General features: G+C 40.9%; 1 protein-coding gene across 1 annotated transcript; it reads left to right on the forward strand.

Annotated features, from left to right (window-relative positions):
* The first annotated feature begins 5,654 nt into the window (after positions 1 to 5,654).
* kctd3 (potassium channel tetramerization domain containing 3) lies at positions 5,655 to 53,757 on the forward strand. Its single transcript, XM_078404906.1, has 18 exons — positions 5,655 to 5,966; positions 13,545 to 13,598; positions 17,921 to 17,966; positions 19,880 to 19,953; positions 21,880 to 21,938; positions 22,483 to 22,563; positions 26,924 to 27,073; positions 29,026 to 29,116; positions 31,084 to 31,274; positions 37,007 to 37,122; positions 39,376 to 39,463; positions 41,076 to 41,192; positions 41,398 to 41,568; positions 44,224 to 44,379; positions 45,934 to 46,030; positions 46,116 to 46,300; positions 49,561 to 49,699; positions 51,946 to 53,757. The coding sequence occupies exons 1-18, from the start codon at positions 5,890 to 5,892 to the stop codon at positions 52,526 to 52,528; spliced, it is 2,475 nt and encodes an 824-aa protein (XP_078261032.1). The 5' UTR covers positions 5,655 to 5,889; the 3' UTR covers positions 52,529 to 53,757.
* The last annotated feature ends 18,332 nt before the right edge of the window (positions 53,758 to 72,089 follow it).

Genomic DNA, 72,089 nt, shown 5'->3' on the forward strand with positions numbered 1-72,089 from the left:
TCCCCATTCCAAGTTCCCTGACCCCACCCCCTGAGCCGAGGGTTCACACCACACGTTGCTCTCCCACAGGGACCGCCACAAGGCCATTTAAAACTGAGTTGAGAAAAAACTTTTTCATCCAGAGTTGTGAATTTTCAGAATTCTCTGCCACAGAAGGCAGCGGAGGCCAATTCATTGGATGAATTTAAAAGAGAATTAGATAGAGCTTTTGTGGCTAGCGGAATCAAGGGGTATGGGGGAGAAGGCAGGAACGAGGTACTGATTGTGGATGATCACCCATGATCACAATAAATGGCAGTGTTGGCTCGAAGGGCCGAATGGCCTCCTGCACCTAGTTTCTATGTATCTAATTTGAACTACCTTTCCAGGTACACAAGGTCAAAGGCCTTCATGAAATTTATCAACCACCATTGAAGTTTCATATTTGTGTGATGCATTATTGGATGGCATGAATTCAATTAACAATTTCTTCTTTGGTGGCATCTTCAATGATTCAATTCAATGATACTTTATTTCACATACACAGTAAAGCTACAGAAATGCTTTTTTTGCATTCAACCCAATAAAATCATGTAGCAGAGCTCACCTGGGCTGTTCACAGGTGTTGCCACGTTTTGGCACCGACAAAGTTACAAAAGTTCACCCAACATTTGTATTTATTTCTTATGGCTCTCCCTAATTGTGCCTCTGCTTTCACATATTCTTGAATCCCAATTTGAAGTTCTTTAAGAGACTGGTTATGGTGCACATCAACTCCAAGCTCCTAGACAGCTTTGACCCACTCCAATCCACTGAACGATTTACATTTAGATTTTAGAGTTAGAGACACAGCGCAGAAACAGGCCCAGCGATCCCCGCACATTAACACTATCTTACACCCACTAGGGACAATTTTTTAAACATTTGCCCAGCCAATGAACCTACAAACCTGTATGTCTTTGGAGTGTGGGAGGAAACCGAAGATCTCGGAGAAAACCCACGCAGGTCACGGGGAGAACGTACAAACTCTGTACAGTACAGCACCCATAGTCAGGATCGAACCTGAGTCTCCGCCGCTGCATTCGCTGTAAGGCAGCAACTCTACCGCTGCGCCACCTTGCCGCCCCAGGTGAAACAGGTCCACAGCAAAAGCCATCTCGCTCGCCCTTCACTTGGCCCTGGAACATTTGGATAACAATATTATCTCTGTCCGACTTCTATTTATTGACTATAGCTCCGCCTTCAGCACCATAATGCCAGCAAAACTCATTCTTCGATCTCCTGGACCTGGGACTCAGTAATCCCCTCAGCAACTGGGTCCAAGACTTCCCAATGCACAGGTCGTGATCAGTAAGGACAGGTCCACCATGTCATGCATGAAATTCTCAACACCGGTGTCCCAGGGCTGCACTCACCACCTTACCATACCCCCATGTGCTCACGACTGCGTGGCAAAATTCTGATCTTCATTTAACAGTTAGTGGATGACATGTCATAAGTGATAGTAGTTGAATTTGGCCATTCGGCTCATCAAGTCTACTGATGGCTCATCAAGCCATTCAATCAAGGCTAATCTATCCCTCCCTCTTAACCCCATTCTCTTGCCTTCTCCCCATAACCTCAGACACCTGTACTAATCAAAAATTTATCTTTGCCTTAAAAATATCCACTGACGGCCTCTGCAGCCTTCTGTGGCAAAAAAAATCCGCAGATTCATATCATCTGACTAAATAAATTTCTCCTTATCTCCTTCCTAAAAGAACATCCTTTAATTCTGAGGATATGACCTCTAATCCTAGACTCTCCCACTAGTGGAAGCATAATCTTGACAGCTGCTCTATACTATTCACTATTCTATTCACCTTTCTATTCACCATTCACCTTTCACTATTCTGTATGTTTCAATGAGGTCCCCCTCATTCTTCTAAACTCCAGCGAGTACAGGCCTAGTGCTGACAAACGCTCATCATAGGTTAACCAACTCATAGTAAACCTCTGGACCCTCTCCAGAGCCAGCACATCCTTCCTCAGATATGGTGCCCAAAATATTCCAATTGCGGCCTTACCAGTGCCTTATAGAGCCTCAGCATTACAATCCCTGATTTTGTATACAAGCCCTCTTGAAATAAATGCTAGCATTGAGTTTGTTTTCTTTACTACCGATTCGACTTAGACATAGAAAATAGTTGCAGAAGTAGGCCATTCGGCCCTTCGAGGCTTGCAGATTAACATTTTGGGAATCCTGCACCAGCACTCCCAAGACCTTTGCATCTCCGATTTCTGGATTCTCCCCGCATTCAGACAATAATCAAAGTGGACTCAAACAATGTTGAGTAGAGGAAGGAGCTAAAGAGCTCAGTAGCATCGTGTCAAGATAACATTAGCACAAATGAAAGAGCTGGTTTTCGACTTCAGGAAGCAGGATGGAGTACATATCATTGTCTGTTTCAATGGTGCAGAGGTTGAGATGGCCAAGAATTTCAAGTTCCTTGGTGTAAATATCACCAACAATTTGTCCTGGTCCAACCACATTAATGAAGTAGCTAAGAAAGCACACCAACATCTCAACTTCTTCAGTGGTAGTTGACTACAAATGACTTACAAATTTTTACAGATGCACCACAGAAACCGAACTATTTGGATACATTGCAGCTTGGTACGGCAACTGTTCTGTCCAAGACTGCAAAAAAAATTGTAAGAGTTGTGGTCACAACCAGTTGATTGTGAAAAACAGCCATCAACTATGTTTACACTGCCTTTGGAAAGCAGCTAACATAACGAAGGATCACTCACACCCTGATCTTTAGACATAGAAACATAGAAAATAGGTGCAGGAGTAGGCCATTCGGCCCTTCGAGTCTGCACCGCCATTCAATATGATCATGGCTGATCATCCAGCTCAGTAACCTGTACCTGCCTTCTCTCTATACCCCTCTATACCCCCTGATCCCTTTAGCCACAAGGGCCACATCTAACTCCCTCTTAAATACAGCCAATGAACTGGCCTCAACTACCTTCTGTGGCAGAGAATTCCACAGTCTCACCACTCTCTGTGTGAAGAAATGTTTTCTCATCTCGGTCCTAAAAGACTTCTCCCTTATCCTTAAGCTGTGACCCCTGGTTCTGGACTCCCCCAACATCGGGAACAATCTTCCCGCATCTAGCCTCTCCAACCCCTTAAGAATTTTATATGTTTCAATAAGATCCCCCCTCAGTCTTCTAAATTCCAGCGAGTATAAGCCTATTTTTCTTCCCTCCCCTCTCCAATCAGATAGAAGACACAAACCCTTGTAGACATGTAGATCATATTCAAGAATGGCTTCTTTCCTGCTTATAACAGATTTTGAACAGAGTTCTCATTATCCTAAGAACGAATCCTGATCTTCTAATCTACCTCGTTTGCAAACATTCTCCTTTTTAATCTGCACTTTTTCTGCTGCTGTAACATTATATTTTGAATTCTATCTTTCTTGCACTAGCTTGATTTGCCATAATAGCACTTAGACAAAGTTTTTCACTGTATTTCGGTACACATGGCAATAATAATCTAAGGCCAACACTTCACAACAGCTCTTGCAGGTGATGTGAATGTAAAACATAAAGCATGCTCAAACAGCTTGCACCTACTCCTAATTCATTTGCTTAAATACTCAGAGGTCTCTAGCCCAAGCACCTGAAAAAATATCCCCTTTTTTGTTTTGCACATGTCCAAGGTGCTTTGTTCTGTGCCCTTCAGTGACTCTGTTGATAATGGTACTCTCAGGAATATCTCCATCCATTCCAGATACAGGGCAGATGGTTGATATAGCTCATATTTATCAATCCACCAACACATCTGCCTTCATCATTGCTTTGTCTGAAGAAACCTGGTTGTTTTTGACTTTGCACTCTCACTGTCCTCCCTAATTCACCACTTCCTGATGTGCTTTTTAGTATTCTACTCGCTAAAGCTAATATTTCTTTTCTTTCATAGGAGTATCTGAAGGTTTAAGATGAATTGATTCCACTTGGTTTTTGTGGGTTGAGGTTGTTCTGAGATGGGTGGGGTAAGTGACAAAGGCTGGAGATGAAAAAAACAAAAAGGTGTCAGATGAGAGAAGGGTGAAATATACTTTATTGAAAGTCAACATTCAACAGATGGCAATATCTCGAACAACAATGCATTAACATTTATACATAATATATTTACAATTGCATAAACACAATAGAATCAGGAAAATATCAGACTATTACATAAACAATTTTTCTCTCTGTTACTTTACAAACTTAAATCTTAGTGGATTTTCACTCAAAAGAAAGAGTCCCATATTAAAGTGCAAAATAATATCGTCTCGGACTGAAAGATGGATGTGGAGATATAGAGGCTGTTGAAGTTTCCAAATGAAAATAAAGAGAACGTGTGAAGAAGCAGAGAGTGGGTGGAGGTGAGAGAAATGGGTTGGAGTGAAAGGTGGAGAGGAATGGGTGGGTGGGGTTAGAGAATGGAAATGGGAGGGGGGTGAGTAGAGGTTGGAGAGGAGTGGGTGAGAGGTTGGAGGGGGTGGGTGGTGTTGAGAGGTTGGAGAGGAGTGGATGAGAGGAGTGGTGGGTGGGGATGAGAGGAGAGGTTAGAGAGAATGTGAATGAGGAGAGGAGGGTTGAGGGAGGAGTGGAGTGAATGAGAGGGTGATGAAGAGAGTGAGGAGGGAGTGAGGAGGAAGGGAGTGAGGAGGAGAGTGAGGAGGAGGAGGAAGAGAGTGAGGAGAAGGGCGGAGGGAGGAGGAGGAGAGTGAGGAGGAGAGTGAGGAGTAGGAGGAGGAAGAGAGTGAGGAGTAGGAGGAAGAGAGGAGGAGGAAGAGAGTGAGGAGGAGGAGGGAGTGAGGAGGAGGAGGAAGAGAGGAGGAGGAAGAGAGGAGGTGGAGGAGGAGGAGGAGGAGAGGAGGAGGAGGAGAGGAGGAGGGAGAGGAGGAGGAGAGGAGGAGGGAGAGGAGGAGGAGGGAAGAGAGGAGGGTGAGGAAGAAGAGAGGAGGAGGGAGGAGGAGGAAGAGAGGAGGAGGGAGGAGGAGGGAGGAGGAGGAAGAGAGGAGGAGGGAGGAGGAGGAAGAGAGGGGCGGAGGGAGGAGGAAGAGAGGAGGGGAGGAAGAAGAGAGGAGGGAGGAGGAAGAGAGGAGGAGGGAGGAGGAGGAAGAGAGGGGGCGGAGGGAGGAGGAAGAAGAGTGGAGGAAGAGAGGAGGAGGGATAGAGGAGGTGGAAGAGAGTAGTAGGAGGAAGAGAGGAGGAGGAAGAGAGGAGGCGGAGGAAGAAGAAAGGAGGAAGAAGAGAGGAGGAGGGAGAGAGGAGGGGGAGGAGGAAGAGAGGAGGAGGGAGAGGAGGAACAGAAGAGGGGAGGAAGAGAGGAGGAGGAAGCGAGGAGGAGGAAGAGAGGAGGTGGAAGAAGAGAGGAGGAGGAGGAAGAGAGGAGGAGGAGGAAGAGAGGAGGAGGAGGAAGAGAGGAGGAGGGAGAGGAGGAGGAGGAAGAGAGGAGGAGGGAGAGGAGGAGGAGGAAGAGAGGAGGAGGGAGAGGAGGAGGAGGAAGAGAGGAGGAGGGAGAGGAGGAGGAGGAAGAGAGGAGGAGGGAGAGGTGGAGGAGGAACAGAAGCGGAGGAGGAGGAAGAGAGGAGGAGGTTGGGCTGACGCACGGTGCGCTGTGACGAGCGGCCGCTGGGGGCGGGGCGGAGCGGAGCGGGGCGACGCCTGGAGCTGGAGCTGGAGCCGGGGCCCAGGCCCGGGCCTCTACTGCCGCATCTACCGCTGCTGCCGCCGCTGCCGCCGCCGCCGCCGCGGGGACCATGATGTGGAGCAGAAACTGGGCATCGACGGCGTGAACCTGGGCAGGACAGGACAGGACAGGACAGGGCTGGGCTCGGCTCGGCCGGGCAGTCTGTGACCACAATGGCAGCGAACTGCAGCAACTTCGCGGCGGCGGCGGCGGCCGGAGAGATCATCCAGCTCAATGTGGGCGGCACCAGGTGAGGAGGATGGACGCCAAACGCTGGAGGAACTCGTCTCAGCGCGGCTGCGGGCGGGCGGGCGGCTGCGGGCGGGCGGGCGGCTGCGGGCGGGCGGGCGGCTGCGGGCGGGCGGGCGGCTGCGGGCGGGCGGGCGGGCGGCATCTCCGGGGAGAAGGAATGGGTGACGTTTCTCTTCGAGACCCTTCTTCAGCTCTGGCTCGGTCTGGTCTGGTCTGGTTCAGTATGATCTGGTCTGTGTCTGGTCTGGTCTGGTCCGGTCCAGTCTGGTCTGGTCCGGTTCAGTATGGTCTGGCCCGGTCTGGTCTGGTTCAGTATGGTCTGGTCTGGCCCAGCCTGGCCTGACCTAGTCTGGTTCAGTATGGTCTGGTCTGGCCTGGTTCGGTCTGGTCTGGCCTGGTTCAGTCTGGTCTGGTCTGGTTCAGTCTGGTCTGGTTCAGTCTGGTCTGGTCTGGTCTGGTTCAGTCTGGTCTGGTCTTGTTCAGTCTGGTCTAGTCTGGTTCAGTCTGGTCTGGTCTGGTTCTGTCTGGTTTAGTCTGGTCTGGTCTAGTTCAGTATGGTCTGGTCTGGTTCAGTATGGTCTGGTCTGGTTCAGTATGATCTGGTTCAGTATGGTCTGGTCCGGTTCAGTATGGTCTGGTCCGGTTCAGTATGCTCTGGTCTGGCCCGGTCTGGTCTGGTTCATTATGGTCTGGTCTAGTTCAGTATGGTCTGGTCTGGTCTGGCCCAGCCTGGTCTGGGCCGGCCCTACCCGGCCTGGCCTAGTCTGGTTCAGTCTGGTCTGGCTTGGTTCAGTCTGGTTTGGCCTAGTTCAGTCTGGTCTGGTCTGGTTCAGTATGGTCTGGTCTGGCACCAGGCGAATGCAGCAGAGCGGCCCGGGTCTGTGGCGTTGCTGGGCTGAGGTTTAGCTGGAGTTCGGCCTGGGGATCTGCAACCACATGGATGGGACTCCCTGACTGATCCTCTCTGACCTCCAATCTTATTACCTTTCCTTTATTTCTGTGTCTCCCTTGCCCCTGACTCTCAGAAGGGTCTTGACCCGAAATGTCACCCATTCCTTCTCTCCAAAGATGCTGCCTGTCCCACTGAGTTGCTCCAGCACTGTGTGTCTATCTCTTGTTTATCTTGTTTAATGCTTGGATCTCCCGAGGGAGCTCAACAAATCATATATCAGCTGTGGCATAGTTCTTGGCATCCCCCTCCCTGCCTCTGACACATCACACCTACAGGGACAATTTTCCCCCAAGATTAGGCTGGTTTAAGGAGGGGCTGCTGTATCAGGGTTGGTCTCTATCCAGAGACTCTGCTCTCTCGGGAGGGTATGCAAAGTACAATTTAACTGAGCAGTAAAGAAACTGCTGGAGTAACTCAACAGGTTGAGCAGCATCTTTGGAGCAGGAGCAGGAATTGCCACTTTTCCACTCAGCATTGACAATTCTGCCTTTCCACTCAGCATTTTCTTTTGCTCCAGATTCCATCACATGCAGTCTCTTCTGTGTACAATTTCATGAAATTGTTTTGAAAACAATGAAGATATTTCCTGGTCACTATCCCTCAGCTAACATTACAGAAACAGATCATTGGGGCATCAACATCTGGCTTGTTGTACACAAATTTCTTAAAGTTACAGCATTAAAGTGGCTGTGAAGTGCTTTGACATATTCTGAAAGGTGTGGCGCGTCGAAAAAGCCCGAAATAAAGGCGAGGAGCCGGGTATTTCGGGAGTGATGTGTTTATTACGTTCTCTAGACCAGTCGAGTCTGCCAGAGCCCGATCGCGCCTAAAACCCCGTCCTTTATACCCGTAGCTAAGGGCCGCCCCCGGACCGGTCCATTCCCGTGCCGAGGGGTCAGTAGTGGTATGGCCCGACCCTTGGGAACTGCCACAAGACCCCCCCACACCCCAGAACCTGGGAAAAACCCACTGGCGGTCGCACATCCCGACCGGACCGCGTACGAAAATCGGCCGACAGAGGGGCCGGCGGAGGCACAGTTGGAGGGACAGGTGGTGGGACAAGTGGAGGGACCCGCAAATGGGGCGACATCGCGGCTGAGGCTGTGCAACCCGCACCGGTTGGTCGATGTCCAAGTGCGCCGGCTTTAAGCGCTCAATTGACATGGCCTCCGGCCGGCCCCCCATGTCCAAGACAAAGGTTGTCTGTCCGTGCTGCAGCACCCGTGCTCTAGCACCCGGTGCCCTCATATGGCCTCTGGAGTGGCGTCCGGTGGGCGTCACGGCGCAGGAACACATAGGCACAGTCCCGGAGGGCCGATGGCACGTGCGGGCGGAATGTCCCATGGTGGGACGTCAGCACGGGTGCGAGCTTGCCAACTCGCTCGCAAAAGCACTGTAGGGCAGACGAGGGTGGTTCCTCCCGCCCCGGCGACGAGGGCACGAACTCCCCGGACACCGTGAGCGGCGACCCGTACACGAGCTCCGCTGAAGGTGAGGCCGGGTCCTCCTTAGGCGCAGTCCGGATGCCCAGCAAGACCCATGGTCGTGCGTCCATCCAGTCCGGGTCGGAGAGTCGCGCCTTCAGCGCTGCCTTCAGCTGCCGGTGGAACCTCTCCACCAGGCCGTTTGCCTGCGGGTGATAGGCCGTGGTGTGGTGCAGCCGCACACCCAATACGTGAGCCATGGCCGCCCACAGCTCAGAGGTGAACTGTGGGCCCCGGTCCGACGAGATGACCACCGGCACCCCAAAGCGAGCAATCCAGTGCGTGGCTAACGCACGAGCGCATGTAGCTGTGGAAGTGCCAGCGGTATGGCCTCCGGCCACCGTGTGAAGCGGTCCACCACCTTGAGGAGGTATGTGATGCCCCGGGACGGCGAGAGAGGGCCCACAATGTCCACGTGCAGGTGGTCGAAACGCCGGTGGGGTAGACCGATCTCTTGGAGTGGCGCCCGGACGTGGCGTTGGATCTTCGCCATCTGGCACGGAATGCAGGTGTGGGCCCAGTGGCCAACCTGCTTGCACAGACCGTGCCACATGAACCGCGCAGCTACAAGTGCCGTCGTCGCCCGGATGGATGTGTGAGCCAGCCCGTGGACCACGTCGAAATCCCTCCGGCGCCACGCGGCAGGGAAGATGGGGCGCGGCTGACCAGACGACACATCGCACAGTATCGTCGCTCCTCCGGGGCCGAGGGGGACATCCTCAAGGCGGAGGCCAGAGGTAGGCGGGCATTCCCCCCGTCCGTTAGCTGGGGCTCCGCCAGGGCAGAATAATCAATGCCGGGCGCCACTTCGAAAACGGCATCGACGGCGGGGCGAGACAACGCGTCGGCCACCTGTTTTTCCCTACCCTTGACGAAGCGAATGGAGGTGGTGTACTCTGAAATATATGCAAATTGGCGCTGCTGTCGGGCGGACCACGGGTCGGAAACCTTTGCCAAGGCGAACGTGAGTGGCTTGTGGTGCGTGTACGCGGTGAACGGGCGGCCCTCCAGGAAATAGCGAAAATGGCGCACTGCCAGGTACAGAGCTAGGAGCTCGCGGTCAAATGCGCTGCATTTCCTTTAGGCGTTGTTGAGGTGCCGGCTGAAGAAGGCCAGGGGGCGCCAACCCCCGTCCGTCAGTTGCTCCAGCACGGCACCATTCGCCGACTCTGAGGCATCCACCGTAAGGGCTGTCGGGGCATCCTCCCGTGGGTGAACCAGCAGCACAGCCCGAGCCAGGGCCTCCTTCGCGCCGTCAAAGGCTGTTACCGCCTCATCGGTCCACACTCGGCCTTACGCCTACCCGCCAGCAGTGGCCCACCATGCCGCCGAACTCCTGCAGGCTTCGCACAGAGGATGGACGGGGAAACCGGCGGATGGCGTCGACTTTGTCCGGCAGGGGAACCGCGCCTTGCGAAGTCACATGGTGGCCGAGAAAGTCAATCGTGGTCACAAATTGTGGCGCGTCGCTAAAGCCCGAAATAAAGGGGAGGAGCCGGGTATTTCGGGAGCGATGTGTTTATTAAGTTCTCTAGACCAGTCGAGTCTGCCACAGCCCGATCGCGCCTAAAACCCCGTCCTTTATACCCGTAGCTAAGGGCCGCCCCCCTGGACCGGTCATTCCTGTGCCGAGGGGTCGGTAGTGGTATGGCCCGATCCTTGGGAGCCGCCACAAAGGCATATTAAAAATATAAATTGTGGATTGGATCTTGAGTCTATTCCAACATTAGATTATAGCTGGCCTTTGGTCTTGTTCGATTGGTTCACCATATCCTTTAATTCCATTGAGTCCAAAAGGAGCATCATTGGTTTGGAGAGCAAAATGTTGACAGTCAGGATTGTAGAAATATTAAATTGAAGGGATTTGAATGATTGCAATAAACCAAACTAAATTCTTTGGAGAGATAAAAAAGCCTTTTGGAAGAGAAGTCGATTCATGTTAGTGAAGTTTCAGCCAAGCATTTATATGGTGTAACTTATCTTTTTCTATGAGGGTATCTTTCTACATCTATCATTGATTGCTGTAACTAAAAGAAGCAGTGAACTGATGAAGAAAAAACATCAAAAGCTGTCACTGATGGAGTGTGTTAATTTTCAGTGTTGTGCTGGTATCTAAATAGGATACCTTATAAGTGAGGACAAAAGTCTATAAATATGGTTGACAGTAAACCAGGGAAAAACAATTGTAATCCACTTTGTTTATTGTTATAATTGGTTGATCCCTCAAGGCACCTGTCACATGTTGGAGCCTTGTTTGATGTATGCCAATCTTGTTTGAGGATATAAGCAAATGTGAATCCTTGTATTATGTAAAATATTTCTGGGCTACAGAATTGTCTAAAGTGGTTGGCATATAACAGATTATTGCCATGACTACAATTTATCAAAAAATTACCAAGATACATATGGGAAGAGTGTTTTAATGAGATGTGTCTGAGCATTGATAATCATATATTGAGTTGTTTTGTGCAATGGTTGAGGCAGGATGATTTGCCAGTGGGTAAAGCTGTTGTAAATTGGTCACTAATTACCATCTTGTTTGTAACCTAGATATGGTTGGTGTGCAAAAAGGGCAGCACACTGGTGCAGCAGTAGATTTGCTGGCTTGCAATGCCAGAGACCCGGGTTTGATGCTGTTTGTACATTCTCTTTGTGACTGCATGGGTTTTCTCTGGGTGCACTGCTATGCTTCCACATTCTAAACACGTGCAGGTTTGTAGGTTAATTGGCTTCTGTAAATTGTCCCTGGTGTAGAGGATAGAACTAGTGTACACAGGTATGTGAATTTTCCGCGTTTCCACGGATTTCCGCGTTTTTAAAATACCTTTTCCCCGCTTTTTGCATGATTTCCGCGTTTTTCACTTTGCCAAATAAATGGAGAAATCGGATTGAAAAAAAGAAAGGAAAAAAACCGATGTATAGACTTGTAATGAACACTAGGGTTCCGCAAGAAATCCGCCACCCTGGAAGTCTCCCCGAAAATGTGGCACCTAGGCTGGGCAAGGCAGCCAATCTCAACCTCATCGGGACTGCCACGGCCGATCGGTGGTTTGAATTTGCAACTTGTGGCCGAGCCCAGCTGGAGCCAGCAAATTTATCCCCATAACCGACTTCGCCTGCTGAATAAACCAGCAAAGCTCTGGGACCAAGAGTGCCAGAAAATCAGAGGTGGAACTGTAATGAGTAAATACTAAATTTAAGTGCAAGATTATATAACTAAATTAATTAAGACAGGGTTAAAATATAAAACACAGCACAAAAGCCAATTACCACCTTTTTGGGCTGATTATCAATTAATGTGCAAATTTATTTGTTATTAGTGTACAGTGACAAATTCACATTATTTTGTAATGTCTGTTTTTACTTTGAAATGCACTAAAAGAGGCTTCAAACTGGTAATTTTGTGTGTACATTTTCAAAATGTTTCCAATTTTTTGACCCCGGCTCATTTCCTCTTTTTTTTTTAACCTCACTCGCATGCCTGTGTACAGATGATCGTGGTTGTTGTGGACTTGTTGGGCTATAGTGCCTGCTTTCGTGCTGAACTGAACTAAAGTAAGGGAAATGTTATTGAAGCAGCAGAGAGTGTATTTGGAAAAATCTTGCCTATTTGCGATATTACTCAGGCACATTTGGTCAGATGTAGAAAGAATTATACTTGCTTCCCTGCTTTGACCTAAAAGTGTTTGGTGGTGTAGGAAGGTGCAGGTGCTGGTTATACCGAAGATAGACACAAAATGCTGTAGTAACTCAGGCAACATCCCTGGAGAGAAGGAATGGGTGATGTTTCTGATCGAGACCCTTCTTCAGTGCTTGGTGGTTCTGGACTCTTCAAATTGGAAGAGTTCCAATCAGACGCAAGGTTCCCTCACATTGAATATAACCAAAAAAATATTGCTTTTCATGGAAAATTTCCGAAAACAATTTAATCATTGTCATTACAACAGCTGCATGATTAATATAATGCAGGCTTGATCAACTGAAAGCAACCAGTCTACATGGTTGTGGATTGAGAAATAGATCTGACCCAAGTAGAATGAACTGTATTGTGGTACAAGTTATTGCATAATGTGCTGGCATTATTGGAGAAGCTTGAAGTAGTAATTACTGGGAGCTCCTTGCATAAATTCTGCTCATTTATTGTAATGTTCAAAAGTATTTTTTGATACTTTTAAAAATTAAACATTCTAAATCCATGGGATGTCACTGCGCTAACTTGTTTCAAAATACCTACATTGCCAAATTATAATACATCTTAATTGTTAGAAATAATCTTTTGTTAAATGGACACTAATTGTTCAAGGAACAGTGAGTTCTCACAGCATTGCTGTAACACTATCATGCAGCCAGTTGACAGCTTATTTCTTCCTTAAAAAAATGGTGTTGCTGAACATTAATTAATGAGGTAACGTTTCATAGATGTACGAATGATGAAATTTCAATGTGTAGTCTCCATAGCGGAGATAACTCGCCAAGAAGTCTGATTTTTTTTTCCCAACGCATTGAATACTGCATTTTAGTAATCAGGGAAACAGGCCCTTAGGCCTGAGTCCGCACCGACCAACAATCCACGCAAACTGACAGTATCCTACACAGATTAGGGATACTTTACCCATATTAACCTACAAACCTGTATGTCTTTGGAGTATGGGAGGAAACCGAAGATCTCAGAGGAAACCCATGCAGTCATGGCGAGAACGTACAAACTCCGTACGGACAGTACCCGCAGTCAGGATCAAACCTGGGTCTCCGGTGCTGCAAGCGCTGTAAGGCAGTAACTCTACCGCTGCGCCACTGTGGAACCCACACTGACAGGGTGAAAGTACAAACTCCGTACAGACAGCACCTGTAGTCTGGATCGAACCCGGGTCTCTGGTGCTGTAAGGCAGCAGCTCTACTGCTGCGCCACCGTGCCACCCTCTAGAGTCTTTCTCACTAAATTTCTTCTATTTAAGGAGCGAGACAAAATTATGACCACAAGACAGCTCCAGATTTATATTTGTCTGATAGAAATGTTAATTTTTCTAAAATCTGTGCACTTTGTTATGGGGAATCCAAAAAGCCATTGGCTGTGTTGTTATAATTTCATATCTGAACTTTTGGAGCGATAAAAAAATTTAACCTGCTTTTGTGGTTGTAGGTTCAGTACTTCCAGGCAAACACTAATGTGGATTCCAGACTCCTTTTTCTCCAGGTAAGAGTGAAACTTAAAATACTGATTTTAATGCACGTAGAATATCCTTGTAATTTGAAATGGCATTCCTCAAAACTGTTTAGATTTGTTTATTTATTTTCACGTGTACCGAGGTACAGTAAAAAGCTTTTGTTGCATGCTATCCAATCAGCGGAAAGATAATACATGATTACAATCGAGCCATTTACAGTGTGTAGATACATGATAAAGGAATAACGTTTAGTGCAAGGTAAAGCCAGCAAACTCCGAACAAGGATAGTCCGAGGATCACCAATGAGATCGATGGTAGTTCAGAAGTGCTATCTGGTTATGGTAGGTTGATTCAGTTGCCTTGTGGAACCTCCTTGACTCACCCAGTGACTTCAGAATTGACCATCCAGAACTGTCGGCATTTGCATATTATAAGTCCTCCATTAAATTGGATGGAATCATAAGATCTCCATAGAGTTGCTCAAATCCTGTTTCTGAAATTTTATTTATAGGTACCCTGAATGTTTACCTAATTATGTAATGTGAACCACATGAGTATTTATTTATTTTGTTCTGTTTATTCTCTGAGAAGCTATATATAGTCCAGAAAGCAACTCCCAAATGTGCAATAATAATGGACCTCCCCCCTCCAATATTTTAACATGTTTAAATATAAGATGTGCCCTTTTGTGTATTTCTAATTTTTGTTTTGTTAAATTCTGATGATGGCACTCCCTCATTGCTACCTTGGTGGGAATTCATAATCTTGACCCTGTGACAATGAAGGGATGATGTATGTTTCCGAATAAGAATGGTGCATAACCTGATGGGAACATAGATGTTGTGCTATATTCGTGCAAGTCTTGCTTTTCTGGCTATTGGGAATGATGTGATTAGGGGGTTAGTTGCTACCAAATAAACCTTTAATAAATGCTCTATGTAGCAAAGTTAAATAATGGCACAAAGGAAGGGTTTAAGTGGTGCTGAGGATGCCAAACTGACATTTTAATCCTTAACCTCTTTCAGCTGGTAACATCTTCTGCACCATTCAATCATTTTTGATTTCTTCCCTACCACAAACATTCCTTTTGCTCTCTCCACACTCCTCTTTCTGCAGCTTAAATATTTAGATTCAAATTTGGGTAGCGTTTATTGTCATGTACACCAGGGTACAAAGGAACTCCTTGTTCTCATGAAGTTCAATAAACGGAACACAGGAATGAGAGATACAACAATAAATATAGCTACAATACAATACAATACCATATATCATTATTGTCATTGTACAGGGGTACAACGAGATTGGGAATGCGCCTTCCATACGATGCAATAAATTAATTAGCTAATGTATAAATTTAGATAACGCAGTGAAACAAATTTAGAAACAGTTTTAAAACAGAATAAAGTGCAAGTAGGTCTGTGCCGGTTCACTGTGCGATGTGACCATCCGGCTCAGCAGGAACCGGTTCATAGCAGCTATGGCCCTGGGGATGAAGCTGCTCCTGAGTCTGGAGGTGCGGGCGTAGAAGGCTTTGTAGAGTCTGCCCGATGGTAGAATTTCGAACAGACTATTGCAGGGGTGTGAGGAATCTGTGAATGCTGGTGGCTTTTCTGAGGCATCGTGTGTTGTAGATGCCCTCCAAGGCTGGTAGCTGTGTTCCGATAGTCTTCTGAGCTGTATGGACTACCCGCTGAAGAGCTCTCCTCTCTGCCTCCGTGCAGCTGAGATACCACACAGGGATGCCATGTGTTAGGATGCTCTCTATGGTGCAGCGGTAGAAGGTCGTCAGCAGCTGTTGGGGCAGACCAGACTTTTTCAGTATTCTCAGATAGAACAGTCGTTGCTGCGCCTTCTTGACCAGCGCAGCAGTGTTAGTGGACCATGTGAGGTCCTGCGAAATGTGAGTGCCCAGAAACGTGAAGCTGGACACTCTCTCCACACTGTCCCCATTGTGTGATCTACGGAAGTTAATGATCAGCTCCTTGGTCTTGGAGGTGTTTAGGGTTATCTGAGCACCAGTCCCCCAGGTTCTGCAACTCCGCTCTGTAGTTTGTTTCATCACCGTTGGTGATCAGCCCGATCACCGTTGTGTCGTCTGCAAACTTGACAATGGTGTTGGTGTCGAATGCAGGAACACAGTCGTGTGTGAATAGGGAGTAGAGCATGGGGCTCAAAACACAGCCCTGTGGTGTGCCGGTACTCAGGGTGATAGTGGAGGACAGGTGCGGGCCCATTCTCACTGCCTGTGGTCGCTCCATCAAGAAGTCCAGGATCCTGTCGCATAACGACGAGCTGTGGCCTAGCTGGTGGAGTTTGGTGATGAGCTTGGTGGGGATGACCGTGTTGAAGGCAGAGCTATAGTCAATGAATAGCATCCTCACGTACGTGCCCTGTCTCTCCAGGTGAGTCAGGACAGTGTGAAGAGCCAGAGAGATGGCATCCTCTGTGGATCTGTTTGCCCTGTATGCAAATTGATGCGAGTCTAGTGAGGCAGGGATGCTGGATTTGATGTGTGAGAGGACCAGCCTTTCAAAGCACTTCATGACTATAGGAGTTAGGGCAACCGGACAGTAGTCGTTCAGGTTGGTGATTTTTGCTTTTTTCGGCACCGGCACTATGATAGCTGACTTCAGGCACTTGGGGACCATAGCCAGAGATAACGACAGGTTAAAGATCCTGGTGAATACCTCAGCCAACTGTTCAGCACAGTCCCCAAGTACCCTTCCTTGAACTCCATCCGAGCCTGCAGCCTTGCGTGGGTTGACCCTTCGCAGAGCGCGTTGTACATCCTGTGTGCTCAATGTTAAGACCTGTCCCTCCGCCTTGGCTGGGGTTCTTCCACTCATGGTGGTGTTGCCAGTTTCGAAGCGGGCAAATAAGTTGTTAAGCTCGTTGGTTAGTGTGACATCGCTGTGGGGGCAGGCAGGGCTGCTCTTGCAGTCAGTGATGTCCCTGACACCCTGCCACAACAACCAGAATGTGCAAAAAATGTAGTGCAATCTGAAACAGTGCAAAAAATACAATAACAGTCTAACCCAGACATGTCCAAAGTCAGGTCCGGGAGCCAATCGTAGCCCGAGGTCAGATTTTATACGGCCCGCAGCTACCGTCTTAAAATGTATTATTTATGGCTCGCCAGCGCTGTCTTAACAGAATGAATAAATCATGCAGGTTCAAAATGAAATTCCTCTTTTCACATCATGGTGGCAGCACCACTCTGTAACTCTGTCTGGCAGTGTGAACCATGCTGTCTGTGACCCCTTGCTGCCAATTTCTGCCATGGCTACTGTAAATAAAAAGAGGAAAGTTTGTACTGACGGCAGCCGCTTCCAGGAAAGATGGAAATTGCAGTATTTTTTCACTGAAAACCGAAACAATTGTGTTTGCCTAATTTGTCAAGAGACTGTTGCCATATTTAAGGAATTCAATGTAAAGAGGCACTACGAAACAAAACATGCGAATGCATACGACAGGCTAACAGGAAGCGATCGTGCTGAAAAAGTAAATCAACTCCATGCTGCCTTGGCATCACAACAGCGGTTCTTCTCGAGGGCCCTTGAGTCAAATGAAAACATCACCAAAGCAAGCTACGAAGTGGCCACGTTAATCGCTAAACATGGCAAACTGTTTACAGAGGGTGAGTTTATTAAAGACTGTGTCATGCAAATAGTGGAGAACATTTGTCCCGAGAAGAAGCAAGAATTTGCTAATGTTTGCTTGGCTCGTAACACTGGCACGGAGAATTGAAGACATATCATCAGAAAATGCTGAGCTTGTTCGGCTCCACATATTTGTGTGAGCAGACATTTTCAATTATGAACTTCAACAAGAACTGCTTCAGGTCAAGACTCGGTGACTCCCACCTGCGTGATATTTTACGCATCTCAACCACTGCTTTCAAACCAGACCTGGCCTACATACTGAAGTCAAGATCTCAGTATCACCCTTCTCATTAATGTCAGTACCCGTTTCTTGGCCATCTGAAATGAATAAATTCTAGTTTCTGAGTATTTTGTGTCATTGCAAATAAAATAGTTATATATCTGGATTTGTATGTAACTTTTATTGTTCAAAAAGTCTCGAGAGGGGCCATTGGCCCTTGGGTATTTTCACATTATCAAATCTGGCCCTCTTTGAAAAAAGTTTGGACACCACTGGTCTAACCAAATAGAGTAGAGTTAAGATAAGAGTATGTGGCAGCACCTGTAGTTGGCAGGATATTGAGTTGAATCCTCTGAAGGACAGGTCATACATAGTATGTGCATGTATATTATTCAGAATTATTTAAGTTTCTTCTTAACTTTAAAATAGCTCTTCAAACTAATTCTCTTGTTAACTGTTTTTATTGCAGCTTGCTGAGTGGGAGAATCTCAACACTACGGGATGAAACTGGAGCAGTAAGCTGATATTTCTTTAGTTTTTTTATAGTTTGGAAAGCAGAATTTGGTTGTTACCTGGATTTCTTACTAGAATCAGTTATAATTACTAGAATTTCTTACTATAATCACTATAAAAAGGATAAATTTCTATTTTGCAACAATTCAAAAATCGCACAAAACCATAGGTTTTACTATGCTGCCTGGCTAGGGAGTTTGTTTTTACAAGTATTAATTATTCATGTAAGTGGTACAATGGATCCAAGCTATTGTTTCTCCACCTAGTGTCTATTTTTCAACTGTGGCAGTGTGGATATCCAACCTTTTCCTACTATTTGAGGAGCAACTATTTCCCGATAGTTCTTTTGTTGGTGTCTTGACATCATCAGGTCGCAAAAGATGAAATGGAAACATATTTCCTATAATGCTTTTGATGCCTACAGTGTCCGCTCTTTGGTGATAATCACCAGTGCAAAAGAATGGAATAGTAAGATAGTTAAGCTCTGCTCACTCCTCCACAGAAGCATTCCCATTTCTTGACAATAAAGCTCAAGTTATTCGTCTGCTTTGGATGACTCACATGACTGATCCCGAACATCAGAGTAGGAAAATAACTGCAGATGCTGGTACAAATAGAAGGTATCACAAATATGTTGGAGTAACTCAGTGGGTCTGGCAGCATCTCAGGAGAGAAGGAATGGGTGATGTTTCGGGTCGAGACCCTTCTTCAGACTGATCCTTCCTAATGGAACGTCCTTTAATTCTGAGGATATGACCGCTAGTCCTAGACTCTCCCTCTAGTGGAAACATCCTCTGCACATCCAATACACATCTGTATATTTCTTGTGATCTTCAAAACTAAATTTGCTTATACAAAGCTGGGGAGAAAGTGTTTCCATTGCTTCACTGCCATTGAAATGATTACTGTATTGTACTCCAGCAGAATAGGGGTAAATATGTTTAATGTTTTATGTTTTACACAAAATTGCTGATTGCTTTTTTTAATTGAGTATATTAATGACACTGGATCCAATTTACTTCCTTATAGAAAGGATTACTTAACATTTCTATTCAAAATAGAAAAGCAAGAATTGCATTTATATGTCCCTTTAAGTTTTTCCTCAAGTCATCAGCTTGGTCAGCATCGTAAAGTAAAAAATGTGGCAGCTAATTTGCGCTAATATATAAATATCTGATGCTTGGATGAGTGCAGCTCCAACAATTCTAAGGAGGCTTAACACTATCCAGAAAAAAAGTAGCTAGCTAGAGTGGCACCCTTTCGACCACCCTTAACATTCATTCTCTTCCCCACCATTGCAGAGGGGCCATCTATGAAATGCAGCACTGTTACTTGCCCAACATACTCCAACAGCCCCTCCCAAACAAGGGATCTCGACCACCACAAGGGCATCAGGTGCTTGGGGCTCTGTTACTTGCATGTTTCTCACCAAATTGCACACCATCATGATTTGAAAAAATATTAGTGGTCCTTCATTGTCCCTGAGTCTAAATCCTAGAACACAGTAATTAACATCACTGCGCATATGCCTTCATCAAATGGACAGCAGCTGTTTGCTGGCCTTGCTACTGACCCCCCCCCCCCCCCCTCCCCGATACCAGGTAATGAATGAATTAAACACTGTTTTTCTTTCCTAAATATCAGCTGGGTGCTGAAAACTTGGATTATATTGAATCACTGCTAATGAATTGTCACATTACACAAGAATAATATTGTAATGGTTCGCTCCCGCCCCTTGTTTATTTTACAGAAATGCTTAAAAGTACTAACCAAATCTTTGCAACTCTATACTTTTTTAATATTATCCTGGCTTTTATGTGGTTATTATACAACATTATGGACATATTTATAAGAGCTCCACATTAAATATTTAAAAAAAAATCTTGCATTGTTATTAAAATGCTTTTCCCCATAGATATTTATTGATCGCGATCCCACTGCATTTGCACCAATTTTGAATTTTCTTAGAACAAAAGAGTTAGATTTAAGGTAAGGAATAATTTACTTTCACAAGATTTATATGGTACTTAAACCGTTCCAATAATAGAAATATGCTATACTATCAATTTATTTCTCTTTCCTTCAAAAACATACTTTTTGAAATGCCTCAGACTTGACACATTGAAATTTGTTATTTTGGGGAAGGATCTACATGTTTTGCCAGTTGGAATATATTCAGTACCCTGAATGTCGGCCTTATGCATTGTTCAAAAGCAAAACAGAGGAGATCTTGTTCTTTTGTACTGGGTCCCACAGAAAGTCTTAAGATAATTTAGAACATAAACTTTAGAAAACAGCTTGAGTTTTTACATTTTATTGTTGATTTGTATGAACTGCAAACTTCAGTCTTATGGATGTGAATCACTGTATTCCCACTCAATCTTGATTTTTTGTCTTCTAACGATCCTAATCCTAGTTTAGAATCATGAGTACAGTAGAACTCCAATAATCTGCAATCCAACTGTTAGGAAATTCTGATGGTCAGCATCTGGCTCCCCAAGTGATGGTTCCTGTGCTTTCCTGAGACTAACTGGAGCCCAGTTTCGGCACAACTTTGAAACCAATCAAGTTCACAGGAAAGTTTATCATGTTATGTAACTGCTATAAAAACGAATTAAAGGGAATTAGCTCAGGGAATTATGTCTGGCACCATCAAAGTCCCAAGTGTGCTAGATTATTAGAGTTTTTCTAAATTGTGGTTGTATACTTCATTCCTTTAAAAAAAAAAGTGACTGGATTTTTTAAAATGCATCTACATTTTCTATATGAGAATCCTTCATGTTACTTTGTAAAATCACATGTAAATTAGTTAGTTGCCAAATTTTGTGTTTTCTACTTATTGCAAAGACTACTCTTTACTTCTCCAAATATAAGAAACTTTATTAAGATTATTTTGATATATTGGATACAGCCAATTTGTATAACAGTATGATTGACAACATTCTATATTTGTTATTTGAACTCCTGTGTTTTTTATGCTTAGCTGCTTTGGAACACAATTGTGTCAGGCTACTTATTGTAAATGGCTTGATCCCTGACATTAAAATAAAAGCTTGAAATACTATTTTTTGTTTTGCCCAAATCCAGCGATTCAAAATCTTTAAGGAATAGTTAAACACAGAAATCTTACCACTCTATACATTTGGTTCACATTATTTACCTGAAATATAAACTCTAATAGCTGCTGCGCTTTGAATTAAATGCATGAGAGTTAACTCTTGATGAATTTTAGGGACTCCCAAGAATTCAGGCCATGCATTTTTCTGCTAGAGTGAAGGGCAAAACAAGTGAGAATAAGGAAGCTGAGGTGATGAGAGAAATTGAGGCACTGGTCAGAAAAAAAGTAGGGGGCATGGGACAAGCATAGGCAGGTGGTCGGAAGTAAATTTTTGGAGCAGTTTGGGGAACTGAGGAGCATACCAAAGGAGGAAATCAGGAAGGCAAAATGGGGCAGAAGATGGCTCTGGCAGATAATAGTAAGGGAAACCAAAAGAGATTTTATGTACATAAATGGAAAGAGGGTAACTCGAGAGAGAATATGGCTCCTCAGAAACGAAAGTGGTACTCTTGTACGCAAATCCTTTTGTTGCTATAGAGGCCAACATACTATTTGTGTTTTTTTAAACTGCTTGCCTCACCTACATGTTTTCTTTCAGTAACTGGCGCACGTCTCTTTATACATCAACATATCCTTGTCTAACACCACTTAGAGAATGTATCATTTTTGTTTTTCCTACCAAGATGGATAACTTTACAGTTAAACATATACTACGACATCGGCCATGTTTCTGTTCATAGAAATGTTTGAAAATGTCCTGAAGACACAATCATAGATGACAAGTTGATTTTGTTTTGTAACGTAATTTGAGATGCTGATTTAAAAATATTGACTCAGACATTTTCTTTATCCTACAGGGGAGTAAACATCAATGTTCTGAGACATGAAGCTGAATTTTATGGGATTACTCCTCTAGGTATGATGTATCATTGACATGTTATTGCAGTGTAAGAAAAAAAATGTTTTACAGGATGTGCAATTAGTTTTAAGTTAGTTATTACTTTCCAATTGCTCACATTAAAAGATAACTTTATTAATGGAATATCCCTACATACTGTTTGTTTGTTTGCATTTGATGTTACTGATTCAAGGTATGCATAGAGCCAGCCTTCAAGAGCAAGGACACTTTTTCAAATGATTTAATGATTGATTTCTTATTTGACAATGATATCAGACCATGTAGTTTTAGGAGGAACCGCCAGAGAATGGTTGGCAGAGCTGCTGTCTTGGCGTCAGAGACCCAGGTTCAATCCCGACCTCTGTGGAGTTTGCATGTTCTCCCTGTGACTGTGTGGGTTTCCTCCCACGTCCCAAAGACATGGGTTTATTTGATCCATCTACTATCTATTTTTGAAATTGAAGAGAGTGTCAGAGGATTCTGATTTGTTGGGAGAGTAATAACTATGTGGAAAGAGATAATGGAGCGATTTTTAAAATTTGTTTTTGTTATTCCCGATTAGTTCGCCGCCTGTTGCTGTGTGAAGAACTTGAACGATCGTCATGTGGTAGTGTTCTCTTCCATGGGTACCTGCCTCCTCCAGGTAATTTTGATTTGATTTTAAGATGTTAAGATTTTATTTGAAGTGTTTCCATATGTGACTATGGTATCACTAGTATACATATACTATATACATATACACATATACACATATATACATATATACATATACACACAGCCTTTCATAACGTATCCACGCTTCACTTCACATATATGTAGTGACTAACAGCCAATGTTTTTCATATTTCCGGATCATTTGTTCCTGTTGAATCTCCCCAAAAAATGTTTTGCAATTATCGAGAGAGAAAAGTCACATACCAATCAAACTAAAATCCCTACCTAGCATTCTTGTGAAACTAAATAGGTGAAAATATTTGAGAACAAAAACTCTAGTTTGCATGTTTTAAAAATACTGAATTCCATTCAGGATTAAATTTTAATTTGACGATGGCTTAGTTTTATAATTTTAAAGTTTCCGGTTATGTTCACACCCCAAGTGTGTGAAGGAGAGATATCGGAGGTCCTTCCTTTCCGCTGCTGTGAGACTGTACAACCAGCGCTATTCCCAGCAGACCAGTCAACAGTAACAGTAAAGGAAAAACACAGTAAATGATGACAATTATCCTTATCTTTATTTTTATTTATAATGAATGTCTCTTGCTATCCACTTTGCTGCTGTAACACTGCAAATTTCCCCAGTGTGGGACAAATAAAGGAATATATTATTATTATTATTATTATGTTTTCAAATCCTTCCACAATCTTATCATTCCCTCTGTATAATTCCTTCTAGTCCTGCAAGTCTAGATCTTTGAACTCCATCAGTCTTGTATCATTAATATCCATAGTTTAAATTGCTGCATCAGAGTTGCCTGTAACTTTAGCAGCTTTGGTTCATGGTTCTGGTAATTCTCTCCCTCAGCTTCACTATCTTTCCTGCTTTGACTGGAATTAGGTCATCCGTCTTTTCACAGCTATGGAAGGTTTTCTTCTGATTAAATGAAAATTTAATTTGTTGTTAGAAATAAACTATTTCTTACTGTGGTCATTAGGGGAAGGTGACCATTATGTGTTAGCTTCAGGAGAGTTATGCTTTAAATTAGGTCTGTGAAAGTTAAAATCCTAAATATAAGAAGACTAATTCAATGGCATTTGATAGGAATGATCGGGTGAGGCCATTTGCAGGTAGTGGGATGCCTGGCAAAAGGAAGGCTTTATCAGTGAGAAAGGAAGAGTTCAGGCTAGCATTGTCTTGTTGGAGTGAAGGGCAAGGCTGTCAATATTAGAAAACCTTGCTCAATGAGAGATTTTTAAAGTCTGGTTAGGGAAAAGGAGGAGGCATGTATCAGATATAGATGCTGCGTTTAAGCGCGTCCCTTGCAGCGAAGAAGAGATGTAGCAGTAAACGTAAAGGAAATTAGGTGGGCAAAAAGGGCCGTAGGAAATCCCTGGTGACGAGATAAAGAAAAAGCCTAAAATATTTTACGTGTATTAAGGCAAAAGGATAGCTAGGGAAAGAGTAGGTCATCTTAAGGATCTGTGTAGTAATCTATGTTTCTCCATGGGACTTAATTTAATGCATTTTATCTGCATTTACCCTGAAGAAGAATGTGGAAGCTAGTGAATTTAGGGGAGGGAACTGATATCCTGGAGCATATCACCATTATGAAGGAGAAGGTGTTAGATGGCTTAATCAAGGCCTGATCAAGTTTATCTTGGGACAGGAATCGAGGTGAGATTGGTGAGGTATTAGAAGACTAGAGGACAGTTATTGTTATGCCTCTATTTAAGATGGGCAACAGGGATAAATCAGAAAACTACAGGCTGATGAACCTTGCAATTATAGTGGTCAAATTACGGCAAAGAATTGTGAGGGACAGGATTTGTTTGCTTTTGGAAAGGCAAGGAATGATGAGGGACATCATTGCTTTGTATCTGGGAAACTATCTCATTAATTTGTCTTGTTTTTTGAAGAGGTGATGGAGGGGTATTATTTCAATGGATTTTAGCAGGCCTTTGACGAGACTTGCATGGTCGGCTGTTAGATCACATGGGATCCAGGATAAGCTGCAAAATTGCCCAGATTGGAAGGCTTGAGTTATGAGGATTGGAGAAGGCAGGTCTGTTTTCTCTGGTGAAGGAAGCTGAGGTGAGATGAAAGAGTTGCAGGTAGAGGTATGTAAAATTATGAGGCGCTTAGGGTAGATAGCCAGAGTCTGTTCCCATGGTAGGCATGTCTAAAATTAGGTAACAGGTTTAAGGTGAGAGGGAAGAGGTTTAAAGCGAATCTGAGGAGTACAATTTTCACATAAAGAATACATGGTATTTGGAATGAGATGCCAGGGAACATGGAGGAGGGAAAAATAGTCAAATTTAAGAGGCATTTGCTCAGGTATTTACACGAACAAGGCATAGAGGAATAGGGGTTTAATGCAGGCAAGTGGGATTAGTATAAACGCATGATGTTTGGCATAGATGTGGTGGGGTGAAGGGTTTGTATCTGCTGATCAACTCTATGACTTGAGGATAAAAGTCAGTATTAAATCATCAAATGATAACATGAATAATATAAATCTAGACTTAATTTGAGCTTTTGGTTCCTTTAGTTTGAATTCTTTTAAACTGAGCACATTATACAGGTTGTCCCCAGGTAATGAACAGGTTCTGTTTTTACAAATGTTCACAAAATTGATTTTGCCTATAGGTGAAAAATACACAAAGATCACTCTAAATGCTAACCATGACCTCCACAGGATTGTAAATAATGATATTGAAAACAAATAGGACGGATAAAAAGAATACTTAAACAATTACTAGAGGTGAGGGGAGAGAGAGTGGGATAACTATTTCTGACATTCATTGGAATGAATGTATGTACACATGTTAGACTTTCGAATTTAACAATATTATGAGAGCTCAATCATATATAGGGGAGTGCAGAGGTATGTGCCTGTATGTGCTTGCATTGTTCAGATGTAGAAACCATTAGTGTTTAGTGATAATTATGTTTTTGTCACAGCTGGGTTACAAATGTCAGAAATGTTCCATCACCAGTGGTATACTTCTGGTTATTTCCATTGTTCATTTGTATGATTTTCAGGGATTCTAATGGAGGCGTTCATGAAAAACTGTCTCTATTACAGTGTATTCCTTTAATTCAGTAGCTAATGGTTAAAAATTAGAATATTTTGCGCTGTTTATGAACAAATAAAAAAATAATTTGCTCTGAGCTTTCAATTTTGTAATGGATTTGGCCGTGAATAAGATGACAAACGATCTTCTCCAGTGAAATCTGAATTAAACTAAAAAGGCTTCAACATTTAAACGATTTTCCTGTGATGTGATAGAGAAATTCAATGTTAATGTGTAATATTTGATGCTAAAACAAAGAATAGAGTATTGAATTATAAATGTTTCCTGCTAACATGCATGCAGGTAGAGGAACTGACCACTTAATGTCACTGTTGAGCAATTTAAGATGTTGAGACATAACTAGCAACATTGCTGCAGGGGAATGATAGAGGCAAATCAATTGGAAAGTGTAAGTTAACATGGGAATCTGCCCAGTATATCTAGATTTCATTGCTGGCTGAATTTTGTGTGATTTCTGTTTCTGTTTTGGAAGTACGTTCCATTTAGTGCAAACAGTTATGTTTCAATTTATAAGAAAAAATCAGGCTAAAGAGCTTGAAGGGAAGATCATATTTCCCTAAAACAGATAGGAGTTGGATCTTATTTCCCAAAAACAGATTGTTTAGACTAATGTTAGAGGTCACAATGCTAAAACTTTGGAGTAGAACTTGAAATCACCCACTTCAGGCTTCAGTGGGGGCAGGGGAAGGGTGGTGTAGTGATAGGAGTCATGAATCAGGGAGAAAAACCTGGAAACAAAAACAGGATTGCTGGAAGAACTCAGCCAGTCATGCAGCATCCAGAGAAAGAGAAACTGATAAACATGTCAGTTGAAGATCCTTCATAGGAACTGAGAAAAGAGAAGATTTACAAAGCAGAGAAGGTAGCGGAGGGCAATGGGTGAAACAAAGGGAATGTCTGTAATAGGGTGAAATGGTGGACAGCGAATGAATGGTCTCTAATGTGTTGCTAATCTTGTGAAATTGGGGTAACGACAAGCACAAATGGCCTATTCTAATACAAACCGAAAGACCAAGTTATGTTTGAAGTTGAAGCATTAATATTGGAGTGCTACACGAATGTCTATGGCTTCTTGCACTCTTTACAATGAAGAAGGATGCAGGAGATATGTGGAAGGGAATTTGTTAAGTGCAAACTTGTCATGATTATGAAAAGGTTTGTATAAATGAGAACTTAAAACTCAGTTCTAGGTTTTATGAAAGTATTTTCATTTTTAAATCGTTAAAGACTGATATGTTTAACACTGCTAGCTATTCCCAGTAGAAAAGGAAGCATTGGGGGGTCTGGAGCCTTACAGGACAGTAAATTGGGACAAAGCACAGCAGAAGGAGCATTGCGTCCAAATACAGCACCTTCCGTGTCAACTGGTGTTATCTCTACTGAAGGATCTGCTCGATTGGGTAAGATTTTTTTTTATTTTCCTTTGTTTATAATTGTAGTTACACCCACTTGTTTTTTTTTTCCCATTGAACCCTGAGATTAATACATGTTCTGATGCAATTATGAATCATCTGAATATGTCTCAATAGACAATAGGTGCAGGAGGAGGCCATTCGGCCCTTTGAGCCAGCACCACCATTCAATGTGATCATGGCTGATCATTCTCAATCAGTACCCCGTTCCTGCCTTCTCCCCATACCCCCTGACCACTATCCTTAAGAGCTCTAGCTCTCTCTTGAATGCATTCAGAGAATTGGTCTCCACTGCCTTCTGAGGCAGAGAATTCCACTGATTTACAACTCTCTGACTGAAAAAGTTTTTCCTCATCTCAGTTCTAAATGGCCTACCCCTTATTCTTAAACTGTGACCCCTTGTTTTGGACTTCCCCCAACATTGGGAATATGTTTCCTGCCTCTAACGTGTCCAACCCCTTAATAATCCTATACGTTTCGATAAGATCTCCTCTCATCCTTCTAATTTCCAGTGTATACAAGCCTAGTCGATCCAGTCTTTCAACATACGACAGTCCCGTCATTCCGGGAATTAACCTAGTAAATCTATGCTGCACGCTCTCAATAGCAAGAATATCCTTCCTCAAATTTGGAGACCAAAACTGCACACAGTACTCCAGGTGCGGTCTCACTAGGGCCCTGTACAACTGCAGAACGACCTCTTTGCTCCTATACTCAACTCCTCTTGTTATGAAGGCCAACATTCCATTGGCTTTCTTCACTGCCTGCTGTACCTGCATGCTTCCTTTCAGTGACTGATGCACTAGGACACCCAGATCTCGTTGTACGTCCCCTTTTCCTAACTTGACACCATTCAGATAATACTCTGCCTTCCTATCCTTACCACCAAAGTGTAACAGTCTCATGTGTAACAATCTTTGCAGTGTGCATTGCTGGAACTGGAGCATGTCACTATTGACGTGCTCTTGGAAGATTTGTCCCAGATTATTGATTCAATAAATTATCAGTTCTGAGTTATACTACCCAGATATGAAATGCAATGGAATTTTGACCAAATAAGTCAATTTAAAAGTTGATGAAATGTGCACATATATATCTATAAAGTTATGCAATTACACAGCCGGGCTTCAGATGCACCAAATGTTGCACAGGAATATCAAGAATTATTTTTGTGCTTGGAGGATTTTGTTTATTTTTCAACCTTTGGAATAGTTCTTCCCCATGAGAGGCTAGAAAATGTCCAGGTGGTTGTCAAAGTGTACTGCGAATAACAATCTAATGTTTTAAAAACAATTGTTGTTGTTTTGAATTAACAACTGATTCAATTGTACCAGCTTGAGAGAGGGTTATGATTTGAAGAACAAATATTACATGCTGTTCATCTTATTTAGATATTTAAAGAATTGAGGGATATGAAAAATTGGACTGGAAAATGGTATTTGAACGAAGAAATCATCCATGCTGAATGGCAGAACAGGCCCAAGGGGCCGACTGGTCTCCTTTTGCTCATATATTTGGCTGGTTCCGAATTACTATGCAACTTGCTCCAAAATCGCAGAATAGAGTTCTTTCAATAGCTAATTTCCACTGCTGTACCATTATTCCTTGTGGGCTAACCAGTTGAAATACGATGTTCAACTGAATGAATTAGTTAATTTATTAATTATGAGACACAAGGATCTCCATCTTGACCTGCATGAAGAATTTTTGATCCAGATCTGTAATCTAATCAAGTCTGCGTCCACCCTAACTCAGCCCACTGGGCCACGAAGGTCCCAGCAGGGCAGTCAATCAGTCCCATTGCCCCTTGTATGTGAATTCATATAAATTTCAGTCATTTTTGTTGCAGACAGATTTTATTATATTTCCACTGAAATGAAATACTTGATGTATGGATTTGAATTTTTTTCTATTATTTATTGCATTCTTGTTTTTGGCAGGTACAGTGGTTGATCCTCGGAAGGTTCTGATAGTTGCTGGTCATCACAATTGGATTGTAGTAGCTTATGCACACTTCGTGGTCTGTTACAGGTACCGGAGAGTCATTACAGTTATCATTCTGTACATAGAAGTCGTAATCAATTTACTAAAATATATCAAAGTTTGCTGTTTTCAGGTGTTTCTTGAAAAGGTCCATAAGTAATCTGCAGCTGACATTGCATTTGGAGTTTCCTATTGCAGATCTGGCATGTATATAAGTTCTCATGTATAAAACATTCCATGCAAACATAACAACCTAATAAAAATATCAGTGCACAGCATAAGACACTACAGCACCGGAATTATATTGAAGCACTCAAAAGTATGCATCTCCATCTTGACCTGCACTAAGAATTTTTGTTCTAGATCTGTATTCAAATCAAGTCTGCACCCACCCCAACTCACACACAGTCTGAATTTTCAAGTCAGTTTATCATTTCCTCCAGAGATGCTGCCTGACTTGTTGAGTTACTCCAATACTTTGTGTTTCACTCGAAGATTGTGCCTTATGCATTTGGCTATCTTGAGACTCTACTCACCAGCAATGCTTTGACAATTATCCAATGTCCCATGGCATTTACAGCCAATTTACGGCAGCTTTCAGCATCTCTAAAGTCAATTTCTAGCTCCATAATCTTGCATGAGTTTACTCGTGTTAGCTTTTTAATTTCAGTAATATTCCCAAATCTTCACAGGTATATTAAGTGGGTGTAGTAACATGGTGGTTATGTTGCTGAACTATGAACTGGGAGCCCTAAATTAATAATCCAATAATTGTTGAGTTCAGATTCAACTATAGAATGGGGGAATTTAATTTCAACCTTTGTTTTAAAGAAGAATGCGTTAGATAAGAAGCAAATGTCAATAATAACTGTTTCTCTAATCGGGGGGGGGGGGGGGGGGTTGTTTGGATAAAAGCTTGTTCTTTCATATCCTTCGAAGAAGAAAATGTGCCAATCCCATCTAATCTGGCTATTAGTGATTGTTAACTGTTCTAAAATTATTAATTATTTCAAAGGAGTTGGGGATTGCCAGTGGCACTGCCATCCATTTAAAAAAAGAAAAGATGTTTCGAGGAAACCTGCGTATGTATGGTCTTTTGGGTAACAGAAATTTGTCCTGACGGAATTCTCAAATCACTATTCGAAGAAGTTGAGATACAGAATAAAGTTTGTTCTATTAAAGTTTATGTGGAAGGGGAAAATAATAAGTGAGCACAATCGTTGAAAGAAACAATGATGTTTGTCAAATTTTATTTTTAGTTACTCAATACCGTGGGGCAAATCCTGACAATCTGAAAGCAGTCTTTTGCACTAAATTTTACTGATCCAATTATATGTTTTAACTGAGATTTTACATTGTCTTTAGTTTTTCCAGTGAAAATTAATCTGATGTTCTGCTTCTGGAAAGTCAGCCCCAAGGCTCTGCCTCAGCTGCCTGTTCCCAAGCAAAGTTATCTGATATTCTTAAAATGATCCGCACAAAGGAAATAAAACCTTAAAGTTAATCCATTTTTGGTTTGCACGGTGGGAACCAACTGTTTGATGTGATGAGTGTTTTGTTTAGTATAACAACCTACTCAAAAACCAGTTTGCTTGCAGGATAGTAATAGGGTGAACACATTTTGAGAAAGGGTTGGGAGCACGAAAGATGGGGAGCAGAAGGTAAGAAAGGAGAAAGAAGAGCAGGGGGAGGTTCAGCAATGTCTTAATTGCATCCGCTATAGAATAAGGATCACAATGAGCTCCTCTTACTGAAACCTGGGATCAATTTTATTTGGTGCCCTGCTTTGGACCACTGCTGATTTATGGGTTTCACTAACTCGTAACTACCAGTTCCACTTTGGATGTACAGCTCCTCCTGGTTCTGGATTTGATTTGAGATTTAATCACATTTTTCTTGAAGTTATTGCTGTCAGGGAACAAGAGAGTAAGGATTAAAATGTAGTTAAAAGAGAAGAGTAAATTAACCTGCAAATTCACAATGCTAAATCTTACTGAATAATGTTTTTTTTCTAGAATTAAGGAGTCTTCTGGGTGGCAGCAGGTATTTACAAGCCCTTACCTTGACTGGACAATCGAGCGAGTGGCAGTAAATGCTAAAATTGTTGGGGGTCCTCTTGGTGATAAAGACAAGATGGTAGCTGTTGCGTCAGATAGCAGCATAATCCTATGGAGTATTCAGGATGGAGGCAATGGCAATGAAATCGGTATGTACTACAAAATGTGGGAAAATACAACATTACTTTTCATTAACTTGGGGATGCAGCTATTTGAAGATTTGATTTTAAGATGTCAGAGAAGAACAAATGTACTCAGTTTCACACTTTTCAACATGGCATGAATCCAGCCAATAATGAGGTTGCAATCTGGGTGCTTAATCTTACGATTCGCTAGATCTTGAGCATAGCCTGTGAAACATCCAGTGTAAGTAACAGGAATTAGTCATGAATGAAATGGTACGTATTTGTTAGAGGAAAGGACTTGTTACCACTGGAGTATTGGACATACTTTTATTACCTTGAGCACAGTTATTTTATTGATCTTCTAGTTCCAATCCGTGCATGAGTCTGTGGTTTGTATTTTTTGTTGTGTACTTTTATCACCACTAGGAGCAAGGAGAATTGGGAATTGGCTTTTAATCCTGTGAACCCTGGTCTGCAAATTAATTAGATTACAGATGATCTGTATTACTGTTCCCTTTACTCATCATTACTGCATATCCCTGAATATCTTTTGCCGTACAAATATATTTTCCAGTATTCACAAGTCATTTGGAAAAGAGTTCCAGGTTTTCATTTCCTTTTCTGTGGAACAAGCAAGTCAGTAATTTTAGGACAGTGCCCTTTTGTTAGGGTTTTATCAGGGAGGAAATAGACTTTCTGTACATGATTTATTAAATAATTTTATTTCTTTAAAGTTTTCACTTAGAAAATACCAGCCTTTTAAATTCAGGAGATTGTACAGATTAGATCAGATTAGTTTATTGTCATATACACTAGGGTGCAATGAAATTCCTTGTTTGTGTGAAGCTCAGAGTTAACCAAGTATAGGCAATTTGATTTTAATTTCTTAAAAACATCTGGCAGTCTGCCCTTGATCCATCCTCTTATCACACGCTTCTCCAGTTTTCAACGTTTACGCTTTTATATTTATCTTCAAAACCTGGCTGACCAATCCCTGGCACCAGCTGTTTATTGCAGCAGTTGGCATAAAACCATCAGCCATCACAGCTATTGATTGGAACTTCTCACTACCCTCCTAATGCTTTATACTACCTTAATACTTAACTTTCAGTTACGGTAGATCTTTTCAAAACGTGCAATCTTTTTTTCATCTGTCATTTTTTGTGATAGATTTGCCTTGTTTGAGCTCTGCCAACTTTTATGATATTTAGTGTAAGAACAATTGTGCGCCAGTAATTGGATACATTATAAACTGCAATCTTCTGATAATCTAAAGATAATTGAATTGTTGAGGCTGTAGTGTTGATACTTCAGCTTTGATTTTCTGCGATCCAGATTAGCTGATTTTGCTGGTAGATGCGTGAGAGATGCATTTGGCCATAATCTTGGTGGAGGATAGGAAAAGTTGGTTCATTCTAATACTTTATAATAGTATTAGTATGTGGAGCAGCTTGTACATTCTATATGATCAACTATTGGCCTAGTTGCATTGCGCTAAATGACTATCACTTTGCCAGAAAAACACTCTACTCTGTTGCAAGACAAGAATGCCCATTTGACAGATATCAGAGAGCTTCCATCCATGGTAGACAGTTTAGCATTTTCAGGATAAATTGAAACAGAAGTTTTGCAGAAAAGGTGTTATTGCATGCAAAGTAAGGTAGCGGGCTACCATAGGAAAATATTTCATTTAACTTTCTTCATGAGATCTGAAGCCTCCAGCTTAATAGCTTCCTGATTATTTCATGTTTAGAATTCACATTTTCAGTTTTGCAGTGTTTCATCTTTGTAAACTTTCTGGCTGTTTACTTCTCCCTTAAATGTAAGGTTTCCTAAAGAGGGCGAAGTTTCTGAAAATTCCTGATTCTGCATTTTTGACATCTCTTGTATCTTTGCTATGAACTGCGCTGGAGATTTCTACAGGGACAAAACCAGCAAATAAGCAGATTTAGGTGTCAACACAAATCTATTTCAGAATAGCTTCTAATGCATATTTTGAAAATAAATTAAAGTAAGTGATCACCATTACTGTGCCTGCCTGTAAGGTTGTCATTCCTATGCTGGGCTAGGGAGATGGTTCCTCTCCCCAGGTGAATTTATTACAAGTTACCAGTTGTCAACATACAATTGGTAAAAGTAGGCTTAATATGCCCAACAGATGTTCATGCAAATTGTAGCATTATTTAATTGGCATGAATATTTATGACATTTGACGTGCATGAGGCAGAGAATAGAATTAAGCATGGTAGATGTTCCTGCATGAATGCTAGAAACATCCCCACTGCTTAGCTCAGACAAGATTGATCCTCTTTTAAAGGGAGATTTTTTATTTTAAAATGCTTTTTTCCCACATGTCCCTGAATGTACTAAAGTATACGATAGAAGATTTTTTTTGTATTTTTGAAAAGAAGAATGCTTATGTTGCAAGTACGAAAAGCCGAACATTGACTTTCATCGAGAGACAGGAGTGAGGACTTTGAGACTTTTTAAACATTTTAGCGCCTGATGTTGTCTTTTTAATTACACGCCCTACTGTGGAGGTTCACAACTGATGCTCAGATTTTAAAATGTGCACAGGCTACACTACTTCAGAATAAACGCGAAACTGCTGAATCAGCAGTCGGAATAAAAGTTCATAGTCTGAATGCATTATGGTGAAGGAGAAATTGTCCTGTGTTGAAAATGTTTGCATGAATGTACAACAAAGAAAAAACGTAGAATGGTCAAGGAGATGTGTGTGCTACGTAATTTATTCTGAGACTAAGATATTTTTCACATTTTATTATAAGATAATAAATACTGTCTTTACATTTTCTCCAGCACACCCCATTATCGTGGATAGTAAGCAATGGTACTAACTCTATCATCACTATAACTTCCAATTGCATACAGCCAAACTAGTTATTTAGTTTAGTAGTTATCAGTTAAAAGCTTAAAACAGCCGTTCGGAAAGCTCCAATTAGCTTTAAACTTAAAACCAACAAAGTTAAATTTCTGTAAAGTGCAGTTTTAGCGCTATTACATTAAAATTATATGATTGTCCATCACTAATTGAATGAACATCTTGGGGAGAAAGGACATTATATGCAATCAGGGCTGCATTCATGTTTCAATTTTGCTGTGCTCAGGAAGTAAACCATTGAATTGATTTTTGATTTCCTGATGTGCTGGGGACTTGGGTTGGGTATGCAGTATGCTTATTGCAGCAGTTTTTATTCATCTGCAGCAATAACATTATTTCTGGTTTAATTAGCTATGTAAACAGTCCAAATATGATTGCAGTGCACAAGATTGATTTTAGATTGGGAATTTATAGACGTATTGTAAACATTGCAGTTAATGGACTGGAATTATCTGAAGTGCAAAAGTATCGAGGCAAAGGGATACTGAATGCATCAAGGATGCGTCAAATACACAGAGGCCTTGCAGAATATCTTGTTACTGGTAATGAGGTTGTATAGGGAGATCACAATTCCTCAAATGGTAGAATTGTCCATTGCTGATTATCAAGAATGGATGGAAATCTGTGAGAAAGTAATCCTGTGTTGTTGTATTCTTTCAGTAGTGTAAACTGTTTAATAACGTGATTAGATCAGGAAAGTTAACAGTGGCAAGTTTCACTACATCCTGATTAATGTTTTAATCCAACTCCTTCACATTACTTTTTATATCTATCCAGGTTATGCTGCAAATACATCCATTGTGTCTAGGTATTCAATGGTTATCTAACCAGCCACCACTGGTGTTTAACTTTATCTGAAATTATACCTCTTTGTAATAGTTTATCCATTGTTAAAGGTTAGCTCCTGAGGTTATCAAACATGACAAATATTATGAATGCCCCCTTGAATAAATTATACATCTTAGCATTAGATTTACCTCACAAGTATGTACCTTGGATATAACTCGCTGATATGGAGAAAAGTGGCAAATGGCAAAAGGAAGTTTGGGAGAGCCATGAGAAACAATGTTGGCCTGGGACTTGGAAGTAGTGTTTCTGATCAAAACACTATCCCTTCTTGCACAAGGTACATGAAATGCAGTGTTTTTGTTCATGAGCAACAGGCATTTAGATCTGTTTAGAGGTGTGAACACAGGTGGTGTAAATTGCTGCAGGCAATTATGCATTGATAAAGTTTGTGCAACTGGGTAAGCTGTCTTGTATGATTATGGATCGAATGAACAGCAATAGTTTGGAATATCTTCCAATTAGGTATTCCTGAGTGCCCTGGGAGTGTTTGACAGGCATAGTGTTAGTGATTCATATCTACATTTGAGAAAAGCTGGTCCACAAATACTGCAATCTTGTTTTTCCGATTGGTCTTGTTGATGGTACAGTTAATATAAATGGAAGGATTCTGAATATATTCCTTTTTTAATTTCAGATAGTGTTTTGCTTTAGTGTTAATGCGATGTAAGACCATGCAAACAAGGTGTCTATTACTGGCCTTGTATGTTTGTGGACTGACTGGAAAAAATGACCCTGGAGTCTCAAACCTGAGTACTGTGGTCTTTGATAGCATTCAAAGCAGGAAGACATAGAAAAAAATCTGTAACAGCACTTGCAGTTCCTTCCATACAGGCAACTCCTGCGTTACAAGAGGGTTGCATTCCTAGGAAACGGTACATATTGTTTTTCCATAAGGCAAAACCATGTCTTCTGCACATGCACCAAACGTTGGTTGAAAAATAATTTCGATATTTCTCACATACATTCAGTAAGAGCAAATGGTTTTTTTCGTATGACACAATCTGAGGTAATAATTTATGAAATCTGTAAGGAGAAATGTTCCTTACCCAAGGAACTGTGATGTGTGGGCCATCTGTGTATTTGAATTAACTCTCCTGTTTTGTTTAAGCAGCTGTGAAAGCTGCCAAAATAAAGTACCTCATGAACAATGATAGTAGCGTTGTCCTGAGGGGAATAAAGTGCACAGAGGAACCACATGGTTGTTGCTACATTAGTCTGAAAAAGCATGCCACTTTAATTCTCAATCTCACTCCTCTTCTGAGCTGTCTGCTGCCATTTCCACTGCCTTAGTTGGGCCCAGTGCAAATGAGAAGATCATCATTTAATCTTCTGTTTAGGCACTTTGCAATCTTCTGGAATGAGCATTGAATTTTCCAACTTCAGGTAAACTGTTCTCTCCTTTTCCTTTCTTGTATGTTTTCTTCAAAATGTCATTACTTATGCTCATCATTTGATCTGTCTTAACCTTTCTCCACATTGTCTTTGGACTTGCCTCTCATTTCTCCCGCAGCTCCTCTGTGAAAATTGACCCCTTTCATTCATGCCCATGTTTAAGGAAAGGTCGCTGACTCAACATGTTAATTGGTTTTCCACAAATACTGCTTGACAGTTCTTCCAGCATTTTCGCTTTTGTTTCAGATTCCAGCATCTGCAGTTTTACTTATTTTCTTAAACAAGACCTGCATGCACATTGTGCAAATACACTGCTTATGAACGTGGTAATTGTTATAACCAGGTATATATAATTGGTGAGGCTTGTTTCTTCATACGTATCCTAACTGATTGCGGTGTTATTGACTGCATGGTGAAAAGGTAATGGAATGGAGGAGAATAAAAGGAAGAGCAGTCTGTGTGTGAGAAATTTAGCGCTACCAAGTGTGATAATGCTCCCTAGTGAGTTTGAGGATCAACACAAATATATGCAATAGAGCATTAGCACAACTATTAATTCTAGAATAAGGTTTGATGATTCAGCAACTGACATGTTTGCTTTTCTGTTTTGTAGGTGTGTTTAGTCTTGGAGTTCCAGTGGATGCACTCTTCTTCATTGGTAATCAGCTAGTTGCAACTAGTCACACTGGGAAAGTGGGTGTGTGGAATGCAGTTACCCAACATTGGCAGGTAAGCTGCATCAATGATAGAATTTTGTAATCTTAATTTTTGTGTTGAACCTAATACCATCACTACTAGTTTGGTATGAGATGAAAGAATGATGTTCATTTTATGGCTACCTTGCATTCAGAAGTTGTAAATGCGGTATGGCCCGAAATGAATAGTTTTTACATTCGGAATCATTCATATTATAAACAAAGGTTTATTGAAAGCATATTTAAGTGCTTCATGCACAAAAACTTTAACATTATGTTATATGAACAGATATTTGCCAAATTCTTCTGAAGCGCCTGGTAAATAGATAAGTCCTACTTCAAAGCTCCTTTGTTCCTGCATAGCTTAGGATATGTCGTATCCAAATGCTAGAAATATGGCTAAGGTGAAGAATTTATTTTAAAAATGTCGCTGAGTACAAAACAGCTGACTCAGTAGGTTACACATAATGGGGCTGAAATACCATCACCAGCACAAATTATTATTATTTTCTGCTGTGTTGTCAGTACACAAGGTTAAAATACCTTTGCCCAAACTTCTGCTTTTATTTCATTCAAATAATTATGCCCAAGCTATCGATGCAGTTTTAAATTTGTGCCGAATGTAAGATGTGAGGGATGAAAGGCAATGCTGACTTTTGGAGAATTCTAGCCTGTAACATTCATTGCTCTGTCTACATATGTGGACAGATATATTTTCAATCTTTAGTAAGCTGAAATAAACTTGCTAAATGTGGACGATATAATTGTTAAGAATGAATTCATTGGAAGGGAATACAATTTAAAGATGAAACAGGTTCTGAAAGACAAGTGATAGAATAGTCCACCACTCTGTGCCCCTGTTTAATGGATAATGAAATTATTGTGCTTTTGTTTTATGCCTTAAGGACATCTGTTTACCTTTCCTGGCAGCAAATTATAGCACATTCAATAATATTTTACAATAGAAAATGTTAACTTACGGACATAACATCAATTTGGTAAATGTTTAGGAGAAAAACATTGAGTTACTGTTTAACTTATCAATTATAGAAGCACATGTTAATTAAAGACATGAATTTGAAGACATAATTAAAGACACGGAAAATTGTTTTTGTGATGAACTTGAATGAAGTTTTTGAGGAGGTACTAAGGAACTAAATTAAAATTCCTTTCGGCTGTCTGAAAAGGTTCATAAAAACCAATGGAACCCAAGGGAAAATTAGTCAGATATTTGGATCCAAATTTGGTATGTTAACAACATGTAAAGGGAAATGGTCATTGACTGCTTTCATGGCGGACGGTTACAGTGCAGTTTGCGTGGGTTAATGCATGTTCTGCGCTAATGTTTGTTCTTATAGTATGAAATTGTGCATAAGGGACATAATTAAGAAGTTGGAAATGACACAAAAGTTAACCATGTGTTTTGACAGTGAGGAAGAGTTCTGTAACCTGCAGGAAGAAATTGTTGGGCTGGTTAGGTGAACAAAAGAAGAGGCAAATACTGTTCATGACAGAGATGTGTAGGTAATGGATTTGGAAGCATAACTAATATAAGGGAAAATTCAAAAGTGATTGCTGAACACACGGAAGTCTAGAGGGCTGTAGAGATTGTGTATGGACACAGCACTCTGACGAGATAGTAGGGCTGGTAGACAGAGTGGTAAAGAAGGAAGGTCACGGTGAAACTGTAGAAACTACAAAGCCAATACCTAAAATTTTGGTGACACATTGCAGGAAGGATGTGATAGCACCAGGGAAGGTTCAGAGATTTGAGGATTTTGTTGGAAGTGTGGAATTTTCTAGGCTGCTTTATTTATATAAGAACATTTTATTAGGCTGGGTTTTCTTTAAGGTAAAGGAGATTCAAACAATTTTAAATTATGGGAGGCCTGGATAATGTGAATAACGAGAAAATATTTTGTGTAGCAAGGCCCATAACTAGGCTCATAGATTTAAAGTAACAGGATCAGAGAGAATTAAACTGACTTCACCCCAAGTATGTTAAGTATTAAGAGCAATGTCCTCGCATCTCTGAATCTTAGAGAGAAGCTGTTCCCTCCCATTGGTGAAAGGGTCAAGAACTACAGGACCTAGAATAAAGTGGGTTGGCAAAAGAACCAAAATGAGATCAAATGGTTAAGATCTGAAATACACTGCCATCTATAGATGTGAGATGTGCTTGGATCCAGTATCACTATTATAACTTTTTTGTTTGTTTCTATGAATGTAAATTTCACTTTAAAAGATATGATCCAATTTGCACTTGAAATTGTGTTCAAATTTGCAGGTACAGGAAGTTGTCCCTATCACCAGCTGTGACACAGCAGGAACATTCCTTTTGCTGGGCTGTAATAACGGATCAATATATTACATAGGTAGGACATCTTCAAATCATCTGTTAAGTACCCGCACTGATGAGTAACTAGCATGGATAGGTGATGGCACAGAGTCACAGTAATTTATAACGACATTGGCAGGGACGATGCAAACAAGGCTCCTACTTTTGCTGTGGTAGTATCTCAAACCATGTATCAAACACCTTTCAGACCAAAGATAGACACAAAATGTGGGAGAAACGCAGTGGGACAAGCAGCATCTCTAGAGAGAAGGAATGGGTAACATTTCGGGTCGGGACCCTTCTTCAGACTAAGAGTCAGGGGAGAGGGAAACTAGAGTAGGAAACTAGAGGAAGTGTAAAAAAAGTACATTTAAGGTGTGAAAAGGATAGATCAAAGCAGATGCGGTACAATGGTTCATTGTTAACAGGGGAAGGAGGCAATATGGCATTCAAACAGTAAAATTAATAATAGGGCAGTGAAACTAATTGGAGAACTAGGGTGGGGGAGGGACGGAGAGAGAGAGAGAGAGAGACAGAAAGTAAGGGTTGAAGTTAGATACTGCGTGTTTGTGAGCTGCGCAAGCAAAATATGAGGTGCTGTTCCTCCAATTTGCATTTGGCTTCACTCTGACAGTGGAGGAGGCCCAGGATAGAAAGGTCAGTATGGGAATGCAAGTGCGGTTCAAGGTGTTTAACAACCAGGTGGAATGGGCGAAGTTCAGCTTCTATCACAGTGAGGGTATGCCTTGAGCAATCACTGTGATGGCTGTTTGTGTAAAAATTGTATCTGTGTGTCCTGTGCTTTTTGTTGTCTACTGCCGGACCCTGACGTGAGAGGACGCTGGCGTTGTTTATTCGCCGCTGTTTGTTTTTATTTTGATTGTTTTTGTAAAGCGCTTTGAGCACCCGATAAGGCGCTATATAAAATAAATGCTTATTATTATTATTATTATTAAATGAATGCCCAGTCTGCGCTTGGCCTCGCCGATATATAGGAGTCAACACCTGGAACAGCAGATACAGTAGGTGAAGATACAGAGGAGGTGCAAGTGAACCTCTGCCTCTTCTGAAAGGACTGTTGGGGTCCTTGGATGAAGTCGAGTGAGGAGGTATAGACCAAGATATGTTGTATAGTCTGACTCTCGGGTATTCTCTATTAGCTTCCATTTCACTCCCTTGAATGTTGGACAGCTGTCTTGCGCACAGAGACGGTTTAAGGCCTTTCAGATGGTCTCCACCTCCTGATACTGATCAGTCATCCTCATGGCCACACTGGCAAGTCTGCATGTTAGTATGGGTGGTCACAGTGGTAGTGCTGTCATGAGAAGCTCCTGCAAGGCTGCGGGTATTTGTGAGGTATGACAGTATACAGGATGTTTAGTGAACCCTTGTTTCTCCATGGCTGGCGGCGCTATTTCAGTGAGATGTATCAGTTGTTGTGTTTTGGCTGAATGCTCTTTGAATCAGAGGGATTCTCACCCAGCTTCAAAAATGCAGATTAGAGATAAAGCATCAAAATAGTTGTTTGAAATTTGGACTTTATTTTAGTATGTGAAAATTAAGGATGAAAATACCCCATGTTGCATGTATTTTTTCATGTGAATTGCATCATTCATTAATAAAGCTATTAATTTCATTCAATATTACAGATATGCAAAAATTTCCTCTCAGGATGAAAGATAATGATCTTCTGGTCACTGAACTTTATCATGATCCATCCAATGATGCCATCACTGCACTAAGTGTGTACCTCACTCCCAAAACGAGTATGTATATTACAACTGAACAATCCAAGATCAGGCACTGTTAAAAATCACATATGTGATGAAAGTGCAAACATCATTCATTGATGAAAACTAGAGAATACTGAGATCACTGTATCAGGCTGCATAACTCTGCACTTGTAAACTTTGGATGTAACTAAATTGGAGCTAGTACATAGTCACCTAATGTATTTTCCTTTATTTATAGGTGTCAGCGGAAATTGGATTGAGATTGCTTATGGTACCAGTTCTGGTGCAGTGCGTGTAATCGTGCAACATCCTGAAACTGTAGGTTCAGGTCCCCAGCTCTTCCAGACTTTCACAGTCCACCGCAGCCCAGTGACTAAAATCATGCTGTCAGAAAAGTATCTGGTATCAGGTAAACATTATTTATTTGAAGAGGCTTATGTCTGTATTTCCAATAATTTGTGCATTAAAATTTGCAGCCTTCCATATTGTATATTACTTAATGTGGTAAGCCCCGTGAGCTTTTTTCCAAACTCAAGAATGCAGTGTTTGCATAACTTGACCGGAAAGCATTAGAATAGACAAGATCGGACAAAGATCATGAGTTAAAAAAAATATTGAGCCATCTCCAAAAGTGTTTTCCTACGAGAGTTTCTTCGCAAGAGTTTGTGTCCACTTATCTCTTAAAACAATGTTGCCCACTTCAGTAATGTTTTCTGCAAATTTATTCCATTGTCAATCAGATGGTGATACTCTTACATCTGAAGCTCAAACCTTTGTAAGTTCAAATGTCTGAATCATCAATCACAATTGATATCTGGATCAGTTTGGCCAATGATCTGCACAATCTTCTACATTTCAATTCAACTAGTCCATCTGAGATGCAATTCTGTTTTCCTCAGTTATCCCTCAAAACTGAATCCCTGCAATCTAAAATAGTCTATACTTAACACTCCTGATGGCAATAATATCCTTCAAATGATTAATCCTTCAAATGATTAATCCTTCAAACAGAGCGCACTATTTCAGATTTTTTTAATAGAAAATAGCATTTATTATCTCTGTGAAAAGTTCAACTGTGGTGGCAGAGCCAAATTCGAAGGAACTGATTACCCAAACCTGATTCATGTTTTGATAGTGCAGTCACTTTAGGAAAGAAACTTTATGGATTTGTTCATATGAAAAATTAGCACACTGGAACCTCCAGCATTAAGTTCAACAGAATTGTTTTATTTATGAACATAGTATATGAAATGTCTCCACAGTTAAACTTACAATAAACGTCAAATATTGTTTTAAATGCATTTGCAAAATATTGCAATATAGAAAATAGGTGCAGGAGTAGGCCATTTGGTCCTTCGAGCCAGCACCACCATTCATTGTGACCGTGGCTGATCATCCACAATCAGTAACCTGCCATCTCCCCATATCCCTTGGTTCCATTAGGCCCCTAGAGCTCTATCTAACTCTCTTTTAAATTCATCCAGTGAATTGGCCTCCACTGCCTTCTGTGGCAGAGAATTGCACAAATTCACAACTCTCTGGGTGAAAAGGTTTTTTCTCACCTCTGTAATGAGAAAATATTAAATTTAAGTGCAAGATTATATAACTATATTAATTAATTAAGAAGGGGTTAAAATATAAAACACAGCAGAAAAGCCGATTACCACCTTTTTGGCTGATTAATGTGCGAATTTATTTCAACAAGTACTTCTGTATGCTTAGTCGCATATATCAATTCTTTCTTCATAACTTAGTTATACATTTTATAACCATTATTCTTTTATTCAATACCAAGAGAATTGCGATGTGTAAGGAAAAAGCAAAACAGAAAAAACAAAACAAAACAATTTTTTCCTTGTGTTGCAAAAAGTATCTCTGTTCAATAAATAGCAGAATATATTCATAATAGGGCTGACATTATACATGTAGTCCAAGAACTACAGACTGTTGGAAATAATAGTCGTTTTTCACACATGAATGTTGCGCAATGCGTATGCGCATTTGGCATGCATAATTTGTTTTGCTGAAAAAATGCATTATGTGCCATATTATGAATTTTTATGTAAAATTCAGAATTTTCGACATCAAAATTATGAATTTGTAAAATCAAATGTTGGGAGGTCTGGGGTAGTAGGGGTGGGGAGGGGGGTTGGGAGGGACGGACCGTTGTGATTTGCTGTTGAAGACCACTGGAGCAAGTATGTCTTCAATGAAATTAGGTATGTGCAGTTTTAAATGAAACTCTTTCTTCATATGGTACATTTTATGACCATTGTTCTTTTATTCACTACCAAGAGAATTGAGATGTGTAAGGAAAAAGCAAAATAGAAAAAACAAAACTAAACAATTTTTTCTTTGTGTTGTAAAAAGTATTTCTGTTCAATAACCTATCGATAAATAGCAGAATATACTCATGAAAGGCCTGACATAGTACATGTAGTGCAAGAACTACAGACTGTTGGAATTAATAGAGGCTTTTCACACATGAATGTAGCGCAACGTGTATTCGCATTTGGCGTGGATACTTTTTTTTGCTGAAAAGTTGCATTACGCGCCATATTATGAATTTAGATGTACAATTCTGAATTTTGGACATCAAAATTATGAATTTGTAAAATCAAATGTTGGGAAGTCTGGTCTTGCCCAGGAAACTCTTGTTTTCTTGGATGATCCTGAGATTATCCAGTTGCTTCTCCAGTGTCCCAACATGGGCCTTCAGGAGCTGAACCTGGACACACTTATTTTGCACACAATATTTTGCAAGAAATACTCATCTATGGTAAATATGAAGGTATCACAAAATGCTGGAGTAACTCAGCAGGTCAGGTAGCATCTAGGAAAGAGGGAATGGGTGAGGTTTCGGGTCGAGACCCTTCTTCAGACTGATGTAAATATGAAAGTATACACCTAATATGTGATTGGAAGTGATGTATTTTTGTTCTTGTACTTGATTTAATGTTAACATTGCCAAATACTGTTTCTACTTTCATCTTATAATATTCTAAGTTTTACTCTTTTAAAAAATGATGGAAGTGATCTATGATTAATGGTCTCTGTCTCGCAGTGTGTGCTGATAACAACCATGTGCGGACTTGGACAGTCACTCGTTTCAGGGGAATGATCTCCACACAACCGGGGTCCACTCCACTGGCTTCTTTCAAAATACTTTCACTGGAGGAAACTGAGAGCCATGGAAGTTACACAGCTGGAAATGACATTGGTGAGTACCTGGGTTAAAGAGAGAAACCATTGATGTTAAAATATAAACATTGTTGAGGATATCAAAAAATGAAATGATTCATAGAAATAGAGTATGATCAAATTTATATTTGGTCCTCTCCCTGTCTATTTTTGCACCTTTGGGACACCATTCTTTGGAGATTTGGAGTGATAGTGTTCAAAAAGATGTATTTTACCCTAATTGCAAATAAATGATTAAATATGAGTTGAGTATGATTATGAATTCAATTGCCTGTACATGTGGATTTAGAGAAATTTAATCATTAATTAACACCTTTGTCTGAAATGCCTTAATATTGACAATTATAACAAACAGAAAAGCTAGAAAAATACATATTGCAATGTTGGGATAATACAATCTGCCTATCTTGTGCTACAGATATCGGGCCCGTCATTCTTTGTTTAATCAGAAGACATTCATTTCTCTTAGATTCAAAACAAAAGGACTAACAGTAATCTCATATCTATCTTCAGCACAGTAAATGAACTGGAAAAAAAAATCTGAATATTGCTTTAAGTTACACTGTGATAAGAGAAGGTTTTACAGGTCCAAATTAGTGATTGTTATGGACTAATGTCAAGAATTCTTTTCATAATTTGTGTATCAATCATTCTTTGTATGAGGCAGTTGTGTACACAAAAAATAAAATTGGTTTGCTATTAGTTAGGCACCACGTTTGAAGGAGGGATAGACTGGAGAGTTTTTCAGAATAGTGAAACGTGGATGATTCAGTTGGCATTCCTAGATTATTTTTCTGTGATCTTTGGTTAGGTGATGGCCCGGTCTAACTGGCACGTGTCGCCATATCTTTTTATCCAATGCACATAGTGGTTAATACACAAAAGACACAAAATACTGGAGTAACTCAGCAGGTTAAGCAGCATCTCTGGAGAACGTGGATAGGTGACGTTTCAGGTCGAGACCTTGCTTCAGATGGATCTCAGGTTCCAGCAGTGTGAGGGAAGTAGGAGTTTTTAACTGCAACACCAGAGGGTCAGCTCCTGAGCCAGCCACAATCAGGTCATTAACCAAAAACTACATAAAATAAATTAGGAATAAACTGAAAGTTCGACTTCCAACTTTGCCTTCAATAAATGCTGCAAGAGGGTTTTTAATGGTGCAAATATCTAAAGTTGATACATTTAAATGTTAAGATGGTAGCAAATAAAAAATAGAATTAATTTTGATCATAACTCCTACAATCCGCATTTAAATGTACAAGATTTTGTATTCTGGCCTAGATCTGTTTCCCAGTTGTAGGAACAGAGTTGGTGTTAATCCTTCAGTGAGGACTAAAACATTTGACAGCTCAACGTGGAGATCTAGTACTTACATTTAAACATCCTAATTCCAGTAGTCTTGTTAAGAATAAGGTGGCTGAGATAATAAACTTCTTTACTAAATCTCTGTAAGTAATAATAATTTTACAGATACTGTGAGAATTTTGCTATTAAGAACCAAATCAAAAATGTTAACATTAATTTTCCAACTTAACTCGATATTCCATTGGTTATTTTATGGGTTTTTTAATAGGACCCTTTGGGGAGAGGGATGATCAACAGGTTTTCATCCAGAAAGTTGTTCCAGTCACGAATAAGCTATTTGTTCGTTTGTCTTCCACGGGGAAAAGGTAATCCATCAGCAAAACTAGTTTCTTATTGCATTTTAGGGAATGATTTACAGAATTAGAAAGCCTAATGTTATTTTGATTGCAGGATTTGTGAGATTCAGGCAGTGGATTGCATGACAATAACTGCTTTTACAGTGAGGGAATGTGAAGGCTCCAGTCGGATGGGTTCTCGACCAAGGCGATACCTCTTTACAGGCCATGCTAATGGAAGTATTCAGATGTGGGACCTGACAACGGCCATGGACATGGCAAACAAAGGGGAAGAGAGAGGTGAGATGAAAGCCTGTTACAAACAAACATCAATGCAGTTTGGAGCTGCAGTGTTTTCCTTTTTGTTGATATTGACTGCAGAGATGAGAACCTTCTACTCAATTTCTATTAGACATAATACTACCATGGTCCAGGCAGCAAAAAACACCCCAGAGAATATGGATACTCCCGGATGTAGAATTGAAATGCCTGGTTTCTATTATATAAGTCATCAAAATTTAACACCACAGCTTCTTGAAAAATTGATTTGTATTTTGTTGAATTATTTTATTTTCGTTAAAAACAAGTTCTCCAATTTTTGTTATCCAAGTTACAGAACCTGGACAGCTTCCACTGTCAGGGTATGATGTTTCTTTCCAAAAATGGTCAGACATTGCTTATGATTTGTGGTAGAATTCCTAAAGCTGACCAAGATGCCTCATCTCGGCTGATCCCATTTGGCCCAATTCCCTCTAAATCCTTCCTATCCATGTACCTGTTTAAATCTTTTTGTATCTGTCTTAACTACCTCCTCTGGCAGCTCATTCCATATACCCACCATCCTCTGTGTGTAATGTTGCCCCTCATGTTCCTATTCTCCTCTCAGCTTAAACCTATATCCTTTTTGATTCCCCTACTCTAGGTAAAAAGACTGCATTTATCCCACTTATTCCCCTCATGATTTTATATATCTTTACAAGATCACCCCTCAGCCTCCTGCGCTCCAACGAATAAAGTCCTAGCTTGCCCAAGGTCTCCCTGCAGCTCAGGCTCTCTGGTCCTGGCAGCATCCTTGTATATCATCTCTTCACTCTTTCCAGCTTTAATGACATCTTTCCTACAGCAGGGTGACCAAAATACAACACAATATTCCGAGTGTGACTTCACTAACATTTTGTACAATTGCAGCATAATGTTCCAACTTCTGAGCCTGAAGTAGAGTCCCAGCCTGAAATGTCTCTGCTGAGTTACTCCAGCACTTTGTGTCTTGCTCAAGATTCCAGCATCAGCAGTTCCTAGTTTGTCCCAACTTCTTTACTCAATTCTGACTCCAAAAAGCCTTCACCACGATATCTACCTGTGACCCACTTTCAGGGACCTACGTACCTGTGCTCCTAGATCCCTCTGCTCTACAACACTTCCCAGTGCCATATTGAGAAGGTCCTTTCCTGGTTTGACTTGCCAAAAGATAACACCTCACACTTACCCAAATTAAAATCCATTTGCAATTATGTGGCTTACTTGCCCAACTGATCAAGATCCTGCTATAATTCTTGATAACCACCTTCACCACCTCCAATACCACCTGTTTTGGGTGTCATCTGTGGATTTACTAATCTAGATTTGCACGTTCTCATCCAAATCGTTAATATAGATGACAAGCAGCAATGAGTCCAGCACCAAGCCGAGGCACATCATTAGTCATATCGCCTCCGGTCTGAAAAACAATCTTCCACCACCACCAGTTACTTCCTACGATCAAGTAAATTCTGTATCCAGTTAGCTAGATCTCTCTGTTTCCCATGTCATCTGACCTTTCAGCATAACTACCATACAGAACCTTATTGCTAAAGTCCATGTAGATCTTGCTAAAGTCCATGTAGTGGAGTTCATGATTTAACTTGTATCATGTATTACAGTGATGTGATGAAGCAATATGAGGCAACAGTTGTTGATCTTTCTCCATCATGGATGTTGCAATCACATAGTTAGCACCTGAATAATCTGTGTGACTGGTTGGATCATTAATAAATCCCGTGTAAAAAATAAATAAATAAAGGAGGTCTGGCTAGATGTCTGTGACTAATGAAGTGTGCAGAATCTATGCTGGGATCTCAGTTGTTTGAAATATATGTATAATAGACGGACATAAATGTAGATGGTTCGGTTACTAAGTTTGCAGATGGCACCAAAATTGGAGGAGTTGCGGACAAGTTGCAGTGAAGGTGGCTCTCAGGGTATTCAGTAGGGTATTGATCAGAAATGGGCGAAGCCACGTATGGGTGAGGCGTTGCACATCACAGAGTTGAGTGCAAGGAGAGAGTCTACAGTTAATGGCAAGATCCTTACAGAAATCCCTGAGAGTGCCAACACAGGTAGAAGGAGTGCTAAAGAAGGCTTATGGAGTATGAGTCAAGATGTCATGTTGTAGCTTTATCGGACTTTGGTTAGGCCACATGTCAAGTCAAGTTTATTTGTCACATACACATACACGATGTGCAGTGAAATAAAAGGTCACCCACAGTCCAGCAATAGAGCAATAAAAAAAAAAAAATCCACACCCAATCACAACCAACACAAAAAAAAAAGAAACATGCATCACAGCGAGTCTCCTCCAGTCACCTCCTCACAGTGATGGAAGGCCAGAATGTCTTTTCTCTTCCCCTGCCGTCTTCTCCCGCGGTCAGGCTGTTGAAGTTGCCACGTTCCAGGCCGAGCCGGACGGTGAAAGGTCCGTGGCGGGCCGACCCAAGCCCCGCGATTCGGGGCGGGCGAAGACGCTGCTGCTGCCGGAGCTCCCTATGTCGGCCCCACCCAGGGCAGGGCCTGCGAGCTTCCGACGTATGTGACAAATAAACTTGACTTGACTTGAACAACAACAACAACAACCACTCTCTGGAGAGTGGGCAGCACACTGTGTGCAGTTCTTGTCACCCTGTTACCGGAAGGTTGTGAAGACTTTGGAGAGGACGCAGGTGTTTACCAGAATGCTGCCTGGATTAGCGGGTTTTAGCTTTAAGGAGAGGTTTGACAGACTTGACTTGTTTTCTCTACAACGGCAGAGGTTGAAGGGAGACCTGCTATATAAAATAATGAGAGGCATAGATAGGGTAAATGATCAGAAACTTTCTCCCAGGATGAAAATGTTAAAGACTGGAAGGCATTGGTTTAAGATGAGAGGGCCAAAGTTTAAAGGAGGTGTGTAGGGCATTTTTGTTTATACAGTGCATAGTGAGTGCCTGGAACACAGATACAATAGTGGTATTTAATAAGCTTTCAGATAGGCACATGGATATGCAGGGGCTGGAGGGATATGGATCACGTGTAGGCAGAAGAAATTGTATGGTTAATGCTGAACATCAAATAATAATGATATCTTTCAAGTTAATTGTGCAAGTGAGTCTGTTGCCAAATATTTTTCAGTTGTAATTCTTCATGAGTATAACTGAAATAAAGGCAGATACCTTTTGTAGATTTTAATGCCATGCTAACTAAATGAGGTGCTCTGCGGAGTTATTCTTGATGCCCATGCAGTTCATAAAATCAATTATTTCTCGTAGATGTTGGAGGCCCCACGGAAGAAGAGCTGCTGAAGTTGCTGGATCAGTGTGATCTGAGCACATCCCGCTGTGTAACTCCCAACATCAGTCCGGCTGCCTCACTAGTACAACATACCAAGCTGCGGGAGTCAACCTCAAGGTAATAGCTATCAAACAGACTATTCTATTTGCTATCGTTTAGCAGCAGGAACAGATTCTTCCAAGAAGAAAACAGACAATTCCATTGGGTATTAGAAGCGGGGAGCTGTTTCTTTAAACTGATTTTTTTGTTGTTTTGTCAAAGCAGAAATGCTGTGGCAGCTTTTTTGTTAAAGGCTCTGAATTCACATGAAACATTCTTACACAGTGGCTTGTTTCCCATCTCAATTGATCACAAATGAGCTGGGTCTCACTTCCTGTTCATTTTGCATGCAATGTTTTAGAAGCACTACAAAGCTCAAGGTGGGGAGAGTATCAAAGGGTGAAATAACAAATTGCATTTTATCCTGCTTAAGATCAAATGAAATCTGTCAGATTCAGGGTCTACTTGTAAGAAAAACATATCGGCTTACACTACTAGATACTCAACACTTGATTGCTTCCATTAGTCTGTAAACTGAAAACCTGTTTTGATCTTAGATTGTAAGTTTAGATGCTTAAAATAATAATTAATTTGACTCCTGTTCTGTAACATCAACTTTATATATTGAATTGTCGTAGAATTAAACTTTAATCTGGTTAAACCACAACAATGCTGGAAATGCACACCAAAGGTCAGGCCATATCTTTGGAGAGACTGAATTAATGTTTCAGCATAAAGACCGTTTATTATATATTGATAAGGCATTGATCTGAAATTTTAATTATTTTTCTCTCTACACGGATGATGTGACAAGTATTACTAGAATCTATTACTTGTTTGATTTTCAAAACTTTATTTGTAGTTAATTATTAAAACAAGATAGTGGCTAAATAGTTACAGTGGTGGCATTCTGCATATTTAAAATTTTCTATGCTGTGTGATATCAATGCTGCAAAGTCACTTTTTTTCATGGACCAAAGACTGAAATTAGTAAATTTTCCTTGCAAATATCACCACACATGTATCCTACCATCCTCTCCAATGAGGCAAAAAAATATGTACCAGCTGCCTCTTCCTATCATCCAATTTTCCTCTATTTCCCATCTGCTCTTTGCCCCCTTCTTTGCATTTTCACAGTTTTTTTTTCCTATTTCTTTAAATCAAAATGTTATACGAAGGAAAGGGGCCTTTGGACCAAGGTGTCACCCATTTTCCTCGCAAGTAGCTCAAACCCTTCTCTATCTCACTGTTTCAGGGGCTTATGTAAATACTTAAATGTTGTGAGTGCACCAGCCTTTTCTAGGGAGAAAATAATTCTTCCTCAAATCCCCTTTAAATTTCCCATTTCTCAGTTTAAACTTTTTGCCCTTTGGTTTTGAACACCGTTGACAAGGGGAAAGATTTCTCATTGGTTACCCTGTATACATCCTTAGCTTTCTCTCTGCCAAGGTAAACAAACCCAGCCTATTCAGTTTCCATAGTTAAAATGTTCCATCCCAGGCAACATGCTGGTGAATCTCCTCTCCACCCTTTCCAGTTCAATCACATCTTTCTTAGGGTCTCGACCCGAAACATCACCCATTTCAGCGATGCTGCCTGTCCCGCTGAGTTACTCCAGCTTTTTGTGTCCATCTTTGGTTTAAACCAGCATCTGCAGTTCCTTCTTGCACATCTTTCTTACAGTCTTGGGACAGTACTCCAACTGTGGCCACAATCATTGGTGTGCTTCAAACTTGCATGTCTTTTTTTTTTCTTTACTTTCACATTATTTCCCCATCCCAGACATTCTCCCACAAGCAGTATCTCCTTTTTAGACTTTTACTTTTAGAGATACACCGTGGAAACAGGCCTTTCTGCCCACCGGGTCTGCGCAGACCAGCGATCGGGGTGATCGGGGTACACTAACGCTATCCTGCACCCTAGGGACAATTTACAATTTTACCAAAGCCAATTAACCTACAAACCTGCATGACTGGAGTGTGGGAGAGTGTAGGTCACAGGGAGAACGTACAAACTCCGTAAAGACAGCACTCATCGTCGGGATCGAACCCGGGTCTCCGGTGCTGTAAGGCAGTAACAGTGCCACTGTGCTGCCCTTGTCACATGCAATTGCTATAGTAAGACCCAGCCTTCTGATGGAAACAGAAATGTTATCCTAGCCCAAATGAGGAATCATCATCATGTAAAAATTAGATTTTTATGGTCTTGGATAATAATTGGCAAAGTTCAATAATAATGGATGTTTTAACAATTTTGTAATTGGTGGAATGTTTTTTTTGCTCAAGGGAAGTGATCTGATTTGTTTGAATTTGTTTTTACCTCAGTCTTCAGCTTCAGACTTCGGAGGCATTTCATGAAACTGCTACATATGGTTCCGTGAGGCCATACAGGGAGAGCCCACTGCTGGCGAGAGCAAGGCGGACAGAAAGCTTCCATAGTTACCGAGACTTTCAGCCTTTCATGTTCACTAAAAATGTATTAGACAAAGGGAATGTTGGTTCTGAGAGCGAGTCTTCATTACAGCTGGAGGGAGAGGCAAAAATAAGGAAACTTGGAACTGGAGACCTTATCATTAGTGAGCGAAAGAGCCAAGTGAATGAGACTCGAGGAAGCAGGAGTCTGGACGGGACACTAGAAACTCCAAAAGCAGTTGAAGATGTGACTGAATTCAGGAAAAAGATACCGGATGAAGAAACGGATAAGTTTGAAAACAAGAAAAAAAACACGTTTGAAGGAGGGTTTTTAAGCAGAAAAAAACCTGTTGCAGTCCAGCAGTTGGCATTGTGCCCTGCCGGTGCTGAAGCAGGAAGTGAGCCCCAAGGCTCTGCCTCACAGTCACCGACTAAAGTGGCCACTTCTCCTCGCCACAAGAAGGTTGAGGATTTGTGCCAGGATCAGAGTTCGTAAATTATCACTACAGTGGAAACTTGGATTTTAACTAACAAGGACTTTTAATGCTACAGTATTCTCTTGCACCAAAATTGTACACTAAGTACTATTAAGTTCTAAGAATTTATTTCATTTGTCAGTATTATTTTGTTTTTGGTTGCATGAGTGCACACTAAACTCTAGCATAATCTCTGTTACAAAAACTAACAGAATTCCGTCCCTTGTAACAGCGTCTCGAAGTTTTACTTCACTTGTTAAGCCTTCAGTTGCCAGAGTTCCGTTGTAATTTGCTCTAATTTCTAAAATGTTTTGTGCACTGTATGTCCATTCCTGTACGTTGAAGTGATGCAAATATCGTTCTCATCAACTGTGCGCATTCTTGGCCCTGGATTGCTTCAAACTGCATTTATTTTAAAGATAATGTGCAAACAAGGGTGCTACTGCTGACCAGCTTGTGAGCTTAAATATTCATTATGCTACATTCTTTATAAGATTTCCCAAGTCAAAAATGCTGCAGATATGAATAAACTAGATGCATCAAAAGATTACTGAAACATTTTTTATATCGAGCTATATTTAATTGCACTTGGAACATGGGTGCTACAAATTTGACACATCTGAGCTCATTTTCATATCATACCCTGACTGGAATTAGCAATACCTCCAGCAGAATTAAAGGCAATCTTTGGTGCAGGCAGAGCTTAAGACCCACATTGTACTGTGCAGAGAATCAAGTCAGCTTGAGATCATAATGAAATAATCTTTCATTTGATATCACCAACAGCTGACTGTTCTAATTTATGGGAAAGGGAGCAGGTTATTAGTATAAGCCATAACTTTAATTACTTGCTTCCTATCCAAGTTGATTGGGACAGTATTTTTAGATTCATGCTATAATGAAGGCCTTGTATTCAAATGAAAGTTGATTTTTCTGCTTATCTAAATTCTATGCAATCAAGTGGGTTAAAAGACAAAGCTCAGCATAAGCCACTGGAACTATTGGGACGAGGCCTTTGAATTCTCAATGTGTTAGACCTTAGAAAAGGGGTGGGAATTGAACATTACTGGATAGCAAATTTGTTGCATACGTGAGACATGTCAATTGTCAAACAATAAGCACTCCACTATCTGTAACAAAAAAAACTGGAAATCTTGTACATCAGTTTGAAGGAGCTTAATCTTTGGGCTATTATGTTGTAACTGCTTTCAACAGTCTGATTTTCTACTTTTTCCAATAAACCACCAAAGTCTCATGTTGGAAATTTCTAGTTTTTGTTTCTTAAAGTTTACAATTTCATAGATTTTTGACTCGCTTCTACCTCCTTCAGCAACTGTTCCTGTGAAGTCATTCTTATTTTAATGTTATATCAGCACAATGTTTTTGCAAGGTCAGCATTGCAGGGAGGATAACACTTCTCATATTCTGTCAGATATGTCAAAATACTGGATAAAGTAATCAACAGTTACCAGAACTTATTTCATGAGCTCTTATCGTAGAGGGCTTTTAAAATTAACATGGACCATTAATATCAGAGAGCCTCACTAGATCAACATTTTTTTCTAAGTAGATTGGATAGATCTGCTGCAAACAACCAAATATTTGAAAAAGAAAATTCTGTTTAATGGACGAATCTTAGTCACAAAAAAACCCCTTAAAGTAATGCATGTCTGCATTTGTGATGCAAGCACCTAATTCTATAATTCTCCCCCCCCCCCCCCCCATTTCTAATGAAAGGAATTTCATTTCATTGCCACAGATATCATTAGAATCCTGTTGTCTGGGTTTAGCAGAATCTCTGAACAAACAGCAGGGCTTTGATAGATATTTCATTTTACAAGTCCATGCAATTTAACCCAATGACTTTAAATTATAATTCTCCAGCACATTGCTTGTTTTTGAATCTGTGTAGCCCATTTTTGCTGAGTAATGGCAGATGTAGCACCATGTGTTACTTCTTGAGCTTCAATGTCTTGGACTTCCATGCTTGAAAGTACATATTTGGAATTTTCTTAAGATTTCTTTGTTCCTCACAAGATCAACATTTATTGCCCGTTCTTAATTGTCCTCGAGAAACTGGTGCCAGCTACTTCACTGAACTGCAGCAGTCCTGGTAAAGGTACTTGTATAATGCTGTTGGGGAAGGAATTCATAATTTGGACATTACAAAGATGAGAGACCAGCAAAGAAATTTCAGCTGATGTGCCACTTGGAGGAGAATTTCCAGGTGATGGCTTTCCATGCACTTGTTGCTCTTGTTCAACTAGTGGTGGAGGAGGGCAAGGTGTTGGTAGGTGCTGTTGGAACAGCTTGGTGAGTAGAGACATAACATTTAGTTTGGGCTTACGGGTGTTCAAGTGGATGAAAGCTAACAATTCTGAATCAAAACTAATCAGAAAACTGTCTGGTTCTGAAATAATTCAGAAATCTTGAATTTTGCCTTGACTTCTTTAATTTCTTAGAGAAACTTAAACAGTCAGACGTTCTAGGAGCAGAATTGGGCCATTCAGCCAATCAATCATGACAACTGACCTATCTTTCACTCTCAACTCAATTCTCCTGCCTTCTCCCCATAACCACTAACACCCTTACTAATCAAGGATCTGTCAATATCCACCATAAAAATATCCATTGACTTGGCCTGCACAGCCAAGTGTGGCAATGAATTCCACAGATTCACCACCCTCAGACTAAAGAAATTAGTCAGAAAATGGCTACTGCATAAGTTAATAAGTGATAGGAGAATTAGGCCATTCGGCCCATCAAGTGAATCCACCATTCAATCATGGCTGACCTATCTCTTCCTCCCAACCCCATTCTCCTGCCTTCTCCCCATAACCCCTGACACCTGTACTAATCTATCTCTGCCTTAAAAATATCCACTGACTTTGTCTCTACAGCCTACTGTGGCAAAGAATTCCACAGATTCATCACCCTCTGACTAAATAAATTTTCCTCCCTAAAAGAATGTCCTTTAATCTCTCGTCCTAGACTCTCATTGGTGGAAACATCCTCTCCACATCCACTCTAACCAAGCCTTTCACTATTCTGTATGCTTCAATGAGGTCCCCCCTTATTCTGAACTCCAGCGAGTACAGGCGCAGTGTTGACAAATGCTCATCATAGGTTAACCTACTCATTCCTGGGATCATTCTTGTAAACTTCCTCTGGACCCTCGAACCAGCACATCCTCAGATATAGTGCCCAAAATTGCTCACAATATTCCAAATGCGGCCTTACCAGCACCTTATAGAACCTCAGCATTACATCCCTGTTTTTGTATACAAAAGTCCTCTTGAAATAAATGCTAGCATTGAGTTTGCTTTCTTTACTACTGATTCGACTTGCAGATTAACTTTTTGGGAATCCTGCACCAACACTCCCAAGTCTCTTAGCACCTCTGATTTCTGGATTCTCTCCCCATTTAGAAAATAGTCTATGCCTTTATTCCTACTACCAAAATGCATGACTCCACACTTTCCTACGCTATATTCCATCTGCCACCTCTCTGCCCACTCTCCCAACCTGTCCAAGTCCTTCTGCAGAGTCCCTTCTTTCTCTACACTACCTGCCCTTCCACCTATTTTCGTATCATCCGCAAACTTGTCCACAAAGCCTTCAATCCCCTCGTCCAAATCATTAATATTCAAAGTGAAGAGTAGCCCTGCTTCATTCAGGATAGATACACTTACCAGATTACCTGCCACACTGGTGTGGAAATTCAGTTGTGAATAGATCTCAATTATATTTGTAAATTAATACTCTAAAAGATAGATTAATTTAAAGACAAGAAATAGGTACCACCAAATAATTGCAGTGTATTAAGGTTGCGGGAAAACCTGACAGAAGTACATAACATTATGAGAGGCGTAGGGGTAGATTGTCAGAACCTTTTTCCCAGGGTGGAAATGTCAAATAGAGGTCACAGCTGTATGGTGTGAGGGGCAAAGTTTAAAGCAGATGTGCAGGTCAAGTCTTTTTACATAGAGGTGGGCGGGGTGCCCGGAATAGTTGGTGGTGGAGGCAGATACATCAGTAGCATTTAAGAGGCTTTTAGTCAGTAGGCACATGGATATGCCGGGAATGGAGAGGTATGGATCATGTGCAGATGATCTCAGGCAGAAGAGATTAGTTTAATTTAGCAGCGTGTTTGGCACAGACTTAGTAGGCTTAAGAACCTGTTCCTATGCCTGTACTGGTCTATGCGCTATGATCTGATGCTATTTAAGACTAAAACTATTCAGATCACTAAAGGAATGACAACTCTTTATTGTTACAATTAGGCAAACTTGACAGGCATCAAACTTTATACAGAACCAAGTCACAGTTTGGCAGTGAAGAAATATATGCAGTAACATTGTTATGTCATTACAGCAAGCAGTAATGAAGGCAAGTAATATCTTCATCTTCATTGCAAGATGTTTTTTGCGGGCCCTTGATGTTGCCACATCTGGATTATTATATTTAAGGAAGTACGTGGTTGTCATGGAGGGGTGCCATAAACATTTATCAGATTGATTCTGGGATGGTGAGACTGCCATTAGAGGACCGATTAGTTCAATTGGATTTGTTATCACTGTAGTTTGGAAGAATGGGAATCAAATTGAAACTTCCAAAACTTTGACAAGATTATGCAGATTGCATGGATGCAGTGGCCACGTTGCTGTGGATACTGTATTTAAGGAGGGGATTAAAGTATTTCTTGACACCAAAGCTACCAATGGGCATGGGGAGAAATAAAGAATATTACAGTGAGAGGAATGATCATGATTGTATTGAATTACAGAATAAGTTCAAATGGACAAATGAGCTACAACGTTGGAAAACATAAAACTGCAGATGATGGAATCTGAAACAAAAACAGAAATGCTGGAAGAACTCAGCCAACCAAGCAGCATCTAGAGAAAGATAAACTAGCTATGTTTTGCATGAGTGGCTCGTCTTCAGAATGGTTCGCATGTTCCTATTTTCATCTGTTGGTGTGTTTTGTTAGATATTCTGCTGGATTGATTGTTTTTATAAATATTTAATTATCAAAATTGTAACAACAAAAATTGACGTCGACAATTTTTATTGTATTATATCTGCAAAATATTTTCAACTGTAAATCCTGAGAAACAGATTTTATAATAATGATTTCATATCTAGTTTTTACTTGACACAATACTCAAATACCAAATGTTAGGAATTTTTATATTAAAGAATTTGAGTTATCTTAATCCCGTACACTTAACTATCCTGAAACTAAGATAATTCCCATTCTTATGGAGCCTTTCATCCTGATCTAAATTAGATGATCCTTAATTAAATTAATGCATTAAAAGTTCATCTTAAAGAAGATTAATCTATTTTAATGCAGCTGTTTTAATATTTTTGTGAAACTTAATTGCATTGGGAATATACAGAATAATCTTTCACAGACTACCTAAAACTCAATGTAAACACACTTTTTGACTAATTTTGTTTCAAATGGTAGGTAAGTGGAATTTAAAATTGGTGAACTGTTAATGATTAATTAGAAAGCAGACTCTGATTGAAGCAACGTCTTTCAACAAGCTTTTTTTTTTAAGCAAAGTTATGAAACTCGATTAAAAGAACTCTGGCAAACCCTCATGGCAGCTCCAGAAGAAATGAACACCAAAGAGTCCATTGATGGTCACCAAGTTTGAGAATAATTTATGGGCAATAATAAAACATACAATCGTGAATGTCTGAAAAAGGGTCCCGACCCGGAATGCGCCCATCCTTTTTCACCAGAGATGCTGCCTGACCTGCTGAGTTACTCCAGCACTTTGTGTCTATCTATGGTATAAATCGGCATCTGCAGTTCCTTTCTACACACGTACATAGCATATGTCACTGCTGTGCGATATTATCATATTTGAAACCAATATGTTTATCTTTCAAAAAATTGTTTGACCTTTTTAGTCATGGATTGCCTGTGCTATATGAAAGCATTCAGAAGAGGTTTTAAAGAAATCAAACCTAAAAAATGGTGTGATTTGTGGTCCAATATTTCTACAAATATAAATTTCTATGCATTTGCACCTGGTCTGTACACTTGCATGGCCAGTTGCAATAACCTAGTACAGCTCTGTTAATATAAATATTTTGATCAAATACAAATACATGATACCAATTACTGTACAAGTGATACTGGTTCATTTAGACCTCAGTTTGCAGGACGTTTAAAATACCCATAGCTTTCAATACAAATTATTCATGCATGGCATTGGTTAGCTTGTTTTTGTTGCGCATATTGCTGGCTCATCAGCATCATTCTAAGAGGCATGGATGGTGTGATTTTCTTTGCGAACCTTTAACACTTCAAAAGTTTATAGATCTGAAGAAACTTGTTCTCTGGCTTGAAATATGATAAAATGCAGAAACAAGGTACTGCAGATGCTGGTGTACAAAAAAAAAGGCACAAAGCCCTACTGTAACAGCAGATCAGGCTGCATCTCTGGAGAGCATGGATGGGTGACATTTTGTGTCGGGAACCTTCCTCATAATAATGTGCTCACCCGTAGCGTCACCTATCCATGTTCTCCAGAGATTGCCTGACCCACTGAGTTATTCCAGCACTTTGTTTTTTTTTGTTGTAAATCAGCATCTGAAATTCCTTGTTTCTACATTTTACTGCTCCACTGCAAAATCTCCTCAAGGTGTGCCTACTTTGAAGAAGTTCTCCTCTCTCAGATGGGACCCTCTCTCACTGCTCCTCTTCTGTGAATCCTCCTGCTCTCCTGCCATTTTCTGACCAAAGCCAGGTGTATTTCCTCGGCACGCCCCCTTGTGGCTTCCAGCTCAGTTTCCAGGCCTCCCAGTTCAGGCCCAACCACGATTTCAGGTCCCCCCCACTCACTCCACCACTTCACTCAACAGTTCTCCTTCCATACCCTGGGTTCTATGCTCTGTCTCTCCCGTAACTCCAGGCCTCACTCACCCCGACCCGTAATGGACCTCAACTTGAAATATGGTATGCCTTTATAGTAAACATGTACTCTATAGTGGAACTGACGGACAACAGGAAAATCATTCTTTTTCCCAATAAAATATGGTACGCCTTTATAGTAAGCATGTGCTGACGGACAACAGGAAAATCATTATTTTTCCCGATAAAATTATACTCGATCACAAAATAAATCCCAGAATTATTATCTATATTTTATCTTTAAGGACTAAAGGACAAGTGAATTTTAGTACATTTTATAAAGTCAGTATTCTTTGATTGCATATATAAATGCAAAATTATGCTATTAATTTGTTTAGTTTAGAGATACAGTGCGGAAACAGGCCCTTCGGCTCACCGAGTCTGCACCGACCAGCGATCCCCGCACATTAACATTATCCTACACACACTGGGGGCAATTTACACTTGCACCAATCCAATTAACCAATCCAATTAGTGTGGGAGTAAACCAAAGATCTCGGGAAAAACCCCAAGTAGGTAACGGGGAGAACGTACAAGTTCCTTACAGACAGCACCCATAGTCGGGATCGAACCCGGGTTTCTGGCGCTGTAAGGCAGCAACTCTACCGCTGCATCACAGTGCCACCCTAATCTTTTTGTTTTTATGCTGTTTTATCTAAATATTTTTATCTTTACTCTCTATAGGATCCCTCTAGAACATTACTGTTGCTTACTTTTAATGTGAAGCATTTCTGGGATTATCTTTTTATTTTAATTATGTCAGCTTTTTAGTATATCTCAATTAATTAGAATCAAGAGAGGAAACTTTAATATTGAGACATCACTTGACTGGAAGTTAGTGAATCTGAAAAGAAGTGATGTGTGAAAAGATATGGTATGAGATGGAATAAGGACATCAGAATTTTGGATCTGTTCAAGTTTAGAGGGAGCAATGAAAGTTACTTGTTGAAATAAAGAACTGCAGATGCTAGTTTACAAAAAAGGACACAAAGTGCTGGAGTAACTCAGCGGGTCAGGCAGCATCTCTGGAGAACATGGATAAGTGGCGCTTCGGGTCAAGAAGAAGAGTCCTGACCCGAAAGGTTACCTTTCCATGTTCTCCAGAGATGCTGCTGACCTGTTCATGAAACTTATTTAGCCGAAATAAAAATTCTGGCTTTCCATCAACCATGCGTTACTAGGTGAGTGTTTTTTAGCTGTTCCTTTTTTCATTTCAGATTCTCAAATTTCCCAGGATCGATTTTATATGGTCATGAATTTGTGCAGAAGTCATTCAATTAATTTTGAACCTCTAAATGATACTATGTCATTTTAAAAAAAAATCTAAAATGGGGCCCTCTGCTGGACAACACGCTTATCACACTCGAGATTGTGACTTGTGGAAGTGAAAATTACTATGTCAAAGTAAAAACAGATAGAAAGACAATTACAAATGCCACAGAATACAGACAATTGTAACTTCTAACTGAGAATTCTTGATTTGCTAACTAAATGTTTAACCCAAAGTGCAGCCTAGAAGCAAATATACATCAAACAATACTTTTAAGGAACAGGAATCAGATATGTTATTTTTCTTATAACTGGGAGTCTGTGAATATTGTGTGTTCTTTTGTAATTGAACTAAAACCTTTAATTGACTCCATTAGTTCTTCATCATCTGGGTACTGAAAGAGAAATATGAAAAATACATTAAGTATCCATTATTCATTTGCAACCATCACAAGTAGTTGTTCAGGATTGAATTCAGACTTAGTCAAACTGTGAGATTTGATTCACATTGAATTCAATCAGACAATGAAGCTACCCCTTCCAATCTTTTCACTGATGGATCACTGTGTACTTAATTCCATTGAACTTTGTTGAAATAGTAAAATGTTTAAAACGCCAAGACTTGGGGACTTTAAGTCAGTGATGGTTCATACTTTAAAAAAAGTAGAGATGCTGCCTTACAACACCAGTGTCCCAGGTGCGATCCTGACTACGGGCGTTGGCTGTGTGGAGTTTGTATATCCTCCCTGTGACCACATGGGTTTTATCCGTGTGCTCCGGTTTCCTCCCACACTCCAAAGACGTGTTTGAGGAAACACGTTTGTAGGTAATAGGACTTGGGTAAAATTGTAAATTGTCACTAGCATGTAGGATAGTGCTAGTGGACAGGGTGATCGCAAGGCTTGGTGGGCCGAAGGGCCTGTTTCCGTGTTGTATCGCTAAAGTTTAATATGAGATGCCAAAGACTGAGAGTTTACAGTGGGGCATTATGGAGAATTATACTGGCAGGTTGGGGTCACCCTTGTGGACTGAATAGAAATATTTGGCGATCCTTGTTATGCTTCACCAATGTGGAAGGTATCGCATCCTGAACACATCCAGTATACTAAACTTTAAAAAAAGTACTAGTTTCCAGATTTTCTGGCAATTTTGTTCTTTATCTTATATTTAATGAATCACGGCATGAACAATAATTGTTTATATTGAATTCCAGATTGCTCAAGTAAGACTGAGCCAATCATTTTTATGTGACTCAGAAGTGTACAAAATTATGAGAGGCATAGGTAGGCTAGACAGTCAGAACATCTCCCCAAGGGTGGAAATCTCAAAGACTAGAGGGCATAGTTTAAAGGAAATATGCAGGGCAATATTTTTAAACAGAGAATGGTGGTGATAATGCAATTGTATTTAAGAGGCTTCTGGATCGGCACATGGATATGCAGGGAAATGAGGGATATGGATCTGTGTAGGTAAAGGAGATTAGTTTAACTCAGCATCATGTTCAGCATGAACTTTGTGGGCTGAAGGGCATGTTCCTCTGCTGGACCGATGTGTTCTATGTCCTTTCTTTTGCACCAAATGTGTAAGATAAGGAAACTCATTCACATCAGCAGTACAGAATGGACCATAAAACCCATTTCCATCAATTCTGATTCTCTTTTCCATTGGCCATTTTCACCTCCTGTATCTTGTAAATAGATCATTTCTATAAATGTTCCACGATTCATTTACCATTCCACTGTCGCGCCCCTGTGCGAGCGATCCCCAAACTGAGCCTTCCATCAGCGATTTCTTGTCATGAGCATCAATGAGCTGACTAACACTGCGATGCAGGGAGGTCTGGGAATAGGTGTGACTCAGCTGACTCTGGCTTGGCACACGGATCACCGACATGCTGCAATTCCTGTCGAGAGATCTATGTTCTTCAATTTTTGTGTCCAAAAGCCCCTATGAGTCAAAACATTAATACCAATTAATGACGATTATCCACAATTGGTAACAAAGGTTAGTATTGCATGATTGAGTTCTGAGTCTGTGATGCACATGCTGCAGTGTGAACAAAGGTTTTATTTCACAACAACAAACTCCTTTACCAGATTTATGACACATCATTATTATTTAATGAGAAGATGAATGCATTCTTACATAACGTTATCGTGTATTAATCGTAGATAAATATTGACAGCTAATTGAAAAGGAGGCCATTAATTTTCAAATTATTATTTATCTAGGACAAAAATCAGGCAGGTTCTTCCATGAAATTTAAACCAGAAAATTTTATCAGGGTAATGCTCTGCATCAATATGTGATCATTTCAACAATACTGTGTGTCAAGATTATCTGAGCAATTAAGTGTTGACATGGTAAAGGATTTGTAAAATCGAACAATAGTTTTAACATAAAGTGAATACACAACAAACTATGATCTTATTCATCTTTATCAGTGGACTGTTGTATAATGCAGGTAGATTCTATGTAGGAGGTGTTGCTATTTGTGCATTCCCAGTACATCATGCATTCAACTGAAGAACAGCAAGTCTGAAAGGGATGAATGCTATCTATACATTTGAGCATTGTTATTGGTATTAGCTCTGCCACATCCATTGTTCATTTTGGCTGCAGGTCTCCTTGCAACAAATGGCACCACTTTGCATAGGCCTCATTTGTACCTTAAGCTCAAGTTATATGTAACATGACGTTGATGCAAGCTGTCCATGGTGGGACCAAATCAATCTGATACACTTTGTTACTCCTCACTTTCTTTTTTATGAAACCTTAAAAGAGGACATTTGCACTTGGGAAACATATTAGTCCATTATAGTAATCATTTCCATGGTATTGGTGTATCTTTAGCAATTCAGTGCCTTCATGGCAAATACAGCAAAAATGTACAGAATTTCCGATTCATTATTGACACAGAGCCAAAAGTCTTCTTAATTTCTTTGTCGAACACTTGCCCAAGCACTGCAGTATATTCGCAAGTTTAAGTCATGAACATTATAATGAAATCATTGGAACCACATTTTTAAGTATGGTATTGATAACATTTTGGAATTCTAATACCTCATGGAAACTAGTTGTAGCATCTTGTAGATACCTAGTGATGGATTGTTGTTTAACAATGTGCATATCTTTTAGGGGCCAACCAGTCAAAGATCTACTCAAAGTGAATATGGTTTGAAACAGTTTGAATTTGACCATTTCTAATTTGGATTATAAAACAATAATGGGATAATTTTCAAGAGGTTGGGCATAGAATCTAAGTAAAAAATAACCAGCACTCCCCATCCTTATTTTCCAATTACACCAGCTCTGAGATACCTGTAATCCGTCAATCTCCCCAATCTATCACAACCACTCAATCCTCACACCACAATAGTTTCCTTTGTTTAGATGTAGGATCCTAGTTTCAAATTGAACTAGTGCACTTTTCACCTTAGTGAAGAATTATTATGTGTTATCTTCTCTAAAAGATTGAACAAAATATTATTAATTGATTTCTCATTGCACAGTGCCCATTCTAAGATTGTCTGTTTCATTTTGGCTCCACAACCTAGTGGGTCTAAAAAAAATCCCTCCATTTCATCTTGATTTGAACACAACTTTGGACACAGCTGACTGCACCATCCTCCTCTGACACCAATGTCCACCTGTGTAACACAGCACTTGTTTACTCCCTTTTTATCCATCCAGTTGTACGCAGAGAATTACTGTCATTGCTTCTCTTCCTGCTTCCAGATTAGACAATAGACAATAGGTGCAGGAGTAGGCCATTCGGCCCTTCGAGCAAGCACCACCATTCAATGTGATCATGGCTGATCATTCTCAATCAGTACCCTGTTCCTGCCTTCTCCCCATACCCCCTGACTCTGCTATCCTTAAGAGCTCTATCTAGCTCTCGAATGCATTCAGAGAATTGGCCTCCACTGCCTTCTGAGGCAGAGAATTCCGCAGATTTACAACTCTCTGACTGAAAAAGTTTTTCCTCATCTCCGTTCTAAATGGCCTACCCCTTATTCTTAAACTGTGGCCCCTGGTTCTGGACTCCCCCAACATTGGGAACATGTTTCCTGCCTCTAACGTGTCCAACCCCTTAATAATCTTTTATGTTTCGATAAGATTCCCTCTCATCCTTCTAAATTCCAGTGTATACAAGCCTAGTCGCTCCAGTCTTTCAACATACGACAGTCCCGCCATTCCGGGAAATAACCTAGTAAACCTACGCTGCACGCCCTCAATAGCAAGAATATCCTTCCTCAAATTTGTTTGCTCTGATGCCCTGAAAGATCAAACCTTGCACCTTCCCGATCATTAATTTACGTATTGCACCTCGGGAATGCTCTCCGATAACACAGCAACAGTCTCCACATTTTCATTGGTGAATTCTGGACTGCATATCCCAATCTCTGATATTCTGCAGGAACAAATCTGTCCCATGCCTAGATTTATTTGCTGTGGCAACACTCGTTTTTACATTAAGGTGTCAATGAGGATTACTGTATATGCTTCAGTGTCTGGAGTGGAATTGTACCCATGACATCCCGACTCAGGTAAAATGGTTACTGTTCAGTCATGGCTGTTATCTCAATATTAATGTAGATCTGAGTAACATCATTTGCTGCCTTATAAATATAAGAAATCATTGACTTCAAGTGACACTCATGCTCCACTACACAAATCTCATAAGTACCATGTATCATCATTATAATAATTACAATGAGCTATCATTATTATTGTATCAGTGTGATTTACCAGAGCACTGGGTTCATTAATAACTGCTATTCAAAAATATTTTTGCAGTTCATTGCGTAGGCGATTTATTTTGATGTACTCTAATACCTGACTTAGTGCTTCCCTGAGAGTATTGAATCATTATAATGCTCTTGCTCCTTCAGTCCGAATTGTCATAAGCATAAACCTCCTCCCCTGACATCTGTTCAATATGGCAGGAACTGGATGTGAACCCCTGCCCTTGCTACTGCTGCACTGTGAAGTGATGCCTGGCTTGGCAACTTGAACACCCAAAAACAAAGAAGACTGTAAAAAAGGTGGCAAACACTGCTCAGTCCATCATGGGTACCGACCTTCCACCATCGAAGGGATCTACAGGGGTCGCTGCCTCAAAAAGGTAGCCAGTATTATCAGAGACCCACACCACCCTAACCACACTCTCATTTCACTCCGCTTCCTACCAGGTGGCATAGCAGCCTGGAAACGGTAACGTCCAGGTTCAGGAGCAGCCGCTTCCCAACAACCTTCAGGCAATTAAACACTACAACCTCCAACTAAACTCCAAACTATGTATACTTAGGGGCATTATTTATGTCTTTGGACTATTATTTGCTTACAGAGTACTATGTTTACATATCTGTTGTGCTGCTGCAAATAAAAGTTTCATTGTTGTGGCTTGGGACATATGACAGTAAAAGACTCTCGACTCTTGAAATGCTTAGCTTCTGCTAATGCTCCTCCTCCACTGTGTTGAAGGGCTGGAGTGAGCCATGTGCAACAGCTATGTGCACGTAGCAGTGCTCAGTGTTAGACCTGAGTATCCATTTGCATTCTCCTTCCTGGGATCACAATCTGAGCATGAAGCAAGGTACCCGTGCAATTTATTACGGCATCCTCTAGTTTTAAACATCTAGATATTTTAGTTATTAGAAAGTTTGTCAAACCTTTTACATGATGACAGTTACTTTTAACAATACTTTTGAAGCTCTCAGTTCTACATGTATTGCATTCAAGAAAAAAAAAAGTCATGCAAGTAGTTAAACAAGTCAGACTGCACACAATTGTCACATTGTAGGAAATAGGAGATAGACATAAATTGCTGGAGTAATTCAGCAGGACAGGCAGCATCTCTGGAGAGAAGGAATGGGTGACGTTTCGGGTCAAGATCCTTCTTCAGACTGATGTCAGGGGAGTGGGCGGGACAGAGATAGAATGTAGTCGGAGACAGTAAGTGGTGGGAGAACTGGGAAGGGGAGGGGATTGAGAGAGAGGGAAAGCAAGGGCTATTTGAAGTTAGAGAAGTCAATGTTCATGCCGCTGGGGTGTAAGTTCCCAAGCAAAATATGAGGTACTGTTCCTCCAATTTGCGCTGGGGCTTACTCTGACAATGTAGGAGGCCCAGGACAGAAAGGTCAGATTGAGAATGGGAGGGGGAGTTAAAGTGCTGAGCAACCAGGAGATCAGGTAGGTTAAGGCGGACTGAGTGGAGTTGTTCAGCGAAACGATCGCCAAGCCTGCGTTTTGCCTCGCCGATGTACGAGTTGACACCTGGAACAGCGGATACAGTAGATGAGGTTGGAGGAGGTGCAAGTGATCCTCTGCCTCACCTGAAAAGACTGTTGGGGTCCTTGGATGGAGTCGAGGGGGGAGGTAAAGGGACAGGTGTTGCGTCTCCTGCTGTTGCTGGGGAAAGTACCTGGGGAGGGGTTGGTTTGGGTGGGAAGGGATGAGTTGATCAGGGAGTTGCGGAGGGAATGGTCTCTGCGGAAAGCAGAAAGGGGTGGAGATGGGAAGATGTGGCCAGTAGTGGGATCTCGTTGGAGGTGGAAATGTTGGAGGAATATATGCTGTATGCGACGGCTATTGGCGGTGGAAGGTGAGGACAAGGGGGACTCTGTCCTTGTTTTGAATGGGGGAGGGGGAGCAAGAGTGGAGCTGCGGGATATCTATATAGTTACACATACATACCTCAAAGCACATTGTGTAACTCTTTAATGTGACAGAACTTGAAGCATCGGAGGGTGTTGCAATAGCATCAAACTGAAAAGAAAGGAAAACTTTAACAGCTACATTTAATATGGCTCAACTATCACAAGATGGTACAGTTGGTAAATATACACCTTGACAGCATGGTCTTTCCATTTATTAAAAATCTGAAATTCCTGACGTACATATTTCCTTTCTCTTCACTGGCTGGTCCTTGTGTAGTTACATCAAGGGTGCTTAGCTTACAATCCAGTTCTGTGAGCTTTAAGATGGCTGACGAGGCCAAGGTAGATTAAAGTACTCAGACACAGTGGGGCATGAGACACTTGTTGGGGCAGGTGGATAAGTCATTTGGGAGTATGTTAGGCATCTGCACTTAGCTTCTGTGTGCTTGAATGCATGTACTTAAGGTTCTCAATTCATGAACTTAAGGTTCTCAATGCCGTCTCAAATTCACCTCCGTTTCGAGAGATTATGGATTCTTATGAGTTGCTGGGGATGTTATACTTTACCAATGAAGATTTAAGAACATCCTTAGAAACAATGCAATGAAGCGATATATAAAATGTAACCAAGTGCAGGTGTTGCTAGCTATTATGTGCATTGTTGGAGCCTAACATTTCATGAAATGCACAGGAGAAGCGCTGAGTAAATTCATTTCATAAGATCATAAAATCATAGGATGATAGGAGCAGAATTAGGCCATTCAGACCATCAAATCTACTCCGCCATTCACTCATGACTGATCTAACTCTCCCACCTAACCACGTTCTCCTGCCTTCTCCCCATAACCTCTGACACCTGTACTAATCAAGAGTCTATCTGTCTCTGCCTTAAATATATCCACTGACCTGGCCTCCACAGCCTTCTGTGGCAAAGAATTCCACAGATTCACCACCCTCTGACTAAAGAAATTCCTCCTCAGCTTCCTAAAAGAACGTCCTTTAATTCTGAGGTTATGACCTCTAGTCCTAGATTCTCCCACTAGTGGAAACATTTTAATTGTTGTGGAAGAAGATTTTTAATAAAATAAATATGCTGCTAGTTTGTTGTTTAAAATTGATTAGAATGTGCCTGCCATAGCCACTGGATCAGTAAAAGTAAAATTGCAGAATCAGCGCACCCTGGTGGCCAGAGTAGTAACAGCATTATCTCAGGAAATGAATCTCACAACGCAGGCTCTTCAGTCGGATGCCTAGTTTATGCTGAATAACCTGATTCCAGGTTATGGTAGGGTACTGCATTTGGCCTAAAAGGCCATGGCTATTCAGAGAGAGAAAAAAAGAAGTCCCTGTTCTTGCCACACAGTGAACATTGCACGAGAGCAAGCACACTGGATAGCCTGGTGTCAAAATTTAACCTAGCTTCCTATGCAACTGCAACAGATGCAACACCTTTCCTTTTAACTTTGCCTTTTCACTATCCAGGGAGCCAAACAACAATCATTCATGCCCACTACTTTCTATCCAGTGTGCTGCATTCAGTGCTCTCAACGTGATGGGGAAGTGTGGAGAATAAAATTGAATCAGAATCGCATTAGTGTGAATGGCTGCTTGATGGTCAGCATGGATGTAAGCTTGAAAGGCCTGTTTCCATGATGTATGTACGTACATATGTTTTTTTTTTTTCGCTCGCTCACTCTCGCTCTCTCTTGCTTGCTCTCTCTTGCTCTCTGTTGCCCTCTTGCTCTCTCTCTTGCTCCAACTCTCTTTCTCTTGTTCCAACTCTCTCTCTCTCTCCCTCTCCCTCTCTCTCTCTCTCTCTCTCTCTCTCTCTCTCTCTCTCCCCTCTCTCTCCTCTCTCTCTCCCCCTCTCTCTCTCTCCTCCTTCCCTCCCCTCTCTCTCCCTCCCCTCTTCTCTCTCTCCCTCCTCTCTCTCCCCCTCTCTGGCCCCCTCTCACCCCCTCTCTGTCCCCCTCTCACCCCCTCTCTGTCCCCCTCTCCCCTCTCTCCCCTCTCCCCCCTCCCCTTCCCCCTCTCTATCCCCCCTCTCTCCCCCCCTCTCTCCCCCTCTCTATCCCCCCCTCTATCCCCTCTCCCCCCTCCCCTTCCCCCCCTCTCTCTCCCCCTCCTCTCTCCCCCCTCCTCTCTCCCCCCCTCTCTCTCCCCCCCTCTCTCTCCCCCCCTCTCTCTCTCCCCCCCTCTCTCCCCCCCTCTCTCTCCCCCCTCCCTCTCTCCCCTACACTAGCCTTTGTTCCACAGGGTCAATCTTGAGCTGTCTGCTGCCTCTCACTATAATTGTTCATCCCTCCCTCATTCTAACCTATCTGCCCATGACATCCTGCACTTAATAAAGAGGCTCAATGTAACTTGAGGAAAAGCATCATATCTTCCATTTGGATTTCATATTGAATTCAACAACTTCAGGTAACTCACTTTCTCTATTTGTATGAGGACTGAATAATTCAGCAAAATAACATCCATCTACAATATTGGCACAGTTATTCTCTTTAGTTGCATGGTCTGACTTGCTTGGCATTCCCTACAATTCAATATTTCACAGTTTTTAAATTACCTTATGTTCTCTCCTTCTAATCTCATTCGTTAATCCATTAAATAAATCACCTTATCATTTTTGGAGAGAATTGAAGTGATTGGTGGCTTCCAGCTTTATTGTCTGGTAACGAGAGTGGTATTGGGCCAACGATTTGCCAGCATTGGTGAGGGTGTTACATTTTTCATGAAGGTCTTGTGAAAATGTCCCATGTGGCAGTGGGGAATATTTTAGAGCACATTGACTATATATCTTACAGAATTTACAAGATATAAGGAACAATTGACTGATTGTTTTTTCCAGATCCTCCTTCCCTTCCACCACTATAAATAGGAAAGACAAAAGTAATGCTATGGGAACCCATCAAGTCATACACTAAATTGACTTAGACAAATATTCTTGCTTCATCATCATCATTCTGTTAATATTCCTGGAATTGCTTATCTAACATCATTGCAAGATTGATGACTAATGGTTTAAGGCTCATTTGCAACTTCTCAAAATAAATAGACATGTGTAACTATTGTGATTTTGCAGGCATTTTCCTGATCCTTATGTTTTATGATTTCTTAATGATAATAGCAGAACACTGCCAACTAACTTACCATGAAGGATTCATTAGGCAGATTAGTCGTCTTCCGTAATGGAATTAAAGGTGGCCTCTCTCTCTTGTATGGTTGTCTATTTACTGCCCTATGTAGTAAGATGGATAGGAACATAGCCACAAATATCAACCCAAGAATTGCCATTAGTATAATGAACCATAGTTCATTGTAGAATGGAGTGTTTGATTGTAGCACTCCTGTCTTATCATCAACAGTGGGCAGTATAGGACCTTTAAAACCAAGAAGAGATGATGTAAACTACACATCATGTAGAAAACATTCTCAGACAATTTTGCTTGGATTATTTAAGAAAATAAATATGCATGGATATGTTAAAGATTCTTCTGCATCTTTGCATTTTCTAAGCCACCTTATTCAGTTAACGGATAACCACTCCATGATGACTTAGAAATCCGTTATTATTCAAAACAAGATTATTTACAAGGTTTTCACATCTACACAGCCCCACTATATGAAGTGATGTCACAGATGCCACTTTGATTAAGATGCAATTCAACTCTATGACTCCTATGTTTACCCTTCTACAATGGGGATTTTAAATGTATAATTATCAAAATATTAACAGCTGTTGGCTTGACAGGCTTTTCAATAATCCATCTGTCACTGATATCACAATGATTATTTTTAACCTTACCTCTTCTAAATGTGCCCAAACTAAATATTAGAGCTTAATAACAAAGGCACCAATCAAATGATCGTGTTGGATGGGATTGAGAGTCTTGTGTGTAGTTTTAGTTTTGTCTAAAATTACATTTCAATAAAAATTGGTTCAGGTCCTTCCTTAACCCTTTCCTGTATGGAATGGCTAAGTGAGAACAAAGACATTTGTAACTTTCTTTAACATTGGGCATGCTTTGTGTACAAGATCTTCTGTAAATGTGTATCTTGGTGCAAAATAGAGTTGTTACTTAAATGGATTTTCACTGAAAGGGTAACAGTAAATGAGCTTCAGCACAATTTGACATGGAAACCAGACATTACAAAAGTGTAATGTTATATTGGCTCAAAACAGATCGAGAACCAAGCTTAAAATAGGTGTACTCCAGAATGTTATTCCAGGTGAAACTGGTATTATTAGAATTATTCACATTAGATCACGATAATAATTAACAGTAGTTTATTTTACATAAATAAAAGTAAGGCATGCATGCAAGTGTACCTGTGTGCATGTAAGTGTGTGCATGCATGTGTACCTGTGTGCATGTAAGGCATGCATGCATGTGTACCTGTGTGCATGCAAGTGTGTGCATCCATGTACTAACAAATACAAAAGCTTACTCACCTACATCTGTGGCTGTATTTAATTTGATAATCGGGGTATTAACACTTGCCATTTCTGCCAAGCACCGAACTTGGAATAGAAAAGCTTCAACAAATAATAATAATTAATTACAATTTTATTCAAGCTTCAAGTTTTACATATAATCTCACTCCAACGAAGAAAAAATAGTTTTCTGTGTTACCAACATTGCCATTAATGGATTGGTACTATTAGTAAATGCAGAAATACCTACTGTTTTTACACGGTAGGTTGGATGGGAT

Source organism: Rhinoraja longicauda, chromosome 9 (genome assembly GCF_053455715.1).
Source record: "Rhinoraja longicauda isolate Sanriku21f chromosome 9, sRhiLon1.1, whole genome shotgun sequence".
NCBI classification, from domain to species: Eukaryota; Metazoa; Chordata; class Chondrichthyes; order Rajiformes; family Arhynchobatidae; genus Rhinoraja; species Rhinoraja longicauda.

Bases quoted from the DNA above. Each gene is read 5' to 3' on its own strand.
- kctd3 (XM_078404906.1), top strand. From the start codon at position 5,890: ATGGCAGCGAACTGCAGCAACTTCGCGGCGGCGGCGGCGGCCGGAGAG. The intron at 13,599-17,920 runs GTAAGAGTGAAA...TTTTTATTGCAG, and splicing joins CCAGACTCCTTTTTCTCCAG to CTTGCTGAGTGGGAGAATCT. The intron at 46,301-49,560 runs GTGAGATGAAAG...TATTTCTCGTAG, and splicing joins AAACAAAGGGGAAGAGAGAG to ATGTTGGAGGCCCCACGGAA.